This window comes from Plectrocnemia conspersa, unplaced genomic scaffold (genome assembly GCF_051122295.1).
Source record: "Plectrocnemia conspersa isolate PC_06_02 unplaced genomic scaffold, ASM5112229v1 ptg000011l, whole genome shotgun sequence".
NCBI lineage: Eukaryota > Metazoa > Arthropoda > Insecta > Trichoptera > Polycentropodidae > Plectrocnemia > Plectrocnemia conspersa.
Genome location: NW_028277175.1, coordinates 8926912 through 8986091, shown reverse-complemented (window position 1 = coordinate 8986091; position 59180 = coordinate 8926912). Strand labels below are relative to the sequence as shown.

Sequence of the window (59180 nt, the reverse complement as noted above, 5' to 3'; positions counted from 1 at the left end):
TAGGGGTGGTGATGATGGCGGGTGGCAATGAGACACAGATTGAGCCGCTGCAGTAATATTTATTTAACGGTTTACGGTGTTTACATGGTTAGAATGGGGCGGACGCGCGACGGCACGCGTCCGAACCCTTACAAGCTTGCCGGAAGAGAGGGAGCCGTCACAACACCGCTATTTCTGCGCCGACCAGTTTTGGCCATAACAAATCTATATTGGCCCCCATACGGCTCCGGCCCTAGCAATTTACAATTGCGAACTATAACCAGGGGGAGGTATGGGGGCCTTGGCGCTGCTGTTGATTAAATGCTGGCGGCGCAAAAGTAGCAAAGTCGTGACGTATGGTGTGGCGGCGCGGCCTCCAGTGACGCGCGGCGTGCTTCGCTCCAAGCCGAGTGGAACACGCGTAGACCCGGGCGGCGCGTAGGGCTCCAGGGGGCGCGAGAAGAACGGGCATGTCCGGGAGCACCTTTCGGGGCCCTGTGGTGCGTCGGTGCAGCTACACAGGGCGCGCGCGTGACGGGCCCCGAACATGTGGTTCGAGCTCGGAGTCGCGGGGGCGTAGCCCTACGGGTGCGTGACGGGTCACGCGTGGTCCACTCGAGCCTGGTCTACGGCAGCACTTCGGTGGCTTCCCGCTGAAGGCGCGTGGCGGCGCCGGGTGCTTCCTGGGTCACGTGGTCGGTGGCGGCGTCTGTCAGTGGCGACGGTGGCTGACGATGGCGGCACATGGTCGGGGGCGCAGGCCCATCGTCTTGGTGGTCCGCCAGCTCGAGTCCGGGTCCAGGGAAGCACCGGCGGGATGGCAGCAAACAGCTCAGCAGCGGCTCGGCTTTTGTACTGCAGCGGCGTCTGTGTCTGCCATTTTGAATCTGACTCCATGTACGTGCTCAGGATCACGTCGGGGTCACCAATTTAGGGGTGGTGATGATGGCGGGTGGCAATGAGACACAGATTGAGCCGCTGCAGTAATATTTATTTAACGGTTTACGGTGTTTACATGGTTAGAATGGGGCGGACGCGCGACGGCACGCGTCCGAACCCTTACAAGCTTGCCGGAAGAGAGGGAGCCGTCACAACACCGCTATTTCTGCGCCGACCAGTTTTGGCCATAACAAATCTATATTGGCCCCCATACATACTATCACTCAATATTGTATTATAGCTAGAAAAGAGATTATTATGAACTTTGCCTTGCATCTGTAAATGCAAGTAGAGTAGCAAATACAGATATACGTGCAATATACTTATCATTACTCCTATTGATTGATAAATATAAAAAATATGATAATAATTTTAATTTCTACAAATTCGTTCAAAATATAAACAGGAGTAATGATACGCAAATCGAACGTATATCCGTATTGTGTGCTTTAAAGCTAATATTGAGGCCGTAATCCCAAACTTGCAATCTTTCTCAATTAACTCTCGAACTGACTGTGTTAACGCAAACAGAGTATAGACATTATATTTTTCATATATATTGACGTATTCTTAAATATACATATATGTGTATATTAATTATCTATGATCAGAATTTCGCTGTGTGCAAGTTTCGTTTACGCAATATTCACCCAACCCCATGGGCCTGACTTAGAAGTTTAACCTCCGAATAAAATATAGTTACCTAGTCTGAATTAGGAGCCAAGAAATCATACAAATCATACGAACCCCAGACTTGGGTAAGCTAATAACTACATTAATTGATAATTAGATAAGAAGAAACTGCTCCGAGTGGGAATCACAGATTGCAAAATTTATAAGGGTTTCCACAGTTACGCCATGAAATTTGCATGTCGAAATATGAAAAATGTAAAGTATTAAAAGTTATTATTAACAATTTTCTCCACTAAAGCAATATTACTTACAATAAGTGAGAATCGAATGAAGCGCATCTAAACAGAATTTTGCCCAATAGAAGAACGCAAAAAACAATTATCACTTCTCAGAAGTCAAAAGCAATAAAATTGTGACAGCGATTTGAATATACTTTAACCAATGATCTCATATCAGAAGTTCCTAGCAATATCGGTAAGGATAACTATCATATTTTTAAAACATAGTGTAATATCCAAGTGCAGACAAACTATGGAGCAATATGTGAGACACGACGTGTCTGTACTTCTTCTACAAATTTTTTTCATTGTGAGTTGAGTTGGTTTAGTTTGCATTTTGGACTTGACCTAATGAAAGTTCTAAGACTGTAATTCATTTTAGAACTATCATTAGATTAGGTTTGGGTTTGAGCAGCAAATGAATGTTTTGGAACTGTCAAATTGAGTTTCATAGACATTATAGAGCAGCATTATATTTTCACTAGAAATATATATCTACTGGTGAAAATATATTTGGACTTCACTAGTGAAAATATAACTTTTCTGAAAAATTACACATTCACCGTAACATTTATACATTGCATGTAAATAAATCATAAGTATGTAAATGTATATACCTATTACTAACTAAGGAAAAATTGAAACCATATAATTTTACTAGCACCTGCCATATAAATTATATTTTCATTGGTAAAAATATATATTTACCAGTGAAAATGTATTTCAATAAGATTTCACTAAAATGACTTGTTCTAAAAAATATTTTCGGAGTAGATTTGAGACTGCCTTTTTTAGATTTTCTTTGAGAGATAGCCCGAGAATTTTTTATTTAAAATTAGGAACATCATTTCAGCTTTTAAAGCTGGGAAAGTGAACATTTTCTTTAATATTTCGATATCATTAAATGACGCATTTTTCTAGCCAAATTCAAGATGGGGCAAATGCCCCTCCCCAAATGACGTCTCTGGTCAGGCCAAATGTCTGGAGTTTTTCAGGAAGTAAGAACATTTGCCAAACTGGTTATAAATAATGGTCAAGGATGAGATTTTTAATAAAATATGGAGGACTAGGGAACAAAACCTTATAAGGTCATACAACTATAGGAAAGATGTATGAATTGAAATCAACAAATTTATGTAAATATTTTATTATATAATACCGAAAAAATTAAACTATATTAATGTCAATCAGATAAAAACGAAAAACAGTCGAATACATATTGTTAATATATAAATTATAAACTTAATCGCGAAATAAGGTGGAACAATTGTCTTTAGGTCAAAAAGCGACCTCAAACACATAAACAATCATAATTTAGTCAACAATATAACACATGGTGGTGTAAAGAATTATAATATTTCAACGTGGCAGTGACCGGTCTTATTAAGACGACCGATGTAGTGAGAATAGAATGCATCTTTACGACACACTAACTACTAAAATTGAGCATCATACTTCTCATTTTTATACTAAGCAAAATAAGCAGAACGTACTAAAATAAAACATTGTAATCTTACTTTCAAAGCATCACTTATCAGATAATATACTAATTATTATTAAAGATATATAGTATGTTTGAACGTACTTTCTTATTATGAAGAAAAATACTATTTGGACGTATTCGTACAAAAATCGTATTACAATGTATAAACATTACTAAACAACACGCAAACATAACCTAATTTACATTGATACAAACAAAAATATGAACTTAGAATGTGTTGAATAACATCAAGGGTTTGAGTCTCTTTCCAAGGCAGCTATATTCTTTCCGGCATGTATAAATAATTATTCGAGGTATGTTTTGTATTCACTTTTAAGCTATGTTTATTTCTATATAAAAATAAATATTTCACGCACGTCTATATTATGTAATTGCCATGAAAAAAATTTAAACGTGAGAGCCTCAATAGACTTTCTTATGTATAAATAAAAATATAACCGTGCGTTTAAAGGCATACTGTGAAAAAATTACAATCTACTTATGGTGTCTTATGATTGATCAAACTTCATCTATAATTAAAAAAATAACAGTATTAGTAACTAGCAGTATTATTTTTACATTAAAATAGTTATTGATGTAAAACTATTAAATATACGATTAATTCTTAACATCAAACTAAATAAAAGCAGAACTCATTCTCTAAACAATTTAGTCACTTTTACATTAACGTTTGTACAAAATGTTAATTTTAAAATTTCTCTATTTGAATATATTAATTTTTAAAAAAGTGCATACATAATAAATAAATTTTATATGTACAAAACATTCTCGCATTAAACATATTTACATTAAAATTTCACTCGATAAATACTGTTTCATGATCGTTTGCGCATAACTTAAGTTACACTAAGTATAATTACCGCCATGGATGTATACAGTGTATAATGCCATTTGATTGATAAAATTGACAATACGCACAAATCTTTGGCTTGGTTTCGAGGAACATCTCAAAATAAAGGCAGACATAATACTAAGTCGGATATACATATTTTACAAAATATGATGAGAATCTTCAGTCTTATCATCGGCGATGATGGCACGCTCGAAACATGTTAAATTACGTAATATTTTATACATAACATCCTTTCGCACATACAAGATATTAAGTACTCGAATAACTTTTATGCGGATAAATGGGGAGTTGATTTCAGAGCGCCAACCACGGATGGTGCTGCAGTGACTCTTTGGATCTATCTCCGTAGTCATAGGTGATTTCTTCGCCGGGCATAATATCTTGATTGGCCAATAGCACAAGATAAGGTCTGCCATCCATGAATATAGTCTTTGTGACGAGATTGCCATTGCGAGAGTGGTTTACCAAGCGTCCGAGACGACCAGTCTCTGCTGTTGCATCAATACTGAAAAAATTAATAAAATACAGGTATTTAGTTTATTAATTTTAAAATAGCAGTTAATCGAATTTGTCAAAAATTGCATACCAATAATTTTGGTTGTTATGTCTAAAGTAATACATGTAACAACCAGTAGCGTGATCTTGAGCATAGTGAGCCTCCCTTTCGCGTGCCTCTGCAGTATCGACCAATTCGCCCGAATATTCAACGACAAACTCGCCTCGGTGAAACTTTCTCGATGCAACAACACCTCTACCTTTACCATCGAAGCAAGTTACCTTGAAACATATATCACATAAGTATTCATCAAAACTGGCAAATGAAACGTAAGGTGTAAAAAGTATAAAACCGCACTTCCAAGCCCTCCTCTGTCTGCTTTTGAATGGCAATTTCAATATCCCGCCGCTTTTGCTCCATGACCTCTTTCTTAGTCTTCCTGACGCTTCTCCTGATTGGGAAATAATCGGTCAACTTATGATTTGTGGTGCCATTCACAGGTTTTTCGACTTTAGCGATGCTTAGCATCTTATAGTCGACATCTTCTTTTATCTTTTTAATTTTCTCTTTAGGCTGTTGATATGTGAGTCCGTTATCTAAGACGTCCAACTTCTGCTTAGTGTTCAATCTGTAACATATACACATCAGATTAGCATTTCATTATAATTTTAACATGAAAAAGAACAAATTTAATTCAATACTAACTTTCTTCTCGACCGATACTTATTCTGGCCAAAATCTATCTTTTGGACCACATTTAAATCCAAATTGTCACACAGACTAATACGGTGTGGTGTTTTAATATTTTCCTTAGATACAACTGCAAAACAATCAATATTTATTTACGATCAGATAATATTTTTTAGCAATATTTGTTAAATAATTATTACCACATCTCTGTAAGGTTGATGCGTGTTTACGCGGAGATAAGCGTAGATTCGGTGCAATACCCTGATCATCATTATTGTCAAGCTCGACACTGTTACTGAAATTAAACTCATGTACTCCGTTTTCGGTCTTAACGAATATATCAGCTCCTTGTGAATCATCCGAATTGCCATTGTCTCTCTGCTCATCATTGTACAAAATCGTACAACTCTCCTTTTTGAATATATTATTCAGAATGAGCTTTTTCTTATCGGCCACCTCGGAGTAAATGACATCATTTATATTGGCGATATCGAATTTAAAATGTCCCTCGTCCAATTGATAATCCTTGTAGTCATCATCATCGTCTTCCAATGAGTCGCTTTTGTAGTCCTTTTCTTTTTGAACGTTTTGGAAACAATTAGCGGTGCTGACGATTTGAAAGTAATTTGTGATGTGGGCGGTTTTCGGCGAGTCCTCTTTTATAACCTTCTTCACTCGGTTGTTTCTGCGAGATCTGGTAATTGGCGGCGAGAAGTCGGTGAGGCCGTTTCTCTCTACTTTGCAACAGGAATCCATATTGGGCTTATCTTTCAGTGAGCTCTGGTTTTGGGTGTCTTTTTTCTTAGCTGCGATGCTGTTCGTTTCGGTGGTTGTTTTTGCAACGGCTTTAGTTCTTCGTCCTAAAACATCAAGCAAAATTGAAATAAAAAGACAATGCAAATATGTTTGACGTATGGAAGTGAAATTGACTATGAAAGTATGATGACTGATAATATTTGCGATAAAATTTAGAGCATTAAAAACGAAACTTAGCTGTGTAAACTTGAAAAACTAAAACCAGCAAAAATCCATTATGGAAAGTAACTAAATCACTTAAAAATGAACACAGAAATTCTACGGTTAAAAACTGGAAATATAGTTGACACAGATCAGGATAAGGTAGAGATGTTAGCTGACACTTTTACTGTATCGTACGAACTTATTAAAAAATTTAAACCAAGTAAATAGATCAATAAGAAAAATAGAAGCATCCGCGGTAGATAAGGATTTAATTCGCAAAATTGGCTCATAGGATATTTTAATGTTATTAAAAAATTGAAAAATAAAAAAGTACTGGAATTGATAGATTAAATAACACCTTCCTGGAATTTGCATAAATTACTTAAACATCTTGAACTACTGCCTATATTTTGAGTATTTCCCAACAATAAAAAACCCGATTAAGATCCTACAAATCTAATTAGTAATCGTCCCATCAGTTTATTACTATCATTTAGTAAAATATTTGAAAAAATAATTATATGTTTAAAAGAATCTTTGGGGAATAAATTTATTAGCGAACAGTTTGGTTTCTGCAAAAAATACGCGACAATACATGAACTTAATAATTTAATGGAGCACAAATGCGCTAATTTTAATATGAAAAAATGTACAGAGCTTTTAATGTTAGATATAGAAAAAGCTGATTATTAAACTATATAAAAACAAAACCCATATATGCTGCACTTTATACGCTGATACCTGAAAAGCAAAAACTATGTTGTTTCACTAAATAATGAACACTCGAATCCACGAAAAATTCTATCTGGAGTTCCTCAGGAAGGTTTACTCGGCTCTTCTTTATCTTATATAAGAATGATATCCCAAAAATAAAAAAATTCGCATTTATCTATGTATGCTGACGATACAGCTATTTTAACTAGTGCTTATGGTCTTAAACTAATCGCGAATAAATTACAAAAATCTTTTAAAATCTTAAATAAATATTTTTAGAGGTGGAAAATAAAAACCAACCGAATTAAAACAGAAGCAATTATTTTTACAAAACGTGGACAGACTTTGCCACCGCCTCTCCTAAATGAAGATGGCAATAACGTCAAATGGAAAACAAGCGTTAAATACCTAGGCTTATACCTGGACTCAAGCTTAAAATTAATAATCATATTTTGGAATTTAGCTCTAAAGGGCGTGCCACCATTGCGGCCTTTAGACCAATATTTGATAGAAAGAGTGCGTTAACTATAAAAAATAAAATTTTAATCTATAAATAATTAATTAGATCCATTTTATCACATGCCTATCTGGTGTGGAATAACACCAGTAATACTAACTTTCCAAAATTACAAGTCATTCAAAACAAAACTATAAAAATAATATATAACACCTTTTTATACTAAACTTAAAAAAATGTATATTAGCCTTAAAATAGCAACAATACCAGAAAATATAAAAATATCGCGCAAAACCGCACTAACCTCGTGTATCAGTGGCTACAATAAAAAACATTAAATTTATATACAAACACATATTGCTTAAGAGGCTAAAGACAACATATCAATAATTACAGTTCTTCAATGAAATGTACTCCAACTATCACTAAATTTATTGTTTTTTATTTTATTGTTTCCTGTATTTTTACTTTTATTTCATTTAAATTGAAAAACGATTTTTAATATTTTCCTTATATTATAACCACAAACGTTTTGACTCATACTCTTATTTTTTATTAAATTAAGCTAATAACTAATTGTAAACATGAAAATGGATATAAACTAGTAAAATATATATTTATTATGTATAATTAGTATGTCTGTAAATTATTTATATTATCGAAATAAACGTATTTAAAAAACAAATATGGTCAGAAATGTAGGACAATAATAACCAAAGGTGATAAAACATGATAGGCTTATTGTTGTTTGCATACAGTATATATTCCAGTTTTACAGGTTAATATCAAACATAAGAGTCAATACCAAACATAAACTAAAACTTAATTTCGTATGACAATGGAAAAATTGTCCTAGTACAAAAAGTTAACCATTTGCAATCGGAAAATTTCGCCAGTCTGCAAACCAGTCGGAAGCAATTTGAAGAGCATATAAAAAAACAAACATAAAATTCGTATATTTTTTATGTAATTTTAGTCATTCTTTTTGTACTTGTAATACGTTAAGAACTATACGTAGTAACTTGCCGGTTTTTAAAAACAGGGCTTGAAAAACCTTTTTTTAAACATTGCAACCCTAACAAATTTTTTTGATTTGAAACTGCCTTAGTTACAATTAAAACGAGATGAAATATTTTAATAATCGGTATACATACACATATTTACATATTATATTTAGGTTCGTTTTGAAAATATTTTCGATTGTTGTGCATTTTGTTTTCAATATATTTTTTCGAGTAAGGATCAGATACAATTATTCCCATTAGGTCTAAGTCTCTTTAGTTCTGCAGTGCCTAACATTTTTTTAACATGAAGGATATTCATTGTCAAAACACAATGCAAGATGTTTTGGGGTAGAAAATTTAGGGATGAAGCTCGAAAGTCTTTCAGCTGTGGGCTTAGTTCCAATAGCTATTTCATGTGATGCTAAGAAAGTATTAGAATTGGTTTCCCAGAGAATACAAATTTTTAACTTAGAATTAGCATTCAACACAGTTGCAGCTACAAAGGACGGTGCCGCTGTAATGAAAAAATTGGCAGATTATCAATTATAATTAATCAACTATGTTATTTACACGCCATACTTTTAACTGTAACGGATGCGCTGCATAAAAATTAAAATATCACGAAAACCGATCCATGTGTTACAAGCTAAGAATTGAAAATTATGATGGAGGAAATTTTAAAATCTTTTGAACTTTTACATTAGGATTTTGAATTCCCTGTTTTTTTAATTAGTAATTTTTCACAAAGTCTTCATTAGAAATAACATTCTTTAGAACCATGTGCAACAAAAAATGGGAAAAAAATTAAGACTAATTCTTCACCACCAAACAAGACGAAAGTTTAGAAATCATGTTGGAAAGGTTCATAACGTTAGTAGAATGTATAATTTTTACTTTAAATATGCTTTTCAAATTTGGAATGAATATTATTATTCTAACATCATGGATCTTCATAAAAGATTGGGACCAGTAAGTCTGGAAGCCGAGGTCTTGGGACTAAAAACAAGCAAATCAAAAATGAATGAACTGTAGTAATAAATCAGTTATTAGTGGAAAAAATCAACATCAATAAAATAAATACCGTTCTTAGAAAGATACACATCCACACCATAGTAATTATAACTTTTTGTGAGATTAGAGGTAAAACATTCCGAACATTGGTCTGAAAAGATCAAAGGCAAACTATGGTGCACATATGATTAAAAAATAATCAAATTATACATTGAATGTATAATTTAAGCTAATTAAATAAGCAACAGCTTATTTAATTAGCAATATTAGGACTTTTTAACTTACAGGTTCAACGGCATTACATAAATACATGACAAACAAAAATTTATACCTAAGATATAGTAGACCAAGCAAATGATTTACATGAAAATGCCAAAACATAACGCAGTTTTGTAATACTTATCAACACAAATTTTGGATGTGTATTTAAAAATAATCTTGCATGAAACTTTTAAAGGATTGAAAGGGTGGACAAATATTTTGACGGATATAATTTCGAATCGGTGAATTCTTTAAAATTATATAAATTGGTTATTTAATTTAGAACTTTCCACATAATGGTAAAATATTTGAAAACTATAAAACATGCTCACAGTAATGGTAACGTTACAACCTTTACAAAAATATATATTAGTTAAATACTAGGTAAAAATTTTGATCTGTAAAATGCTTTCTTTTAAAATCAATAAACAAGGAAGAACGATTGCGAAAATAAATAAAAAGCAGGACAAGACAATAAACATTGGAATAATTTTAAATGTTGAGGAATCGGAAATTATTCTACTGACAAAAATGGTAATGAATTATTATAAAAAAAATATTTCTCAATTTGATTTTTTCAATGAAGAAGAAATGTATTAGTTGAATTTTTTTTAATATAATATGACATGGACGCCAAGCCGTATCTGGGTGACAGTTGACGCAATACATTCCGCACTGAAGACTGAAAAGTGCCTCGAAGCAGAATTATAGAATTAAAAGCGACTATGTAACCCGAAACGCTCGACATGGCGCGAAAGGTCGCCACGAAGCGCAGGGCGCGTACGGCGAGGACGGTGCGGTCGGCCATCGCGCCTTTGCGTCCGCCTCGCGAAACGCGCTCCTCGGCGAATTAACGATAGGTGTGATGTGTTACCGCGGTGCGTGGTCAGTTAGAGCATGGATCGTAATTGACCTCGGGCCATTGCGCTCAGGCGGACCGATGGCGAGAACCGAAGAAGACTGCGGACGAAGCGGGCCAAACACGGCCGCCGTTCAAACGCCACAGTGTTGCCACTCGTGGCGGATAACTTCGTTGCGCACCGCTTCGGTTGCGAAACGCGCAATCGTAACCACATGTATAGCGACCATTGTGTTTAAACGATACAAAATTATTCATATAAAAATATGTTTATTTCATTTTTTTTCTTTTTTTAATTATTGCGTTACGGTCATTTTAATATGGAACAGCATGCGCCGACGCGCACGTTGGCGTGCGCGTCGATCGAAACGGTCACTCTTATGCTATACAACCATGCACCGAATTTCGACACTGAAAATTTCATTTTGGAAATCAAGAAAAGACCTGCTTTGTATGATTTATCTTCCGACGACTACTCCAGCAAACACATAAAACACAACTTTCAAAAATGTTACTTACCTAAAATATTCACATAAGGGATTTAAAAAAAAGTTAGAATAAAACCTGATCGTGGCAGCAGGTCTGACGAGAGGGGGGACCAGCCGATATAAGTAACCGAGACTTGCGCGATCGATGTATTTTTAATTTTTACATAAGTAAAAAAATCTTATCTATTAGTTTATGGCTTTTGCAATTATCCATGGGTCACAGCAAAAAAAATGAATTGGTTTTCATTTACAGCATTTGCTTTTCATTTTCGTTAAGACAATAATACGCATGATTATGCGAATTGTGAGTTTTTAAATATTAAATTTTAGCTGCCATTTTTTCTTTTCGGCGCTCAATTTTTCTCTCGGCAGTTATTGTATATTCGACAAAAATGCAACTAAAAATAGGTTCTAAAATCCAAAAATGTAATTTGAAATTTCTCTATATTATAACCAATGTGTTTAATAAATATAAGTTTTCGATTTATGCGATGTTTAAAAAATACTATCTTTTTTATATTCGCTGCGATTTTATACTATGTCTGTGTTTACATAAAATATTATGCAAGAGGTTGCATAGATAATTACCCACCATTTAATATTTTATTGTTAGTCGATAATACACCAAACGATTCACCGTTTGACAATAATAAAAACATTAAAATAATGTTCTTTCATTCAAATACAATCTCTATTATCCAACTAATGGATCAAAGTATAATACAAATGTTAAAAAAGTATTACATAATTCTAAAAAGTATGTATGACGAAAGTAACTATGTATGTAGAGTATGACATTCATTAACTATTCAAACTATTGATAAAACCATAATTATTGCAATCGTTTCCTTTTATAACGACTCAAATGCATTGCAATTTGTTAATACCATGTATAAAAAATGTGATAGTGTTAAAGGCTAAATAAAAATAATTATTTTGTCTTTAAAGTTCTGGCATTGTAGATGCAATTTGGACTTCAGCTTAATTCAGAATATGCACTATTATTAATATACTATAGGTGTCCCTACTAAAATCTGAACATCTGCAGTTACGTATTCATAAAATATCATTTATAAAAAAGCACAATAATTTTTTCATATCCAAGATAAAAATTAAAAATACACCCAAAATAAATAAAATTAATACCCTAAGGGTGTTTAATGTAATAAGTTTTTTTTTAATATCAAACTTTGGAAAGAGGTGCGCGCCGAAAAGCAGATTGACAGCTGGTCTTTTGACATTTCACTTATAGGTTAAGCGATTCAAATGTCAGCATACTTTGATAGTACCCAAAATAAAAATGAGCCACGGAAAGTGTCTCTCGCGGGAAAAATACTCATCGGCGTAACAGGAGGAGTTGGAATTGGCTTGAGCGTCATTTGTTACCCGTTTGTCGCGCCGGCTTTGAGAAAAGTTTGTTTACCCTATGTTCCGGCTACCGAACAACAGGTCCAAAATGTACTTCAAGCTTTGAGAAACCGATCCGGAACGTTGTTGGACATCGGATCCGGTGACGGTAGAATCGTAATAGCTGCTGCAAAAAGAAGCTTCGACGCTTCTGGAGTAGAATTAAATCCGTGGCTCGTCCAGTACTCAAAATGGAACTCTTTATTGAACGGAGTGAGCGCCAAAACGTCGTTCTACAGACGCGATTTATGGAAGTTTGATTTGAAGCCGTATAATAACATTGTGATATTTGGAGTTCAGGAAATGATGGATCAATTAGAATTAAAAATACAATCTGAAGCGGAAAACGGAGCCGAGATAGTCGCTTGCCGATTTCCTTTCCCAACTTTAAAACCCAGAGAAGTGATCGGAGAAGGAATAGATACAGTGTGGCGGTACAAATTAGAACAATGAATTAAAAAAAAGTTAATTTATTAGTGTTACAAAATATATACAATGATGTAATGTTTAAAAAACATAATATACACTCAAAATCTTCCGCTTCTTTTACGACCAGTATACTTAGTATCGGCTTTAGTCTCTTTCCCTTGCCTCCTCCTTCTAGCTTTCTTTTCCAAAATCCACAACCTCGATTTCTTCAAATGTTTTACTTTCATGTTTTTCTTTTTATTTTCCCTCATTGCATAAGCGACTTGTTCATCGACATCTCCCACCTCAGTACCTATATAATTATATAATTATTAATACAAATTATATATAGATACAGCTTAATATTACATACCTAAAGCTTTAGGCATCTGCATAGAACCTCCGGTCATCAAAACGAGGAAATACTTTTTAGCTTTTGTTGAATTAGGAAAGTCCACTAAGATACCGCCATAAAAACCTGCTTTCATAGCCTGAGAAGTGACTAATTCCATTTGATTGGAATTTTCTGGATAGAATTGAAAGACGACTCGAGCAGATCGGCTCTATAATAAATTTTAAAATTACTTTTGGCTAATAAAAAGTAATCAACGTTAAAATATACTCACGAGACATGCAAATAAAGTACTGAAAAATTTATACAATCTTTGCACTGGTTTGTGATGAGATTGATCGGCGTTACAAAGCCACTGTAAAGCGCTGACAGAAATAGCGCCGTCGAAAGTACCAGCTCTGAATGGAACGCCTTGTCCCATATCAGACAGTATTAAATCTCCTTCCGCTTCTCTTTCCAAAGCAACGCCTGAAATAATAATATTAAATAACCATATTTCATAATTAAATATAAAGTACTAACCGAGCATCGAAGGAGATATATCAAAGCCCGTCCATATATGTCCGTTTTCTTCGAGCACGCTTCCCGATAGTCCAGAACCGCAGCCGATATCCAACAAATATGAAGGCGTATTTTCAGGTAAAACTAAAAGCTCTAAACATCGTTCAGCCATGGTGCATTGAATATCAATCATTCTTGAACTGTAATAAATATTGTTTTCAAAATTTCTATATGTATATATGTAAACAACTTAATTTTACTTACTTTTGTGTGTATTTACGCGCTTCTTCCTCATTGTAAAACTGAAAGTTATAAAAACGGTTGTTTATAAACAATAGAGAATTAAATATATACATATATATATGAGCACTCACGATTTCTGGCGGAGCTTGATGTTCCGGTCGTTTCGACATCTTGATTGTTATCTTTACTCAGAAAATAACCTCAACTGTCAGTCTCGTGCCATGCTAAAGTGCTACCATATGTTAAAATATTTATGCTCCAAATAGCATATTTTTTGTCCAGCTGTGCAGAAAATTAAATTACATATTGCGAACAAAACAGATTGTTAATAAATAAATAATAATAAAAAATATTGAAACCATAATATATTATAGCTTGCAACGGGAAAAATATCAACAACAAAAAAACGATTTTAATTTATTTTAGTTTCCATCTTGTTTTTAATAATATTTATTTATTTAAATCCTGTTTATGATTACTAGACATTTGACCACACGATATTTCACTACAAGAGATTTCAACACGAAGACATTTCACCTTTAGACACAACGACAATTCACCACAGTAACAATTGAATGTATGTATGTATTTACCACTTGGTTAGCCTATATATTTATAAATATTAGGACTTTCGCTTTTCTTTTCAGATTCCTCTTATTTTTTTGTAGTTAATTCTTCAACTTTCGACAATTATTTTTAGAACAATTTTATTTCGGTTCATCGCACAGTTTGTTAGCTCTGACCCTATGCTAAGAAATGCAGATTTGAAGTAGTCGCTATTATAATTTAAACATGAGTTATCAAATTTGAAACATCGCGCGATTCAATATGATTGTGCGAAATCTAGTTTATCTTCATGACGCTATTGTGTATATTTGTGGTTGTATATAGGGTAGTTTATACAAACTTAAAAAAAATAGATTTATTAATTGGATTGATACAACAGCTGTAACTTATATATTTATCTGTATCTCGAAAGTAAAAATTATAGGTCCCAATTATGATTTTCTCAATTTATTTCAATGCAGAGTAAATGCCTTTATAGTTAGTTGTGAATCAGTTTTTCTTTTCCTATTTTATTGCTTTTTAATTGGTATATGATGCATATAAAAAAAATATTGTTTGGAAATCGTCACCAGTGTGTGATTTTGAAGCCGAGTACACACTAAGGGATTCTGCTGCGATAATTTGTTTCGATATATTCTGAAAACAAGAAAGCTTTTTTTTTTAAATTGAAAGGTGCTAAAAATTTGTCACGCATTTAAGAAAAAAGTCACGCACCGTAGCTGGTTACAGTTTACATCCAAATACTAATGATAATGGACTAAGCACATATTTTTTACTTACACTAACTATATGATTATAACTATATTACTTATATTATAATACGGTATCTATTACGTATCGTATGAGTACTCTTAAGAAATAATCTTGTAATCATCATCATAATAATAGCACTCGAGATGATTATTATTCATACTAGATTAAATGTATACAATTAGGAAAAAGACAAAGCAATTGTTTTTTTACGACCTAATTAAGTCTAAAACGGAAACGCGAATCATTGAAATTAGTCATGACGGAAGATGGATTTTTGAACTGCGGCAACACCGTCTCAGGCCGGCGCTGTCATCGGGCGGTCGGCGGCGCACAAAATCTCCTCGAACAGTCGATCTCTAGACGCGATGGCGGGCGATTCGGGCTCGCCGGGCGCCCGGCGCCCCCGCTCGGCGCTCAACGAGTGCGTCAAGGTCGTAGTGCGCTGCCGGCCGCTCAGCGACAAGGAACGCGCCGAAGGACACGCTCAGGTGCCACCCTCCCCCCACAACTTAATCTATAATAACAAACAAACGAACGATGCCCTTCGATACCTTAACGACGTAGATGTAAATTAGATAATGTCCCTTATTAGTGTTTTCATTTTGTTCCTCTACAATTTATTTTATTGTTTTTTAGGAATGATATATCCTATAAGATTGTTATAAGAAACAATAATTTGGACATTGCGTGTTTTGCTTTTCAAACACATTTTAACCTTTTGCTGTCAAATTGATTCCCCTCATTACATTACGATATCATAAAAACGAACATGATTTTTAATTTCTAAATATGTTACTATAGTGTGAAAAACGAAGTTTTTAATTTTAAAACGTAGATACATATGTAGCAATATGTTGTTGGTCATTTTCGCAGACGTCAAAGCCGAAAGCGAGATTTAGTTTCTGAGTGTGGCCGGTATAATTAACGAATAGCAAAAATATAATAATATGCATATATCAATTGGCTCCTGAAATTCTTCTAATATTTTGACTCGGCTCTTTCATTGGCTATTTATTGGACGTGTTGATTTTTTTCTCGTAATATCAATTAACTAATTATATTTATAATAAATACAGTAGTATTTGTTATAAATATAATTGCTGCTAATAAATACTTAATAGCCATACTAGCAGAAAATGTTTTCCATCAAATGAATACATACAATACTCTTCATCACTCATGATTGCTTATGTTTTAAAAATTATTATTTAATTCACTGAATATTAAATATTTGCTCCAAACTCGCAGATTTCAATCACAATATAACAATTTTTTTACGGCGATAATTACTTTTTTTTCTCTGTTTTGAGTAAAAAAGTCAATAACTGATTCTTATTTTTCTAGAAATAAATTAGTAAAGATACCCGTGAGTGATATAATGAATGAAATTCCAAGATTTTTGTTGATAAGTGTTATAAAATTTATTCAAAAAATTAAGTTTTACTTTGGCATTTTCATATAAATAGTTGTGTCCTGGGCTACCATTTTGTATTATTAAGTAATAAAGTTACATCAAAGTTATCGTTATATTTAATAATGTTTACATACATATCGAATCTGTACGTATGTCATAAATCAGAGATTGGTTGTCTATCGTGCAATTTTATCTTAGATTACTGTCTTGTCATTTCTTAATTTATCAAATTATAGTTATTTATTAAATGACAAAACTGAAACAATTTTATGCGTATATTTTGTGGAACAATGATAAATTCGTTAGCTATAATCTAAACTAATTTATATCTACTGCCCACTAATTGAGTTTCACTACTCAATACAAACGGTTTAATTTTTGATCCTGATTATTTTTCTGACTAGATTTCTTTAAATGATAATGTGCTTTATTTTTAAATATAATTAATTATTAGTTAATATGTTATAAAATATTTTAATCCTTTAATTTTTTATTTTAAATTATTATTAATAGAAGTACGATTTTTGAATTTTATGTATAGTCATTTTGAAACCAGATGGCGGATTAAGCTGGCTAACGAACGTACCCCGAAATATTTACAAGGTCAATTTTTCAGGAAAGTTAATGGAAGTACATACATATATGAGCCGGTTATTATGAAAGTTGAATAATTAATATATTTAATTCATTTTTAAATATTTGCACTTTTGCGTAAATTTGTTTTAAAAATATTTTGACATTACATCAAAATATAAATTATGATACTAAAAAATATGTTTAATACTTTAAATGATTTCATCCATTTTAATAACTAACTAATTCTGAGTTTCGTTCAAAATGTTCAAAATGGCATTTACTGTATTCATTTTCAATTATTTTCACAATAGTGTAAAACACAAGTACATAAAATATAATATATATTTATCTCATATATTTTTTTAATTTCTGACTTATTTCACTTTTATAATAAACAGCACATGATAAATTAACATTTTAACCTGTTCACCGCCATGCGCATGTATACATGCATTCATCTGAATAAGTGTTTTTTAATGAAACTAGGTAGTTATAATTGTTTCAAAAATCACTTTGTATTCTTACTAAGCGTTTACAATATTATAAGCTAAAATAATGATATAATTAGATTTAAAATTATGCATTTTATTCCGTCTTTTATGACTCGCAGGCGAGCTCTAGCAGCACACTGCTAGTGTTGACACAATCATGTTGCGGAATTTTTTTTTTTTCTGTAATTTATTAACGATAATTTAATCTTTATAGTATTTTATATTCGGTATTGTGATAAAATCCTCATAATATTTCATAATCGTTATAGTTATCGCCGTTAAATCTCATTATATTTATAATCGGTAGTTATATAATTCTTATAATATTTTACAATCATTATAATGATCTTTGAAATAGGAAAAAGTGTTTTGAGTCATTCTTATTTTTTATAATGTTTTTTAATAAAAAAATAATTTCAATATGTATTTTGATGAGTTTATTAATTAAATTACTCTACTGTTTATAAAGGTTTATCTTCAAAACCGCCGTTTGTAATATAACGACCAACGGCAATGTATTTAAAAAAACTCGTCACTTTTCTATAATAAGGAATGTAAGGAGCCGTGGTTACGACACTACCCAAAGTTTATGCTGGCAAAGGTCACAATGTATACAGATTTCAGTGCAATCTCAATCACAGTTAACACCATCACATATATCATCTAGAGACATTGCAAATCATATGCCAACTTTATTAGCATTAACAGAAAAAACTTCACATTATGTAAACAATATTATTTTTGTGCACATAGTGAAAAAAATGAAAAAATAATGCGGATGTCCAGAATATATGTACTTCATTCATAGTTCCATGTTTGGAACTTGATCACATACATGAAGAATTTTAATAAAATTTTCAGGTGACACTAAAAACAATAAATAATAGTTAAAATATATTTTTTATTGTAAGTCAAATGTTAGTACAACAATATCGATATAGACAGTAAATTGTGAAATTTATTTTATTGACGCAGTGGTGATGGCATAGACTATGTCTGTTGTAATCTCATATCTGGATTTATTTACTTATTTTGATCGGCACATTCATTATTTTATATTTTTTTAAAAATAAACTTCCTTAGTAATATATAAGAGACTCAATTCATCTCATAAAACGTCAATCAAAGTTGATTATTTTTACATCTGAATTTGTAATTATTTTGTAGATCTAAAAAATGATTTGATTTCTGCAATACCCACAGCGGATGTGAACAAACAATAAATCGTGAAGCTTAAGCTTTCCTTGTTTTTATGACATCTGTTTATTATACGCCTTTTATAATTATATATGGCGTAAGTGGCAACCCTATGCGTAGTTTGTATGTGTGCTATGAGTGCCGGAGTGGTGTGTGTCTATGAACGAAATTTGTCACCAAATCCGGGCGCGTGATATACCGTTTTTTATTCATGTTATATTACAGTAAATAAGAATAATATCATTTGTTTATGTATTTATTTTGATTACTTAAACTCTCGTTATCTTAAGAGATCCCATATTTTAGCCGTGATCATGATTTAAAGACATGAAACGCTTGAAATTTTAAATTTTACTTAAACGCTTGGCGGACAGCGTGTATTCAAGAAAAAACAGGTTGGCAGCAAAAGGGTTAAATTTTTTTTTTTTTTTATCCCTGGTTTTTTTTTCTGAGATACGAATTTAAAACTTTTATCATATGACGAACGAATAAAAAATCTCACAGCTTTATAATATTTTATATTTATTTATTTACTGATTTTATTAGGAAAATGAATCTTCTGACTGATATGATTATGGCAAATAATTTCAAGTCGCAATAAAAAACCTTTATTACAATACCGATAAGCCATTGCTGGGATGTCATATGGGGGGGGGGTGCAATTTGCCTCCCCTTGAATTAAGTCTGAAAAATGCATGGAATTTAATGAAATATTATTAATCTTAATGAAATCAAAATATTAAAAAAAATACCACTGACTGGCCAAATTTTGCCCCCCTCCCTATAAAAAGCTAAATTGTTGTCCCTGATTCTAAATCATAAATTCTCATGTTATTCCTCACAGAAAATTTGAAGAACAGTCTTGAATCTATATCGAAAATATTTTTTTAAAATATGGCATTTTAGAGAAAATATATCGGAATAGATTTTCACTGTAAAAATATATTTTTTTTGTAGTGAAAATATAATTTGTCTGGCAGCTGTTAGTAAAATGATAAGATTTCAACTTTTCCATATGTAGTAATACATACATTTACATACTTATCATTATTTATTTACATGCGATGTACAAATGTTACAATAAATGTGTATTTTTCAGTTATATTTTCCCTAATAAAGCCCAAATACATTTTCACCAGTAAATATATATTTGTACTAGCAAAAACATAATTTAACTGAAATGCGCTAGTGAAATTATATGCATGCTCTAAAATGTCTTTAAAACTCATTTTGTCAGTTGTGAAACGTCTATTTGCTGTTCAAACCTTAATGAAAGTATTCACTTCGATATTACACTATGTTTTAAAAATATGATAGCTATCCTTATCGATATAATTACAGACTTCTAATATAAGAGCGTTGGTCAAAGTATATTTAAACCGAATTTTGGTCAATGGAAGGGCGGAAAAGCAATTATCACTTCTCAGAAGTCAAAAATTCACGTCAAAAGCAATAAAATCGTGCTGGTGCTGTCGCAGTGGGAACGCTCGATTACGAGCGTTCCCACTGCAATGTGATAACTGTTTTTTGCGCTCTCCCACTGGTCAAAATTCGGTTTAGATAAACTTCATTCAATTCTCATTTATTTTATTATTGTTATAAAAAGTCTTAATATGAACTCTAGACAATCGAGCGTTTCCACTGCGACGGCACGATTTTATTGTTTTTGACGTGGATTCTAAACTTTAAATTTTGAATTTTAATGGAATACCATGAGTTGACGAAATCGAAATATTAAAAAAACTACCACTAACTGACCATCTTTTGCCCCCTTTGGAAAAAGCTGAAATGACATCCCTAAGCCATTGCTTGTAGAATAAAATCGGTAGCGATTTATCCCAAATGGATAATTAAATAAGCATGAAATCAGTAATTGCCATTAGTAAAATGATAACAATCACGAGAATAATTCTAAATGGTGTCAAAGATACGTTTAATCTTTTACATACAGATAATTATGAGTCATCTAATAGGAAAACAATGTTTCTGCTTAGAAGATTGTTTGAAGAATCACTAGTTTAAAGTATTTTTGTGTATGAGGCAAATTTGTGTGAGCGTAAATCTGGAATTCATCCAAAACAGCTATGAAAAAATATAATTTATATATAAGTATGTAATAATATTTCTTAATCACTTGTGCAAATAGTTTAAAATATAAATAATATTTATGGTTCTCGATTTAGTAGTTTAATTTAAATGTTCGGGGTTATGCTTTAAAAATATATTTATTTATGTATTTCACAATTTTAGTTTATCTCTTAATCCTTTAGATTCTAAACAATGATATATCGTTGTTTATTATTATATAAAATAAATGTTAACAATGAAAAACTGTAAAAACCGATATTTATCTCGGAACGAAAACTAGAACCGAACCGATATATATATATTTTTAATTGAACCGGAACGAAAAAAATAACGGTACAATGCCCTACTTTTGTCCAATTTAATATTTTTATCACCAAGTTTATTTGATACACTTAAAATCGCTCTCATTATTACTCTGCAACATTTGCAACCTTCTACATTAACCTTGCCTCGCTAGTGGGGAATTTAGAAACCACAACTTTATGCTTTTACTCAAATAACTGATTTAATACAAATGTTCGAGGCTAGAAAATATATAAAGTATAAAAATTCCATGTTATTAAATTTATCATTATGAATATACTTTATAGCTGCAATAAGAATGGATATTATAAGATAAATTGTCTTGTAATGATTTATTGATGGTTTCTATTACCACTCGTATAACTTTCTACCTAAAAAGGTCAACTCGTCAAGATCAATAGACTAGCTGACTTCACTTAAGGATAAGTTCAATAAATAGTTTCGCGTCTTTTGGCAATCTATATTTTTACAAAACCTGTCAAAAAAACATTGAGTACAAATAAAAATAACAAAATTATTAATAGTATTCTTAGCCTTCCTCAATTGATTCAGTAGAAACTAGTGTGCACAAACTATTGCTGTAGAAGTAGTGATATAATAATAACATCATTACAATGCTAAGGTCGGACTGGCCTTATATGTGCATTTTTCGCTACACATATATGTATATTAATAGTTAAAATTAATGTTTATTATGATTTTGATTAATAAAATACCAGTTGGACATATATTTTACACTCACATAGAATACTTTGTGATAGTAAAATAAATACTTTGTGCATATCTCGATTAATAATAGATTTTTTCTACATATATTACATGCACGCAGATATATTATAATTTTAAACATATTTGGATTTGGGCCAATTTACTCAAAAACTTTCCAGCCAGCAAATGAAACTAAACGAAAACTTACAGGCTGAAGAATAATTAATTACATTCTAAAATTTTTAGCTTATTTCAAAAGTTCATTCCCGGACATCCTAACACTGTTTCTGTCGTTATAGTATATATTTATGATTCACAGGTTGTGAAAGTTATGAACGAGCGCGGAACAGTCCAAGTGGCCAGCCCCAAAGGACAAGACAAACTCTTCACTTACGATGCCGCCTACGACAGCGCTGCCACCCAGGAAGATATTTATGACGAAATGGTAAAAATCGTTTGTTTACTACACATGTGCTTATACAGTGGTGCCTTGACTTGTTCCGTGACGGAGTTTGTAACTCAAATTACTATGTCAAATCATTGAAATGAATTAAAATACCATTAATCTATTTAAATGGTTAATACATACTACCCAAATTAACGATGTAGTTTATTTTTAAGTTACACGATACGTATTTTTGAGTCAAATTTTTAATAAAATAAATTGCTTGTATATTGAAAAACTCGTAAGTCAAGGTTCTACTGTATTATTTATATATAAAACAAAGATGTTTCAAGGTTAGTAATAAACCGAATGAATGATTCTCATATGTTGTTGGACGAAAGGGACTCGACCTTGAATCGTTGAAGATCTTTACAAAGAGTATAATTATACGTATATATTAAAAAAGTTTCTCAACCTGTGCCTAATGATATATGCGCCATATAAGGCACCCTCAGCACAGATGTGAAACATCTGTTTCGAAACTATTGAGCAACGTATAATCAGTGCAGATAATTTATTCAATTTGTTCGACTTACGTATGTAAGGCTAGGTAAATGTGAATGTAGCGTAAATTTATCAATGAATTGTCGATTGTAGTGTTGATGTAATTGTGTATTGCTTTTTATTATGGAATTGTGTTAAGTACAATATAATATGCTACTTCTAGAAGCTATGTCAGATATTTCTTTATTGAGAATTGCTGGATCCGACAAATATGAATTTTTATGTAATTTATATAACAATTCAAAAAGATCCGATTAAAAGTAATATCAAAACCGATGATTTAATAAAAAAATAATTAGGGGTAAGTTTTGTCACATGATTCATCATTACTTTATTGAGTTTGTTTTCATGACACCGCTGGTTGTTATTTCGATTATTATTTTTTAATCAATATGAGAGTCGTCAAATTTATTCTCAATCTTAGGCATAGGATAACATCAAATGAAGACATGTTCAAAATAAAATTTATATAAAAAATTTACATATCTGATATTGATTCTCTAGAAATCATAAATGTTTATTATATATAATGTCTAACTTTAAACGTAGAATTCATAATGCGAACCTGACTTATCTCTGATTGAGAGTAGTGACTAATAAGTGTGAGTAAAGTATTTGAATTAATGTGTATCTGATGTACTGTGACTTCAAACTTATTTTTAAATGCTCATATCTCTTAAACTGGAAAAAATGAATTCTTAAAAATTCTAGTGAAACGTTTAAATAATTGAAAAAAAATATTTAACGCAAATGAGGGGTAGATAAAAGGCGCCATGGTTGTTAACGTATTTTATAACACCAAGATACGCGTTGAACACTTTGAAGTTTGTCACAAGTGAAATAATACATATTTTATTATTGATGGTAAACTTTTTTTTTCATAGATGTCTATATATGTATGTATATGTAAAAATATTAAAATAAATCATGTTTTGATTGATAGTAGATCTATATATATATATTATAATAACACACAGTCTCATTTTATAAAATACAACATATTATTTTCACGTGTCATAATTAATTGAGCGATTTGTAAGTCTGGTCTATAAAATACCATAATATTCTAGTGATTTATAAATGTTTAGGACTAGATTGATTTATGTATATTTAACATTTATGCACTCTCCGCTGATTTATAAATGAATAAGATACTAGTGATATTAAGCAAAGGATTAAATTGATTTAATTTTTTTGTTGCGAGTATTAGCACTTAAAATGTCATTTTGTTTTTATAGTCATCCGGTATTTCTCATCTATGACGTTTTGGTGATATACGTAATTGCCATAAAATTTTGTTAAGATTTCGTAAGTCATTAATCAATTTTAACATTTATTATAATTGACTAATCGAAAAGCTGTGAATTTAAATCCACTTAATAGTATCTTAGATTGAAATTAATAATGTTAATTACAATTCTGATTGATCGCAAATTAATTGAATTTTTAATTTACTGTAATTGAATTTTGAATGATAGAGAAAGTGTATTGTGATATATGGAATTGGAGAATAAAAAAAATTATAATGGGAGGGAGCTAGAACGAAGTCAATGTTATTTTCTTATGAAATACAAACAATGTTGTTTGCATAGTTTGTGTGCCTTTTTTAGTGAATGTTCTTGTCGATGGAATCACTTGTTTACTTTCTATTTAGATAGGTCTCTAGTAATTGCGAGTAGTCATGCGATGTAGTTTAGTTTTCATTTTTATAATAGCTCGACCGAAAGTATCGTTAGAAATCTTTCATCATTACGTTATAATATTTTGATTAGGTTCGTCCATTAGTCAACTCCGTCTTGGACGGATTCAACGGTTGCGTTTTTGCATATGGTCAAACTGGCACTGGAAAAACACACACGATGGAAGGGATTCCAGGATGCGAGGGCATTATTCCGAGAACTTTCTCTCACGTTTGGCATCACATACAATCGGAAGCGTCGGAAGACGTCACATATTTAGTCAGCTGTTCCTATATTGAATTGTACATGGAAGACATCAAAGATCTCCTGAGGAAAGACGGTACAAAGAAAAAACTTATGTTGAGAGGACAAGTTAGTTATTTTATCTTTGATTTTAAATTTCATATTTGAGATATTTACGTCAGTTTTTTTCAGGAATATACTGGATTCTACATTCCGGATATGACTTCAGTAGTGTGTCGCTCGGCTCAAGATATGTGCAAAGTGATGAGGGCCGGCAACAAGCATCGGACAATCGGCAGAACGGATATGAACGAACATTCTTCGAGATCTCACGCTATATTTCTCATCACAATCGAGATGGCTCACAAAGGCACCGAATCCATAAGGTTGTTATGAAACTAATTTATATTATTGCGTAGGTGCTAATCTTCAACACAAAGGTTATTTATTATAGACCTGGTAAATAGAGACGTTTGTCTATGACAAATATATAGAAATATTGTTTTGCTTCGTTTATTGAATTTGCAGGCACACTTGTTTGCATTAGATCCAAGGCCATTGTAATTGCAATAACACACATGGCCGTTAAAATGTCAGCTGTTGATATTTTCCTTGTTAAGATTTATATTTACTTTGTATGTGTGTAAAGTTCGAGTTTATTCAAAGAGTTTAATGTGTTTTTAACATACGATTGCTCGGTAATTTATTTTATTTATCACGTTTTAAAATAATTATTTTGTACATAAAGATGTAGAGAGAAGATAATAATTATATGGAAATTGAGAAGTACAAATTTTAACATTACAGGGTTGGAAAATTAAATCTCGTCGATCTAGCTGGTAGTGAACGTCAAGGAAAAACAGGAGCGATCGCCGATAGATTGAAAGAAGCCTCTAAGATAAATCAGGCTTTATCGAGCTTAGGAAACGTTATATCAGCTCTAGCCGAGAATTCACCCCATGTTCCGTACAGGTATTTAAATAAAAGTTATAAATCTTTAAATACATTATTATAATGAGAATATGTTTAGGGATTCGAAATTGACACGTATACTCCAAGATTCGTTAGGAGGCAATTCTAAGACTATCATGATCGCTAACATTGGTCCGGCTTCATATAATTACGACGAGACAATCACTACACTGAGATACTCTCATCGAGCTAAAGGTTTTTAATATTATTTTATTAAATATTTATTGAGTTTTATATATTATATTGTCTTGATTCAGCCATTAAGAACAAACCGGTGCGTAACGAAGATCCTAAAGACGCTAAGTTGAATGAATACAAAGAGGAAATAGCTCGACTCAGGCAGATGCTAATGGAAAGAAAGGCCGTCGAACGGAAGAAGGATAAACCAAAGAAAGTTCCGAGAGCGAAGACTTCGTCGCCTTTAATTCAAGATAATAATGGTATGTTTTAAATATTATATTTTGAGTATTGTGGACATTTTCATATTATATTAATCATAGATGAAGCTGATTTACTGGCAATGGAACTCGAAAATCAAAGCATGGAAGCCGAATCTCATATTGAGGCAGAACGATGCAAAACCGAAGAGCTGGAAGCTAAGATTCAACACTTGCAAGATAGATTGGTGAGCGGCGGTGTCGGTCCGACTGGAGAGAAGGATATCATCAATAATCTTAACGAGAGTCAGATCATATTGGAGCAGAGGAATCTCGAGATTGCTGAACGAAAAAAGAGAGAGGTATAATCTTAAATGCATTTAAATGTATATGTGCGAATATATTATGACGTTTGTTTGTTCAGGTGGAGATGCAACAGAAGATTGATTTGGAAGAAGAGACCACGACCATAGTGAATAATACGTTCACTACGCTGCAGCAGGAGGTGGATCATAAGACTAATCGATTGAAAAAGTGCCTTTCAAAATACAGCAGCATACGCGAGGAGATGGTCGAGATGCGAGAGGCTCACGATCGGGAGCGTAGAGAACTCGAAGCCCTGCAGGAAGATCTCATAACCGATTTGAAAAGAAAGCTGCTGTTGGCCGATAATTTCGTGCCGGAGGCTGGACGGGCTCTTGTGTATAGAGTTCGCTTCAACGAAGACACGGACGAGTGGGAAATTCCTCATGATTATAGGTGTGTTCATGTTAAAAGTATTTTTTACAACGCACGATTAATTGGTGGTTATTATCTTTCATTTGTGTATCAAAATTTCAACTAGTTACAATATGTTATATGTATAGTCAATATATTTATTCAATTAGGATCAGTTTCCGTCCTAAAATGGGTTAGTTTATTACCATGAACCAATCTATTTTAATGTTCTTCAAATATTTGTATACGACAGAAACGACGACGACGGGCAAATAATACAACGCCCGATGGCCTTTCCGGGAAGGCGGCGACCGATCAGCGAATCAGTGAAGAACCGTCCCGAAATGCGATACCGCGCCGAAAACCTGCTCGATTTGAAGATGGAGATCCTGGGCTCAACGACTAAGGTGTACAAGAAGCCGGAAGTGCCGGCCGCGCTCAGAGAGGTATCACCGTTGACATGAATTAGTTCTTTTGTATGATTTGCTTATGATCATGGAATGTGCAATTTTAAGGTTTTAAACTCGGCCCTGGCTCGGGAGGCCGATTTAGAAATTAAAAAACCGCCCACCGCCCGCAGGCGTCCCACGACAGCCCACCACAAGGTGCAGGGGGTTCGATAAAGGAGCACCCGCCCCTGCGCCTTAATAGCATCGCTTCTTTTTTGTTATCATTATCGTCGTTGAAATGTGCAATATTATTTTTATTAGTTGAATTTAGTATATGTGCGCGCGAGAAAACAATATCATTATTTGATCTTTGGATCATATTTTTGTTAATTCAGTATTAACGACTAGTCATTCTATTCAGTATATGTATCGTATTATGATATACGTAAATATTGATTGTGTTTATTTGATAAGAATAAGATTTTTATTATACTAAAATGATTAAAAAGTGGCACAACTATTTTTTATAGTATCAGACAAATAAAACGTTAACAGGATTAAAAGAACGTTTATATGTGACAATCTAATATAATTTATATAAGCACATCACCATAGCACCATTACAATGGGCACGAGTGTCATCGAAATAATAGATCGATAGAAACAGATTTTAAATTGCTTTTATTTTTTTCTATAGCATTTAAAATATCGTTTTTTTTATCACACTACTGGTAGTTTAATAAAAGAGAAGGAAGTGTGGCATTTAAATTTGCTCAGTTTTATTTGTCGGATACTATACCAACAAAGCCATATTGTCAAATATATACCAATTAAAATTCGAGTCACAATAACAATTTTACCAAATAACGAATTTAACTAATTTTTTTTATAAACAATACTTTTGCTATATTAATTGTTTTAAACAAACCAATAACATTCCTTATTTATAAAATATGAAAGATGTATATTTTTATATTTGTTATATATCACTTTTTGATTGATTTAACCAAAGCTAATTGATTAATATATAAATATACACATAATAGAATTTAAGTTAAGTGAAGAGCGTTTTTTTTGCAATTTTTAAGCACAATTATTTCACTTTTACGCGTGTTGTGCAAAACTATTATATATAATGCATTTTTTGTGATATATATATTTAAAAAAATGTTTTAGCAACATTCCCAAATTATTTATTTATATTTTGTGATATTTTTTGCTTTAGATGTTTCATATTGTTACCATGACTAAATTATTATTGATATAACTAACATGACAGCTATATTTTTATTTTTACCCACCTATTATTAGTGTTAAAAATATTTGTACCACCGTCTAGTATTAGCTAAATATATAATACTAAATTAGGATAAAGTTCGTATGTGTTACGTTCAGTATTCATTTATTTCTGTTACCGTTGCGGCATTTTAAAAATTGATATTGTGTCTATTCCTAGTCTATATATTTGTCTGCACGTCAAATGCTATTATGAATCTAGTCATTATAAAAAGTATTGTAACTTTTTTGTATTAATTATATAATAAATATATTTATATAGTCCACCAGAATCAAAAGTGTTATTATTTACTATTGAAAATAAAACATATAAAAATAAATACAGCATTTATTAATTAAGTCATACATTAGAATTTTTAATACGCGTTTAATTGATCTACTATATACAATTCATGTCATATAACACTTGCGCTACTGTCCTCGAAGCCTCCACGCTACTCAACGCAATACCTGCCAAATGTGGCTCGTATCCTCTCAAAAGTCTTGAAGAAAAATAAATTTAAATTAAAAATGCCTATTTATATAAATATTATTTTTAATTAGCATTACCTGCGTCCTATGTGTGAATATATGACTATGTTACGCAAAATCAGAGCTGCCGTCAGACGAATACTTTTCGTAACGGGACCTTCGTTATCATCCTGAAAAACGCGATGATCAATTATAAAATAATACTAAAATGATCTTATAAAAACATGCCATTAAAATCATGCATTTATAACCCTGTTCAATTAAGCTGTAAAACATTGACCTTATTTGTTTTATTTATCAAGTCAGTCTATAAATTCATGTATATCTTATAAGTGATTGGTCTATTTATTAAATTTTGTCAAGGATGAACCTCAATCTATATGTCCACTTGAATTAATTTGTGGATACTGAATGACAGTGGATCGACTCAAATAATGTTTCTTCCAGAAGATCTAAGCTTTAAAAATGGGTTACATGCGAGATATTAAAGGCAATCGTTAACAGTTATTATTTTTAACACCTACGAACAGCAACCATTAATTGACGACATTATGATAGCTAAAGAAAAATGGGTACCATATCACAATATTACAAGAAAAAAAGGATGAAATTGAAAGAATATTTTAGTTTTAATTATCTAAAGAATACTCATATATTTATTGACTGACCTAATTACTTTAACATAAACACATTGTCGGTTTAGTTCCAATCACATATAACTCACTTTGTCAGCAAAATTATTTGTTCTAATCCCCAAATAAATTAAAAAGAAAACATTGATGACAAAATAACTTACATGCGTCTATAAAACACATGCAACACAAAACGTGGACAAAAGCAAACACATAAAAAAACACAGACACACACTGGAACGATATGTATTCTAATTGAACTTCGTGCTGTTCAATCTCTTTTTAAATGATAAATAGATAATTAACATAAAAACGAAAACAAAGCTGCAAAACATAAACGTAAATAAAAGACAGATTGTCAATCGCTTTCTCACCGGTGTTTCTACAGTGTTTCGGCTCGCTTCTGCTCGTTGCTAAAAACCAACACCATAAGTATATTATAAACTGATTTTCATGAGAAGTGGTGCGCTAATACATAATTAACATGTTATATTATTAAATAAATATATATTAAAAAAATAAGCAAGTGTTTGCCAGTGCGTAAAACACGTTGATTAATGAAAAGTATTTTGTGTATCAACAGCACCACTATGAAACGATTATTTTCAATATTAATGTTGTTCGTCGTATTTATACACAGTTTATGAATAAAACAAATGTGCGAATTGTGGTTATATAACGTATGTTTTTATAATGAAAATATATGTTTACCATTAGTTCTCTCGGATGCAAATCTACCGCGTGTCTCTTGATTGCGTGTATCGCCGCGTTCATCGCGTATCCGGGGTGAGATGAACTACCTTCCATTCCGGGAGAATCGATACGTTCCATTGTAGACGAAGGAGCTGGATTTGTCGAAGGTGTTGAAGGTAATGATGGCACGATGCCTTTACGTCTCTGAGCGTGAGACGTTTTTAATGCCTGGTACATAAAAATATTTAATTAATAAGAGAAATATTTTTTTAACATTTCAATGTAAAATTCGTTAAAATTTACATGAGATTTGGAAAAGAGGTAGTTGATTCTGGTTGTATGATTGTCTATTTTGTAGTAATTATGAAATCATTAAATAAATCATCCACCCTATTCACACAACTATTTTTTCCTAACATGAATATTTTAATGATAACGATTTCAGAATGTAGACGACTGTAGGAAATCTTATAAATTCCTCGAAGAAAAATTGTAATTAACATAGTGCTAGATAAATCATTAGTTTTGAAGCAGTAATATAGTGGAACCAAAACTTACAAGTAACTTGATTTACGAGTATTTCAAAATACGAGCAACTTTAAAAAAAAAATTGTCTCAACACATGAGCAAAAAATTGTGTATAAATATATGAATGAGATTCTCAAGTTGCTGCACCTGTTAGCCATTGCAACAATATTCTGGGCGCCCTAATTTAATAAAGAGGAATTGAACGTTTTAGTGGCATTGTTATGGTAAAATAATGACGCGGGAAAATACTCAGTCATAGATAGACAATGAAAATATTTATGGCTACTAAGTCATTATGGCTGACCCCCCTTTGGTTTAATTGGGCAATATAAATATGTATGTAAAGATTCGTGAGAGCTGTTGAACAGCAATTTTACAAATAGCGTTTATGCAAAAACGCAGGACACTGTAATTCCGGAGCGCCAAACACTAGCAATGCTTTCGGCCCTCTACTGACCACTAACTCGACGACCTGCCAAATCTTGCTACGATTTATTCGGACACTATTGCTATTCACTCGAATTATTTTAGTAAAATGAATTGCTGCGTACAGTAATAAATATATACAAGATGGAGTCATTGACTGAAAACTACTCACTCAATCCCAAAATCCGAAAACATTGAGAGAAATCAACGATGGTTACTAAATAAGTATCAAATATTTTTCACACGAAAAATATATAAACTATTATGGTTCTTTTACTGAACTACAACTCTTGTATTTTAATACGTTTATTTTCCCTACACTTTCCACCGTTTCTATTTTATCCATAATTTTTACAAATATATTGTTTCTTTTAATGTTTACATATATTATATATATCTTTAGATTTTTACTCAACAGCAAAAATCTAAAGATAAAAAAACGGAATAGAACTAAAATTATTTTTGTTGTTGAATTCAAAAAATACGTTTGAATTATGTATTCTTTATTTTCTCCTCGGTGTATGCAAAATTTGATCTAAGCAGAGATTGAGATATCCGAGTAGGTGGGGGTGTCTATATTTTCCTCAGGGTCCTAGAGTGCAACTGAGCAAATTTTGGAAAGGATGGCATTCAATATAATACTCATTTCTGTATATCAGGGGGAAAGAGTTACTATGTTTTGAGCAGGGTCTTAAAGAGTACCTGCAAAATTTGATTTAGATAAAAGGATATAGAAGAGAGACAAACATTATACAATAAGATGTATAAAAAAGTTAATATTCATTATTATTTTGTAACGTTAAGTCATATTATAAAGATGTATGTAAGTCCATATTCCAATGCTTCGGAAACCTTGAATTATATTAAATGAAATTGTGTTTCATTGAAAATAACAAATTTATTAATTGTAAAAGTTCTATAGCTAGAAAAGTTTATCATGATGCTACAAGTCTAACATTATCGGTTATCTGCGAATGTAAGTGTAAGTGTAAATAACGGATATGGCAATGAGAACAGTTCATAAAATAATATACTTACATCTGTAGAACAATGCCGATCTTGCAAGTGCGTCATTAGTGAAAATTTCCGTCTCGGCAATTGATCGCAGTGGATCCATAAACATGGCGATTCTGCTCGCGTGCAATGTACATTACACGCATGAAGATACACAGCCGCTGCACTCTCAAATACCCTGAAAATGAAATTAATTTGTTTACACCCATAAAGCATACTATATTATCTATTTATAATATAAATCTCACGTATCACAACCCCTCCATTGACACACCCATGGTTCATCTGGAATCTTACGCGGTGACACAGGTGGAACCTTAAAAAGAAATACATTAACGTCTTATACAAAAATAAACAAACATAATATCTAATATGTTTATATACCACAATGTTCTGTTGTTGGACAGTCTCGACCTTATTACTAGTTTGTACGTTCCGATTGATATTTTGATTGATTTGATTATTTGGATTATTGATCAAGTTTTTCTTCTCTTGCTGCTGCAAAGCAGCGTTCATAGTTTGCTGATTGGCGATTACAATGTTTTGATTCGCAGACAGGATCTGTCTATTGCCTTGTTGGTCCACAATGATCTGATTGCCACCTAAAATCCTCTGCTGGACAAATTGTTGTGTGCCACTGCTGATTATCTGCGTGCCGCTGATCATCTGTTGATTTCCAACAATGATCTGCTGGTTGCCCATCATCAACTGAGGACTGCCTATCAACATTTGTTGATTTCCCGTTATGAACTGTTGCGGCTGACTGGTTTGCACAATCATCTGCTGATTCGATTGAGTCGTGACGATTTGATGGCTATTGCTGTTGACTAAGATCTGCGGTTGAGGCTGTTGTGTTATCACAGGTTGCTGACTGGTCACGAGTTGCGCTTGCCCTTGTATGATTTGCTGTTTAATCACTCCTGTCGAGTTCATCATGTTTGGTGAGCTGTTCAAGATGGCCGGATTCGCTTGTATGATCGCTTGTGTCGGTTGTATTAATTGTTGAGTTCCTTGGATGACGCCAGTGGAGGTCATGACGGCGTTGGCGGCTAATTGCTGTTGATTTATAGCGTCCGTGGCTTGGGAAATGAGACTATTTAAAGTGTTCTCATCTAGAGCGCCACCAGAGTTATTCACCTAAAGATTTATAATATATTTAATGCACTGAAGAATGCAAATATAATATAATTATGTACCGTTAATGTTATCTGTCCATTTGTGTTTCCACCTTGGAGTATAATGATAGTTTTGTGAGGCATTACTCCACCTGGAACATATCCAAGACCTAAAACATACACAAAAAATGATACATTGATTATTTAAACCTTATTGTTATAGCATTGTTATGAGATAAAACATACCTTGTTGATTGTTTGATGTCGCTATCAATTGTAACGGAGGGACATATTGGGTTCCAGGAACTGCGACTACTGCTTTTCCGGGGGTACTTGCTGTGTTTTAAATATAAAAATCAGTACTGGTATATCATTTAAAATTATTCTATGATATAAAAGGAATATGTATGATTTCATTATGATATAATATAAACAATATACGTTTTATATTTAATTATATATTATGAATAAATAACATTTCCCAATTCAAAATGTTTTTAAAGTGGCTAATGCCTTGCTGTACAAGAGGACTTGAAAAAATGTGTAGGAATACTCGAAATGCAAAATTGCAGGAACCAATCATTAATTTCTGAAATTTTTTACTGCAACTAACAATGATAATAACCCACTCAATAAAAAATAAAAGCACGATGTAATTGAAAATTTGATAAGTAGAAAACTATTCTTTATAGTGCAAATATTCTCGACGGATGAATTTGTTTCACAGCTACAGCAAATCATATGTAATTAGACTAACCCAAAAAGCATTGACGTGGAAGAAAAGTACTTGCTTGTTTAACATATCCTCATACAAAAATATGAATATACCATGTAGTATCAACTGTCCTTGTTGATTTTGTATAGCGGGAACGATGACTTGTCTGGGAGTTTCTGGTTCTTGCTGTTCGGGTTCTACTTTAACGGGCGGCGGCGGTTCTACTTTAACGACAGGTGGCTCAATTTTAACAACAGGCTGCTGCACTTCCTGCTTCAAAGCGGAGGCTTGACTATTCTGCTGAGCTTCGTTCTGAGCCGCCAGGAGCTCCTCTTCGTCTTCCAAAGCGGAAGCAGCCAATGCGGCGTATAGATTGGCAGCAGTCGAGGAGACCCCCTTATCGTGTATAAATGCCGACATTAGTCAATCTTTAACGGTGATAGCATATATCAAAAAGAAGAGAAGAAGATTACAAATGGTTTTACTTCGTTGCGACTCTTCTTGGTGGCGGGTTCGTCGTCTTCCTCGACACTAGGTCTCGGATGCGGAATTCTGGGAGGTGAAGACTTTTTCTCAACTAAGGTGCTCAACATCGGATTCTGAAATTAATAGTATTTAATTTGATTTTGATAAATAAATTAACCCTTTGCACTTCAAAGACACTTTCAAAAGTTTTTCACTAACTCCAAGCCAGTTTCATTTATGTTTGAGAAAAAAAATCAGGTTTTAATATATATATAAAAGAGGGTTTAAATTATAATGACCCTTCAATGTGTATATTAAACATTTATTTAACAAATTAATTTGATACTTTATTAAAACAATCTCTTAAAAGAAAGTTAGATATTTTTTCACAAGTTCGAATAATACGTCGTTTCTTATCTTCCTTTAAGACTTTTGCGGATCTGGTTCTCAAATTCTGACTGTGCTCTGTTTAAATATATATTCTAAATAAAATACCCAGAATATTTATAAAAAAAGGGAATAAAATACTTTACCAAAAAAATTCATTCTGGAATGAAAGGCTTCCATATTCGGAACATAAATAATGTCCATTTTTATGATTAGACTAAAACTAGTATTTGATTTTCTACAATATGCAATTACAACCACAATAATAAATTATATATTACCGCCAATTTAATCGGATTGTCTTCAGCTGTGCTTTCATTTCCGTTCCGCTGCAGCGTTTCAACTGTTAAAATAAATAAAAATAAATGATAACATACAATTTATAAGGTGCTTGAATAAAAATTAAACCGTACCTGACGGATCCGGAAGATTTGCTATACCGGGTGTTGTCGTCACTTTAACAGTAGGTATTTGCGAGGGATTTGTGCTGGTTACACCGGTTGAAGTGATTGTACTGCAGCTTATGAGAGCTTCAGCGTCAATTTCCATCTATTGATACAATATTAATGTATTAACGATTTTAGTTTTAATTTTATAATATTTTTATAGACACTCACTGGATTTGGACTGGATATCGGAACGCTGACAGTAGGGGGTGTTTGTCCCATCATTTTCTGTTGATTTTGTCGTTGCGTAACCTATTTACATTTTTAACACATTAAAATACTACAAAAACGTTCATATTATTAGTATTGTTTATCATAAAATCATTAAAATATATTATTATTAATAAAAACAAACACAAATAAAACACATTAAGGGCAGTATTAGTAATGACGACATTCATCAAATAAATAAGTTTAATTTTAACATCAGTATTTGATCAATCTATCAATATTTATATAAAATAAATAACTGATGCAATTAGTTAACTCAAATTCATATTGTATATTATAGCAAAATTTTTAACTTTGATCCACTTAATGACTACAATAAACATGCTTCTATAATATTATTTTACTGTTCGAATGCGAAACTATCTCGAAGTATATCATAAAAAGATGAAATGGTATGTCTAATTTGATTACCCTGTACATCAATATTTTTGCTACAAACATAAAATACCTCAATTTATAAATAAAATCATTATTTTTTCCCATATGCTCCCATCGATTTTGTTTTTATAAATTTAGAGCAAAATTCAGAAGATGAAATTGTTTTAATCATAATTTAAAGAATTTTATATTGTGTCAAAAAAGTTCTAAATTGATATACAGTGTTATTAGTAAAAAAAATACTCGTGCAAATTTAAATTGACTTTTTCAACTGCCAAACCTGATACTGTACGTAAACTATTGAAAATCATCATATTGAGGTCTCGTACAATGTTCTGTCTAAATTAAAAACTTAAATGCCTAATTGTTGAGTGAATAACTTAAATAATATTGAGTGTAGTTTTGTAGAAAGCATCAGTAGAAAAACAATTCTTATTTGGATATAAATATTCATGAATTGATCTTCGATAGAATTGCTCTCTGCATAACTACGCTCATTTAACCCCAAAATTATGCATCAATATTAGTAGTGTTAGATATTTTTATATACCTGAGGCTGCATGCGATCCATGCTTACTGCTGCACTCACGGGCGGAGCCGGTGCAGCACTAACCTTATGCGCCAACAAATGCTTTATGAGTGTAGTATTTGCCGATTGTAAATTAGACGGAGTCGCAGACATTGGAGGGGGATTCGTGGTCGAAACTGGTGAGCCGATTTGCAATAAAGGTGGAGACTTGGGGGTGGTCGCTGTGTTTTCCTACATTAAAAAATAAAATCAATATTACCATTTGGCACTTAAAATTTACTCTTGAATCTAATGTGATAAAATGGCATAAATGAGCTTTTATATCAAGCTACAGATATAAGCAGTAAAGCTTTTAGGATTTATTCCTCCTATCAATAAGAGGGCAACGTCATTTGAAAAAAAATATAACGCTATTTATTAAATTTCTAGAATAACACAACAAATTTTCATTTTTCATGTTGTTCTAAATTCTGAAAAATGTGCTTTGTCAACAAAGCACATTTTTTATTGAACATAAATATATTTATTTATTGCTCAATTTTTAATGCATAAATCATTTGTTTTATTGCACACTACAAATACAATATTTCTCAATATATTTTATATTGAACATAAAGATACATTTATTTAATGCTCATTTCTTATTATTGTAATGCACAAACAATTCGTTTTGTGGAACAAAGTATTTTTAATTATTCATAATTATTTTAATGTTATAGAAATTTATATGTGCAAGCAAAAAAATACCTTTTATTTAATGTAAATTTAATTACTTCTTGACCCATATGCGATAATTTGATCATATGTACCAATACAAGTCAAAACATTTGGGCAATTATTGTTTTTTAATTAATTTTAGTTGAAAAGATATGATTTTAACAACAGCTGGTCGACACATATCGTGTGGCAAAAAAATATGACCCGTCGATTAAGTGTTGAGGTAATGTTGCAACATTAGGAAAGGATTAAAATGCAAAAAAGTTTCCTGATAAGCACTTACTTTTTCAATTGAATATTTATCTTTATAAAATATTTTACGCATGGATAAATATATTTAAATAAAAATAAATTTAATATTATATGTATTAATGTTATGCAATAATGATAAATAAGTTGAACCTGTATTTTCTGTTGTTCAATTTTGCATAGTTGTGCTTTCAGAATGGGCGAAGCTGGACCTTAAATCAATTTAAGTTAATCAATCGAAAGTGAGTAAACATTGCAAATGTATGATTGTTTGCTTTACCGGTTTTGATATTAGCCTGAGGTAAAATGGACGGCATTGGTGCTTTCGACTGTGGTGCTGTTCGTTGCCTGACACCCATGTAGAATTGCAGCGTTTCGCCAGATATCGTCTTCACGGGATTGGGTCCCACGACGCCTCCGAAAACGGATCTGACACATCTCGGAAAATGCAACGGAGAAATAACTCCCTTCCTACCCACTTTATTACAACAAGCCAAATACTGCTTGTAAAGCTCGCTCGCGTCCAAATGTATATTGTTCGGACACGGCTCCCAAGTAGCTCTGAGCCACGCTAACGCGAACTGTTCGTTCTCCTAAAAAGCCACACAATTTAAATATTTTTAATACACGTTGCCTAAGTACTCTAGTTTCATTTTTATACTTGTATCACTTGTTGGTGTGCGTGTTGTTGCTGAACCGTTATATTGTTCGGTTGCGTGAGCGAAGTCACTTGCTGTCCAGATGGCATGGTCAACTGTATTGCCGATTGGGTCTGTTGACCAGCGACTTGAAGCAACGGAACAGGTTGGCTGGGTTGAGATACGACGGGCGGCGGAGTCGGAACGGGCGCCGGTGGAGGATTGGACTGTATTTGCTGATTGGTGCCTTGAATACTAGTACCGGAGACTGTCTCCACAACTTTCATCAATATGCATGCTTTAGGTCCATAGCTTTGAGCCTAAATTTTATCAATCGATAGATTAATAATATTTTATATCGATTTATAATATAATTAATATGAATTAAATAATTATATACCTCGACAGTTATCAGAGAAACTAATGTATCAATAACTCCATGAATTTTTACGATGTAATCGCAAGACTTCTCTCCGAGCGTAGTCAAAGCATACATACATTCGAGTGTAACCACAAGCAGCATAATATCATGTAACGTCAAATATGAACAAACTTGTTCATAAACCTATAAAAAATGATTATGAGTAACAATTAAATTTAACTTACATGTGTGTAAGACATACACATTACCTTTTGTTCTAAGCATCTCATCAACACGTCTTCGTTGGACTCATTCTGTGCTAGTTTATTAAGAACTTCCATTGCAGCGAGGGCACGGGCCCGGTCATCGGAGAGTAAAGCGGCTGTTATGGTGGCAAACAGATGTCTTGACAGCAGACAAGTGGCCGGATCTTTAACTACCAATTCTACCGCTATGTTGCCCAGAGAATCTAAACCGGCTTGTCGTATGGAACTCATGGAGCAGTTCACCGATAATAAGATGAATCTGAAAATTAGCATCATCCATTATTAAATAAGTATGTATATAAAACAATGTAAAAAAAATATTTTTAAAGTATGTCATGTGTATATAAAAACTCGAGAATAGAACACCAGCAATACAAAATTCTATTAAACGTTCTTTTTTTTTTTTTTATTCAAAACAGTATTAAAATTTTTTTTTTTAAATATACTACAAATGGCATATGTGCACCCGATATAATCATGAAGTAGAAAAAAGCAATTTATTAATTCAATAGATGATGCCAGTTGCAGCATGTTTATTTTATTCAATTGACAAGATGGTTGTTCCCACAGTATAAATAAAAATTTGAATAGTACAAAAATGTGCTGAAGAAAACTGCTCCAAATGAGTTTTCATTTTGCTTCAAGCGCTTTCAATTTCCAATTCGCATTGCCTTCACCATGACAATACGCAAGACAAGAGATAGATGCTGATAGATCATGGCCGATTTTATGTAACAACACCATGAGCAGAGTTTAATACATTTATGTGTTGTCAGATTAATTTAATTCAAAATAAACCATTCTTTGGTAGTGTTGTAAGATAAAATGTAAACGAAATGAAGTTAGTATGAAATAAAGCACACCTCAAAAAAGTCTGATGCTTCGCTAAAACCGAAACATTATCTTCGTGGAACGATAGATTCCTCATGATAGTCGCTACTTGTCCTACGCGCCGCGAAATTAAATCTCTAGCTCCGCCCGGACAGCGGCTTGCCATGATTCCGTCTTCATCAGCCAACATGGCAGATTGATGTTCTTCAAATACCGGTAGATCCTATAAATATGATTATTTATTATGTCTTATATTTATAATAAAATTTTATGAATAAATAAAACACTAACTTTATCATCCGGTAAGATCATTGTACCGTCGTTAGCTAGATAGCTCTTTAAACTGAGCTGAGACACTATTGCTTGCATTGCTAAACCCTGAACTGGAAAACGCTCTTCGTCTAGCAATTCCAAAGTGCCCGATGGTCTCGTGTGCTCTAGCCAATACCATTCTATGTTACAACTACGAGCTTCTTTATAAGAGCGACCGATTACATCACGTAAACTACCTGAAATTATAAATAATATTTTATCATATGATATAATTTGAGAATAGTAAATCTTATTAAAAATAATTACAATGATTATAAACGCCCGCATGTCCTAACAAGAAGTCGATAATATGAGGTGCGCTTATTATCGGCAGCTTATTGGCCGAATCGGCAGCCAAAATTGTGCAAACGTTTAGAGCAAAATCTTGCTCGTTGGGCAGCGGGCTCAGCAGGGACAGAGCCATTCTCTCCATGGCTCCTCCCAAGCGTTGCAAAGGTGATAGTCCATTAGTTTCGCGTATGTGGTCTAAAAATTAAATAGATTAAATGTAATGTCGTGAAATAATTTAATTTAAATATTTTTCTTACCAGGAACGTTATGTTGTGTGTGATTGTAGGTAAAGGTAATGGTATTTCTGGCTTTGGGCGCTCCGTAACCGGAGCGCCGCGGCCGGTCGTCGTCCATTTCTCCCATGAGCAAGTCTACATCTCCCACGCCGCCGACCGCACCTCCGCCTTTTATCCGCTCCCATCGTTCCAAATAGCGCAGATACATGTGGCGTATAGCTACGCCGCCATTTACACACGCGGAAGGTAAATCGAGCTGCTTTAACATATTGTCCCATAATCCCTGACCGTTGACCTATAATTAAATTTTTGATCAAGTATAAATAATGCTCTAGTATTTTGATTAATTTTATCGTATAAATAAATATATACCTTCACCCATCCTCCGTGATGTGTTACAAGCATGTAAAGATAATACAAGTCGATTTCTTTTCCGTTCATAACAGGCATGTGTCTGATGGGTGTGCTGAAAAATTATGAAATAAAAATTAATATCGTTTATTATCTATATGTATAAAAATATAAGTTTTAATATTCAAGATGCTGGCAATGTCTTTTAGATATTTTTATAAAGATTTGAGGACACTGGGAAATTTATATTATCACTAATGCCAGATGAGTAGCATGAATGAAAATAGTTCACTTTTGCCAGTGTAGAAAAATAAAAGATGCTGTCGAGACTATGTGTAACGCCAACTGCTTATCTGAACCAGATAAGAATTGCTTTCTAGGAAAAAAATAAAGGGTGGCTTGCCAGGTAGTTGTAGTTAGTTGTTACTCAGGAAAGGACGTAACCGCATACCTATGCCCGACGTTGGGGCTTTGCCGGGTCTTCACAGCGGGCTAGCATAGCAGCGATTTATGTGAGTTTGTGTCGTAAGTAATACAAGTTATTAGTGCTGTGATTAAGTGTTACATCCTTTATACTTAATGTGACCATACATTCCGTTTTGAATGGGCCATATGTAGAATATATAAAAGCTGAGTTCTATAAAACAAGCAAAGAATATTTGGAGCAGTGTACTTAATATTTAAATGGAAATTTAAATAGAAAAAAATTAAAATGTAATGGATGATTGAAAAGGGATTTTTTAATTGTCTATATCTACATTTAAAGCAATAAAATCGTTTTAGCGCTGTTGCAGTGGGAACGCTCGTTACCGAGCGTTCCCATTGTGACGGCGCCGACACGATTTTATTATTTTTAACATGAATTTTTGACTTCTGAGAAGTGATAATTGTTTTTGCGCTCTCCTATTGGCTAAAATTCGGGTTGAAAAGACTTTGATCAGCCCTCTTATATTAGAAGTCCATATTAATATCGGTAAGAATAGCTATCATATTTTTAAAACATACTGTAATATCGAAATGCAGACAAACTGTGGAGCAATATGTGAGATGCGATGTGTTTGTACTTATTCTTTCATTTATTTTTCCTTGAGAAATGAATTGCCTTAGTTTATATTTTGGACTTAACCTAATGAAAGTTCTAAAACTACAATTAGTTTTAAAAATTTCGTTAGGTTTGGTTTTGGTTAGAACGGCAAATAGACGTTTCGCAACTGTCAAATTGAGTTTCATAGAATGGAAGTTCTACAATTGTAATTAGTTTTAGAACTTTCATTATGTCAAGTTGGGTTTGGTTAATTTGTGTAGGTTAGGTTTGGGTTTGAATAGCATATTTACGTTTCCTAACTATCAAATTGGGTTTCAACGACATTTTAGAGCAGCATATAATTTCACTAGCGCTTATCAGTTAAATTAATTTTTTGCTAGTATAAATATGTATCTAGGGTTGAAAATATATTTGACATGAATTTTTTTGGCCAAATTCAAGGGGAGGGACATATGCCCCCACCTGCCTTACCTACATTTCTGTTGAAAAAGAAGCGGCATGAACAACGGCCAAATTTGAATGAGGTTATTGTGCAAGCCAATCTATTTTGTTCATTTGAATGAAATATTGGCATACCTCAGGTTACGACAGTCTCATGATAAAACAAACCGTCAATACTACACTTCTACCATTTTTTGTGACATTAGTTTATAAAATGTGATTTTGGTATCAAAAAACGTGCTCATTAAACGCATACATTTGAACTAAAATATGATTTTCTTCAACGGAATGATAACGGAAACTTCATAGGCAGATATTATAACTCCACTCATTTGTTTTTATCGAGAATCATCCGTTCATTCATAGAAAATATTAAATATAAAATAAATTTTGAAATAAAACTGAGTCGACGATAATTATTTAGGTTACGCGATGACGTTTATGAGGTATATGAAAATGTATGACATTGCGATACAAATTTGCATTAAATCGCTAGGATAACATTGCGCAATGACGTCTGTCAGTGTCGTTTTCGGCGGACGTTGCGCGAATTTTAAAGTTTGGCGGGCGGTCGATACGCTGCGATTCGCTCGCATAGCCAACTTTGAAAGTTGCAAAGGCGGTTTCGAAGGCGACGCGAAACCATGTATGAAAAGTGGTCGCGTCTGTCGAGACGAGTCATTTTGTTGTCAGAGTTTGACTCCGAGATGTGGCACTGCGGAGACGAGCGGCGAAAACAAACGCGAAATGGAAGCGAGTTTGCTGCTTCGGGACGAAGCGCTCACCCTCGGCCCTCGTGGAACTGCTTCAGCTCGGCGAGGAAGGTGGTCTTCGCCTTCTGGTAGCTGCTCGAGCTGGTGCGGAGGTGGAACTTGGCCATCTTCGCCCGTTATTGCTCCCCGGACGGACACGGCCGGCTCGCGGCCTAAACGATGCGCATCTCGACCATAGGCGCGAAACGAAGCTCATGGCCGTCATTAAGCGATTTCTTATTTTTAATCGGAAATATACTACAATCAATGTCTTAATAAAATTTAATTAAAATCATTATTTTTTATTTTTATTATTAATTTTATTTAAAATTATTTTTAATCAATATAAATTAAAAAAAAAAATATTTAAACTATGGTTAATAAATACAATCTATCGACTTTTCTAAGAGTATTAAGGATTGTCTCAGTCGAATATTTGCTATTGCTCTGCTTGGTATGAATTTTTCTGAAGTTGTTCTATTTCGAAAGTAAATAAAATATTATCATATTCTTATATGTAATATGTTTTGTGAGCATTTGCCGCTTCTAAGCAACCACTTACTGGCTATGCCAACGGAATGTTCCTGCTGATGGGTTACAACCAGTGACACGTATTTATAGCATTTTTTAGCATAGCAGATGCTAATAAATACATAAATATGCAAATATATATTTCATAAAATATGTAAATATATGCTAAAATCACAAATAAATGCAATGCAATATTATCATGACAATAACTTTGACCATGTTTCTTCTTAAAGGCGTTATCTATAGCCATTGGCCACACTATTACAATAACATTGCCTGCATGTCATTATTATTGCGTTGGTTGTTTAGTATTGCCGGAGAGGATATGAGCTTGTAAAGTTCTACATTCACTTTTTTAAACACTACGAGGCGCACTAATATTTGTATATCTGAAAGAGCAAACGCGTTTAAAGCACCCGGAATTTAAAAGATATTGTGTAATGGGATATGTGGATTGGTTAGTACTGAAGTCTGAATTCAACATACGTGTACTTTTGTTTAACTATTTATTTTCGAATGCATACAATATACGGAACGAGCGTCAACAATATGTAAGCATTGTAATCGTCGAGTGAAATTGACAACATTAAAAAGCATATAAAATTAGAAAATTATTATAAAGCAATTTCCAAAGTTTCTAAAAGTACCATCCCGCAGTCTACAATTCCAGGCATTATAAAAACTAAAACAAAGCTAGCTAGTGGTAAGTCTTATTTCACTAACCCTCGCGTATTGAAATCTCAATAATGTATTGGGTATTAGTGAACTAAAAGTTATTATGATAGTGAAATTAATTTAAAAAAATATTTTCAGCTTGTTTAAAATGCATGAACTTATCTATAATATATGTACATATATAGTTACCAAGCAAAATAATACATTTTTTTATAAACTTTTTTATATTCGAATTAAGTTAAAAATTAAAGTTAATTATCATGGGTAAACACCGAAATGTTTAAAAATACAAAGTTATTTATAATATTAAAATTTCGATACCTATATCCTTATAGATGTTTAATAAATGGTTGAAATAACAAGAATTTTGCAGAATTTTGAATTCTGAAATATAATATTAAAAGATTTTTACAATTTAATTTAATAGTTTAATTTTTATAAATATATTTAATATGGTTTTAATTTTTTGATAACTCTTGATAATGGTCAATATTTATGTAGTTAGGTCCAAAAGTAGAGTATTGTCAGTTCTACTCCGACTGTTGTTGTTTGCTTCCGACGCCGATGTGCTACATTTCATTTTCTGAATGGAAATGTCGATGGCGTGTGTTGAAATTGCTTTTTTATAACTGAAACACACCATCAGCGTTGTCTTCCATGACAAATAGCGCGGAATTACATACAGTATTACCTCAGGTTACATTTATTAAAACACATAATAAATCACGATTTGGTGTAATTATATTATATAAACAAAATGTCAATCAATAACGTTCGGCCCGACTCTGAAATACGAAACGAACAAGGCGACGAGAAGAGCACAGTTAAGAAAAAGAAGACTAAAAAGAACAAAGATCAAGATGATAAGGAAGAAGTTGATACGTCTAATTTTACTATAGAAGAGCGATTAGTCGCTGCGGTTTGGGTGCACGAACGACGATTTGAAAGGATATCAATTGCGCAAGTATGTTATTTTGCGGTTATTTTATTATGCTATTTAATGATTATTAAAAAGCAAACTGTTATTTCTTATGATAATTCTACAAATATTGCTTACTGATTTTTCAGATTACTTTAAATCTGTATTTGTGCAATTGTATTAGTAAATCTGTATTTGTGCAATTGTATTAATAAATCTGTATCTGTGCAATCTTAGTTAATTTGAATCTTAAATAATTTTTATATTGTTTTAATCTATTTACATATGTTTTTAGATCAAGGTAAACTTTAGGCTACGTTTTGGTAAACCACCTCCTACGAAAAATACGCTATATTTTTGGGAAAAGAAGATATTTTCTACTGGTAAAGTGATGGATGCGAAAAGATCTGGACGTCCATGTAGAAGGTATGATTTTTTTAACAAATATTATTGATACGTTACTAATATATAAATTTTCAACAGAAAAGCACATATACCATCAGTTGAAGCATCGTTAAAACAAGCTCCAGGATTATCGTTAAGAGCACGCGCTGAGCAACTTTGTTTACCAAGAACGACTCTTAAAAAAATATTAAAAGACGATCTGAATCTTCGGAACAATGATAATCATGTACAAAATAGTAAGCATTATTACTTTATTTTGTATGGTTGTTTATACATTTTATCAATAATTAATAAATATATTTTTTAGATCATAATAATTCAACATTAGCTAATGAAAATGCTAATAATATGTTAAGACCTATTAAGCCGCCAGTATCGAAACAAAATACTGATCAGCAATCGAGTAACATTCAATGTAACAATTTACCGCCGCCTCCTTCATATTCATATCCGGAGGCAATAGGACCTTTACCGATTTCAGCATTCCAGCATTATTTAACGTATCCAAATCCAAACAATAATCATCATCAAAGTGCAGCTATTGTGTCGACACATTCGAAAATGCCTGTGGAAGCGCAGAATCATAATATATCCAATATAACTCCACACATGATGACTCATCAACAGCATACTACTCAGATTAATCATCACTCATATTTACCTAATCAGGTAGTTGATAAAACGCATCTGGTCTATGCTCATAACGGAAATCATAATAATACAAGAAATCAAATGAACCAAACATTCCATTCTTGATTCTTAAACTGCATATAACTAAATTGATTTATAAATATGATTATTTGTATATTATTATTTAAAATATTTTTTAAATAAATAATTTATTAAAATGTGTAAGTTTTAGTTTACTGGTATTATATATATTCGCCCACTTTATAACCAGTCGCAAACTGGTTTAGTTAATATTTTGATACTGACCAAAGCTGTATTTTTCCTTCTCGGCTGAAACTGAATTGAATATTGTTATGGTGCGGCGATGTCTTTAAAGATTTTGTGTGAAAGAAATAGAGGAATGATTTATCGCCACTTAATAAATCACTCACTTGACAGTATCGTTTTTTTAATTTGATGATACAATCTTCATTTTTTTGATATCATATTTATAAATGAAATAAGAATACTTAAAATATTGCAATAAAATCATTTACAACACCAAAAAATATATGAAAGCAATGTCATTTTTCAAACTAAAAGTTGTGTAAAATCGTTCCAATATTTTTCACACACCTGTGAAATTGTCACCATGTATATGAACCTCATAGCTGGATTTAGCTGTAAGCCAGGTATTTCCAAACTCGTACCTGCGGGCGCCGCGGCTCCTGCTGACCGATTTGTGTGCACCTGCCACTATTTGACCGCAACAGAAATTTTTATTTTTAATTTTCCTAATTATTTTTTATTATATTTTAACAATTCTCTAAAATACTTTGCTTTACTTTATTTTGAAAGCAATTAACTATTGTTTGCAATTATCGTGATTGCGATTGCCGCGCCGATCGTATAAATTTAATTCTGTAAGGAGCCGTCTGCTCTTTTTTGTCTCCGTCACCATCCAAACAGTTGATGTATCTTCGTCGGAGACAGTGTGACGATACACGAATTACGAGATTAGATATTTCTTTTAATTTTAAATGCATTGCAGCCATAGAAAAACCACCAATGCTTCTTTAAAATGTTATCATATATTAGCAATTTAGCAGAGCAATATCACGAGTTTCTTTTGTAGTAATATTGATCCGAAAAGAAATAAAACTAATGATGATGTAATTGCGATAAACACTTTTACAGTAAATTGCGACACACCTAGCATATCCTCTAACAATGAAAACATTACACTAGCATCGAAAGAAATAAATTCTAATATTGATACTACAAAATTGGCTAATAGAATCAATGTTGTTGTTATAATCAGAAAAACTTCACGATTTTTTTATTAAAAACTTATCCATGGTTAGATATTAACATTTTTGAGAGCGTCGGTTGTTGAGTTTGCGCGAATTTAGGATCATTAAATGTAAAATCTGAAAAACATACTCATATTTCTCAAGAATGGAGCAAAGGAAATGTTATTCCTCACAGTTCAACTAAAATAATTCAATTATCTTTTTTACGGAAAAAAATGTGTTAGCGTGTTAATGGACTTAGATATTGAACAAACTACGTGTTGAAATTAAAAATCTATTGAAACAAATAAATTAAAAAAAATTGTGTACACTATCTGCATGGAATTTAATATTCAAAAGGTTGATAGAGTAAGCAAATATTTGCAGTCAAAAACGATGACTAAATTAAATGATAATTAAAGTTTCACGTTTATATAATACAAAGATTATCTAATTACTTTCAGCAAATGAGAGACACCATATGGAAAAATATTTTTTGTGTAAGTGGAAATTGGCATAAGACATTGAATTGTCTACAGAATAATATGTCACCAATAGACAAAAAGCATCGTAAGGCAACAATATTCCCGTTGTACAATTCGACCTCGGAGATGTACATCAAGCAAATGTCACGTTCTATATATATTTCGTTGTTTTAAGAAGCGAGTGCCGCAATTGGCTGGATGATCGCTGCATGATTGTGATTCGTCAGTGAGTTTTGAAACTCTTAATAATAAGAGGAAATGACCTCCAGACACTGTTACTGCCACCTACAAGACCCCTGAGGATCTTCAAAGAACATCATCCCTGCGCCAGCTTCTCTACCACTGCTCGGAGAAAACGATACTCACCCATCATAGTAACTCGCAATATACATATGTAATATAATCTAATATTTTATTACCAGTTTCCACATGCATCTTACTGACTGCAAAGTCATACTCCTTAGGGTTACTAAACTTTAAAAATACACGAATACAATATAATACAATCACATTCGAAATTGGACATGGCGTTAAAGATAATTTTAAAATAACCAGTCACTATAGCCTCTGTTGAAAGAGGCTTCAGTGAATTGAAAATTATAAGACCTATTTAAGAGCATCACTTGTCAGGAAAAATGATCGAATATGGCAATTTTATCGATTGAGTGTGATTTTACATAGCAGATTGTAAATTTAATAACTGAAATTTTCATGATATACTAATTGTTTATATGTTTTTATATTTTTTATTGTAGAATGTTTAACTAAATAAGTTGAAAAAATAACATTTCAATTTTTTTTTAAGGTTGGTGTCATTTAATTTTTAATTTAATATATCAAAAATATTATATTTTTAACTCAACTTTTGTACTATTACTTTTTTCTATGATTTTTTGTTATGTATTATAATTTTCAATAAATCTATTTTGTTTCTAAACTTTTGTAATATTTATATTTACTTATTATTATACTTATTAAAAGTAAAAAAAAAACTACACAGAGGCACAAATTGGTACGACTTGTAGTATCATTTATCACCAGTTGAAAGATATGCGCTACACAACTCATAGCAGTGAAGGCGCATAATATAAATTTTTACTCTAGTATCGAATTTATGCGTTATTTCAAGCTTCTCTACAAAGTAAGTTTGCATTTTGCTGGCTAGAAAAAATCGTATAAGACATGGCTCTACATTATCAGAGCAGAATTTTACAGATAGTATGGTTTGTGTCCACATTGGCTTAACTAGGAGTATTTTAAGTATGCTAAAACTCGGATATTCCTCATATATACTCGAAAGGTACATGAGGAACAACATTTCTACATGAATAATGCCTACTATATGACTTCAGAATTTCATGGAATGTTGATAAAAGAAGCGCATTTTCGCTTACATACCTTTCATTGTCATACATATTTTTCTGCAAATATAAAGAATGAAAATTATATCTGTTTTGACTATATTCCTTGAGGAGAAGTTTTTATTATTTCCCTCGTGAGAAGGCTGTCTTACCTGGGTATCGAAGGACCACTGAAACACTTATATATACATATATATTTAAACTTTCTAAGTACATTGTAGTACGTAGACATACTTCCACGTCCCCATATTACGGATGCTAGCAGTATAATAAATACCGGAAAACTTTAGCTCAGCTTGGTTTTGACATCTTGGCCATTGCAGTAGTTTTAGTGGGGATGTTTTATATTTTGTATAAATGTATATTAAATAAATAACACGATAAATTTATTAATATTTTGCCAAACTATTCAAAAGCAATCTCAATTTAATAGTACAAATATATATCCACATACATATATAGTAGTGTCACTAACCAAAAACTTTTTATCTTAGCCTAAATATTATTAATTGAGTTTATAAATTTTGTGAATATATTAACAATAAAAAGGATCGGAAAATAGTATGATATTAAACGAATTTTTACTAAGGAAAAAATTGGCCGTGCAACACAAAATATTATATTTGTATGTTATTTTAAACAAATAAAATATTTAGATAAATAAAACCGCGCAGCGATAAATCTTGGATATTTTTTCAAAACTGAGCTACTGGTAATTAACGACCGACCGTTTGCCAACCACTGAATGAAAAGCTCTTACCCGTGTGAGCTGATTAACTATTAACTTGATATTTTGCTTTCAGTCTGTAACCAATTTTGATTCTAATCACACTACTGGCGAATTCTCTCCTGCACTCCTTGAACAGAGAAATGTAAACAAATTTATATGTCTAGCAAGTAATTTATTTATTTATTAATATTCCACTATTTAAAATAATATACTTTAAGTACATATTGTATCAATAACTATTTGATAATTGTTTTAAGGTGTATTTAAAGCACATATGAAAAATCGATTTATTTTAGGGGTCAGCCATTCTTAATTGTTAACGCTTTGTGTGAAGAAGGTGTGTCTCATAGAATAATATTAACAGTATTTATGATATGACAATGCATAATTTATTGTTAACAGTGCCGTAACTATTTTTTCTTGTGCCCTGTGCAAAGTTTTATTTGTATTTATTTTGGGATAAGTAATAGCAAAACAAATACAATATACATAATAATTGTTTATAAATATTTTTTGTGTAATATATATGATTATTAAATACATCATCATTAATTTCATAATTTTATTACTATGGAAATATTGGATGATTATTTTCATAAATTAGCTACTCACAAAAACTTCTCACTTGAAGCAGTAGAAACGGAAAAAAATAATCGAAGAGATTGATATTTAGTGATGACTCAATTAATCCAAATCATGAAGAGCATTTAAAAAATAAAGCGGAATTGTAGTTCTCATATTTTGTGTTAGTTGCTATGTTTTTTTCTATTCTTTAGAGCATCCGATCTGACATTTATGAATTTAGTCTTTTATTATTACATTTATTAATCAAATAAATTAGTTAATATTGCGGTTGTTTATGAACAATTAATTAAACATAGCTATGATTACATTTATTGTAGAATTTTCGATCCGATTCATCTGAAACACGCTACCCATTCGCAATATTACACTTTATAGATTTAGGAAACGTCCGCTTGCTCTTGAATACACACACGACTGATCGAATTTGGTTTGAATAATATATGTTTTGTATCATGCAATCGCATTGATTATGATAAAGTTTATCTTTAATTTTCACAATAGAAATATAAAAAAAGCCACATCAAAATCGGTTTATCTCAAGTTTTGATGTACTGCATACATATAATATATACACGATTGGAATTTACCTTTTCTATGAGTCGAGATTTGTGTGTGTGAATAAGTTTGGTTATATTAACAGATTCCATACAAGGCAATCAGAAATACGAGATTGTCAACAATGTGACATTAGGTAGAAATGGCATGTAATACAATATGGGTTAAGTGCGTAAATAAGGTCAGATGTTGTTGGTCAAGCTCGATTATTTTATACGGATTACAGTCGTCGTAATTCGTAACACTGTGGTGTGAAATAATCTAATCTGTATGTTATATATACATATACGTATAAATACTGAAAAGTCTTTATCTTTAATATCTACAGCCTTCCAGTTTGATATATTTTGAGTGAATGGATATTACAATATATATTCTAATACAAAACGCAAATAGGATTATTTTTTATTTAGTTTTAATTTTTATATTACGATTACATTATTTTTAATATACATTTAAATTTTTAATGAAAGTTGAAAACTAATAAAAACAATGGTACAAAAATGAGTATAAATAAATTTCAAGAGTTTTCTTAAATTTGTAACGCTTTTAAATAGCCACCATACAATACCTTGCTCATCACTAATTGAAAATATATTATTTATTCATTTGCACAGAAAATTATAGTTATTACACCTTATTTCCGAACATATCATATGCCGTTTTAGAAACGCAACATTTCTTATGCCAATATGTTGAATGTTATCGGACTTTTTTGAGGTTTGTTTCAAAATTTCTCTACGACCGTTTGCACATATCTTTCCTATGGGAAAATTTTGTGAGAAATGAAAAGTTGTTAAATGTTATCAGACCCTTATTTTTATTAGTTTGTTTAAAAATGTTTAAACGAAGAACAAAGTTTGCTAGCATTCTGAAATATTTTTATTATTTTAAGATATGATGTAAAGAGTTATTTTATTATAGTATGAAGTTCTACTATTATATATTTTTTATATATATAATTTTAGCTTAAGCATAAGCTTTTTAACTCTTGAATTCAAGTGTTATTGAATTAGGAAATGCAAATGAATGTAAAATACTTTCAGCAGCATTTTGCATTTTATCGATTTCTAAATGAACATTCAGATTAGACAGGTATTTTATTATGAAGATAAACCAGCAAATAAATATTGAATATACAGGCGGCCCTCGACTTTCGAACGTTCGACTTTCGCACAATTCGCTATTTCGCACATTAAAAAAAAAACATTTTTTTTAATTTTTTTTTTAAAAAACGTTCTGACAGCGGTGAATCTTTTGCTTCAATCGGACGTTCATATGATACAAACAGGTCTACGATATGTTCAATTTTGCAAAATAAAAATATAATTAAAGAATACGTTCAAAATTGTGGAAAATAAAGATATATTTCCACAATCTTTAATGAAATGTTTCCAAAAAAACGCAGCAAAAAAGAAACATGGATGAAATGGAAAATCTTTGTCATCGTGGATCGATGACCAGCATCAAAAAGATGTCCCTCTGAGTATTTCAATTATTCAAGCAAAAGCTCTTAGTTTGCACAAAGATTGGAAGGATAGATTAAAAAAAGATTTTAGCACGGTTTTTTAAGCAAGTAACGGTTGGTTTTACAATTTTAAAATGAGGTATTCTTTTCATAATATTAAATTTACTGGAGAATCGGCTGATGCGGATAAAGATGCTGCAAAAGAATTTATTTCCTAATTATCCAAAATTATTGAAGATGAAGAATATTCCTCTAGCCAAATATTTAATGTAGATGAGACAAGTTTATTTTGGAAAACTCTTTAACAATGAAAAATATGAATGAAGCCTTCACGCACCTTGACAAATTTTAAAATATTATGGAAGATTGTGATCCCAATGGAGAACGCATATCTCAAGTGCGTGGGGCGATCAATAAAAACATAGCATGTTATAAAATACTATATCAAGAAAAGAAAAAGAATAGTGGAAAACAGTTAACTCTTGATAACTTTTCAAAGGAAACACGTGTCTCTTAAACGCCTCTTAAACATCTTATATTTACTTGCTAAATAAATATTTTAAAATACACCCAATTTCAATTTTTTTTACTTCCCTCGACTTTCGTACATTCAACATTCGCACACATTTTCAGGAAACAATTATGTGCGAAAGTCGAGAGCCGCCTGTAATCATATTATTAGATGAATAAAAAATAAATCATTACATTTAGCATAATTTTTTTTTATATAAAAGTAAATAAGATGTGGTTGAAGTAAATAAATATTATCTAATATAGATAATAAAATATTTCGGTGCTTTTTTTGATTAATATTTTTAATATCATATATACAATTTTTTAATATTATTGTTGTGGATCGTATTTAACTTGCTATTTGTAATTTGCAAATGGCTGATAGGTACAATTAAAAAAATAACTTATCATTAAACAGCGATATAAGTAATATATCGTGTATTTGAAATATAATTATAATTCAAATCGATCATCTCAGGTTAGTTTTCCTGGATTTTCCTAATCTCATGTATAAATTTTGTGATAAATAATTCAATAGTGATTGGACTGTAGTATTCTTAATTTCCATATCTGAAAGATCAGATTTAAAGTGCTTATTATATAATTATAATTACATCCGATAGTTTTTTAATATTTTCCTAATCTTGCAGATGAATATTGTGAAGAATAATTAATATAAATATACGCTAGATCGTGCATAGCAACATCTATTGATTGTAAGCTATTTACAAACTTTGATTTCAGTTTAGTGACTCATTATTTATTTAGTACTTGTTGATTATGCATTGGATTAACGCCTGTCATAGTATTTATAACAAATAAATAAATAATGCTCTATACTTTTATTGGGATAATATAGGCATTACATTTTATATTGTCTTTTGATTTTCGTTAGGAGCAATAACAATGGAAGAAAACGCGTAAGGGATATTATTCTCAAGGGCTTAAACCATAAAAATAAAAACACTGACAGAGAAAAGTCTGGCAGAAAAGATGCTGATAAAATCACGTTTTGCAAATATTACAAAGAATTTGCAGTCAATTCTAGTCTTCACGGAATTAAATACACGAGCGAAAGTGGCAAATCGACACTAACCAGGTAAACAATATTCTGATGATTCTGTGTGAATTATATTATAGCTGTATTATATATTAATTTAGAATATGGTGGGCCATAATGGTGATACTCAGCTTTGTGCTTTGCACCTTTTTAATAATAGAAGTTAGGAATAAATGGAATCACAGTCCAGTGATTGTTAGTTTTGCAGAGACTTCCACGCCGATATGGCAGGTTTGTAAATATTGTACTTTTATTGAAGTATTCAGTAGCTCATTATTTTATTTTAATTAGATTCCCTATCCGGCCATAACTATTTGTCCAACGTCAAAGTTCAAGAAAGCCAAATTCAACTATTCAGACTTGTGCATTAATGAACTGAACACAACCGTAGAACATCTAAAATTATACGATATTTTAGGAATGATGTGCCTTGATCAATGCTTGGAAGATGAAGATAGTGAAGTGGAAACTATTGACGTTGCTGATTTAGAATCTGTCATCGACGAAGTAAATTTATAAATCAATATTCCAATATTAACGATTCACAAAATGTCGTTTTTTTCTGATATTTTGTATATAATTTTAATTGTTATTACAGTACTGTATAAAAGAGGATGAGATCTTCCGAACGTGTACCAAAAAAATTGTAACTAATTGTAATGAAGTTTTTACTCCAGTAATAACTGATTCTGGACTATGCTATACTTATAACATGCTAAGCGCTGAAGATATTTATAGAGATGGCGTGTATGTTTTAATAATAATTTGCTCTTCAATTAATAAAAAAATCAATATAAAACACACATAATTTACAGGTATTATAATAAAAAGTATCATCTAAATACGACAAAATCGAAAGGTTGGACGTTGGAGAAGGGATATCCTGAAAACGAACCTTTTAATACATATCCACATAGAGGTAAGCCAAATTATATATTTCTTTCTATTTTAGCTTTCAATCATTAACTCAATAATTTCAGGCGCTAGGTCAAGCGTTGGCACTCTCTTAAAATACAACGTAGAGGACGTAGATTATCATTGTAACGGAATTTATAAAGGATTCCAAATCGTCATACATTCACCAAACACTTTGCCAAAACCTCGGGACAGTTTTCTTTGGGTACCCGTTGAATTAGAAACGATCATTACGATAAAACCACAAATGATAAAATCATCAGATGCCATTAAACACTATCATCCTAAAAGGTACATAATAAATAAATAAATAAAATAAAGATCATTGACATTATTATCATTAAATAATCACGTAACATGTTTATACGAGGGATATTAGGAAAATAAGGACACATCATTTATATGAGACTGACTAATTAGTATTTTAGAAAAGTGATTCTTAAACTACTACGGATGTTTTAGAGCCAACAGTATTTGAAAGAATCGACCATTATTTAAAATTTATCTTTCTTTAATTATCTATTCCAAAGATTATAAACATTGTATGCAAAGAGATAAATGAGTTCAATATATTTAGTTACTTTATAATACGAAATTATAGTTACTATCTCGTGGATAGGTCTTCATGCAAACTACGATACCGTGTCATAATCACATTTATGATATTGCAATCTTTTATAGAAAGCAGAATACAGCAATAAAATTCATATGAAAACAATGAACTAATCAGTCAAAAGAATCGATATTCTCAAATATGCACCTATTTAGAAAGACGTCTTATATTACTGTCAATGATTTTTTTAAATACTGATTGTAATATTTGTACAGATTTTAGTTTCCTGATTTAGGTATGTTAGCATGGTTCATTAAAAGTATCGATTGCCTTCTTCATCATAAACGTTACTTATTCATGCTTTAAAATCATGACTTTATTTCACTTGTACATTAAGTCATTTCCATAAACAGAAACACGAATATTAAACTGAGGGATGATAAACTGTGATCTCAACAGAAAAAACGGTGTTTTCAAACGAGTTAATATTCGCTTCCGTTTTTTATCCGAATATTACAGATTGCCTGAAAAAATTGACAGGATTTAAATGCTTGTATCATAATCATATATTGTTAATTTTAAGTTTTATAATGTTTTTTAATAGCTACTTTGCCTATTTAAGAAAAAAAATCCTTTAAAGCTCTTATGAGACTGACAGTATAAAAACTTATCGTTTTTTTTATTACTGTATCTAACTTTTATGTATGTTATTATATGTTAATATAAATAAAAAATAAATTATTTATATTATTACAGCAGGGGCTGCTTCTTTTCAAGCGAAAGGGAACTCAAGTATTTCAAAGAGTACTCAGAAAGCAACTGTAATACAGAGTGTTTGGTTGATTATACACTTGAAATATGCAAATGTGTCCCTTATTATTTACCAAGTATATGTTTATCTATAAATTATATATTTTATCATTATTATTTTTAAATTTAAAATGATTTTTTGTATTAAAGGATTTCATTCAACGCCAATTTGCTCCACTGGAAAATTTAAATGTGTCAAAGAAGCTGCAGGTATGCTTTAAAAATTATCAAAAATATATAAATATATTTAATTGATTTAATTTATTTTTTTATAGATGAGTACGAAGCAATGTCCGAATTGGGGACTGTCGATAAAGAAGAAGTTAGGGTAACTCCAGCGCAACGGTGCAATTGCTTAGCGTCTTGCACGTCTTTGGAGTATGATTTTGAGATTTCGCAAGTGAAATTGGAATGGGAGAACTATTTAGCGGAAATGCCAGATATCAATTATAGCATTACACCGTCGAAGATAGCGTCGGTTAGCATAGGCTTCAAAAGTGCCCAGTTTATACCGTCGAAGAGGTCTGAATTGTATGGCCTAACTGACTTTTTAGCCAACTGCGGAGGTCTCATCGGAGTGTGTACTGGTTTTTCGATTTTGACTTTTGCTGAAATATTCTATTACTTTATCATACGGTAAGTGATAAAAAGTATTTTTTATCATAACTATATACACTTGTATAAATAAATATTTAATATTTTTCAGAATTTTGTCGGACTTAAGAAAGAAAATTACTTCCAAAAATCAAGACAACTCTGTGTAGTGTTTTAAATTATATTTTAATATTAATATTTATAATATTTTTTTAAGCTTTTGCTTTTTTATTACTTTAAAAACATCATATATATGTAATACGTTTTTATTATAATTATATTTATAAATCTATTAAAAACCGTCAGCAATGCATTATAACTCTTTGAACAAATATATTTACTTAAATTAAAGAAGTATTTTTTTAATATTTTTTTTGGGCTATTAAATACACAATTTATTTTAAGCCCGTCTTCTCCTAAGTTTTGTTTTTAGTCATATTGTATCCCTTAAAGACAACACTGTGAAGAGTTTAAAGCAATTTAATTATAATTACTTATATAATATTTATTGTATTAACGCTTTGGCTTTTTTCTTACTTTAAATACATAATAAATATTTAATATACCATTATTATAATTATATTTATAAATCTATAAAAAAATTTTGAATAAATATATTTACTTGTTTTTATATATATTTTTGCTATTAAATACAGAATTTATTTTGAACCTATCTTCCCCTTAGTTTTGTTCATAGTCAGGCATGTGCAACAAGGACATTATTAAATGAAATACTATGAATCTTAATGAAATCGAAATATTAAAAAAACGACTACTGACTGGACAAATTTTGCCTCCCCCCCTGAAATATTGTCATTGATTCTGAACTAAAAATGCCCAGGTTATTCCTCAAAGAAAATCTAAGAAAAAACAGTCTCGAATCTATCAAGAAAATATTTTTATAAATACATAATTTCAATGATATCACATCGGAATACATTTTCATCAGTAGATATATATTTTTATCAGTGAAAATATAAATTATATAGTACGTGCTAGTAAAATTATATGATTTTAACTTTTTCATACGTAATAATGTATACAATTACATACTTATCATTATTTATTTACATGTGATGTACAAATTATATTTTCACTAGTGAAGTCCAAATACATTTTCACCATTAGTTATATATTTCTAATAGCAACTAATATGCGCTAGTGAAATTATATGCTGCTCTAAAATATCTATGAAACGCAATTATAAAATGTTCATTTGCTGTTCAAACCCAAACCTAACCTAATAAAAGTTCTAAAATTAATCATATTTTTAGAACTTTCATTAGAGCAAGTCCAAAATACAAAGTGAGCCGAGTCATCTATTAGAATAAAATAATCGGAAGAAGTACAGACAGACATTGCACTCCGCATAATGCTCCATAGTTTGTCTGCATTTCGATATTACACTATGTTTTAAAAATATGATATGCTTACCGATATTACAATAAACTTCTGATATGATAATATTGGTCAAAGTATATTCAAACCGAATTTTGGTTTATAAGAGGGCGCAAAAACAATTATCACTTCTCAGAAGTCAAAAATTTACGTCGAAAGCAATAAAATCGTGTCGGAGCCGTCGCAGTGGGAACGCTCGGTAACGAGCGTTGAGAAGTGATAATTGTTTTTTGCGCTCTCCTATTGATCAAAGTTCAGTTTATATGTTCCTCTTTATAATTGCTTAATTTTACATCTGTTCTGTATTCGTTTGTATTTGCATAAGGCTATTTAGGGCAAAGAGGCTTTCTGCTGAACTAAGTGCAGTGATGAATGACGCGGTTAAGATCATCAATGAAATTCGTAGTCGAGCCTTGCACTCGAGGTTATTCGCGACATTGAAATTC

General features: G+C 31.7%; 7 protein-coding genes across 20 annotated transcripts; 4 read left to right on the top strand and 3 right to left on the bottom strand.

The window, feature by feature from the left end:
- Positions 1-2960: 2960 nt before the first annotated feature.
- Positions 2961-10898, bottom strand: Set8 (SET domain containing 8). 2 transcript variants are annotated; one of them, XM_088197770.1, is made up of 6 exons: positions 10654-10898; positions 5573-6232; positions 5388-5502; positions 5040-5310; positions 4773-4963; positions 2961-4691 (listed from the first exon to the last, which is right to left on the bottom strand). In XM_088197770.1, the coding sequence occupies exons 2-6, from the start codon at positions 6126-6128 to the stop codon at positions 4481-4483; spliced, it is 1344 nt and encodes a 447-aa protein (XP_088053896.1). In that variant the 5' UTR covers positions 6129-6232; positions 10654-10898; the 3' UTR covers positions 2961-4480. The 2 variants fall into 2 exon arrangements, with proteins under 2 accessions (XP_088053896.1, XP_088053895.1); XM_088197769.1 differs by having other exon boundaries at positions 10693-10890.
- Positions 10899-12365: 1467 nt separating this feature from the next.
- LOC148229382 (ATP synthase subunit C lysine N-methyltransferase) lies at positions 12366-13069 on the top strand. Its single transcript, XM_088197768.1, has one exon. It carries the CDS (start codon positions 12393-12395, stop codon positions 12984-12986), a length of 594 nt encoding a protein of 197 aa, XP_088053894.1. The 5' UTR covers positions 12366-12392; the 3' UTR covers positions 12987-13069.
- Positions 12988-14323, bottom strand: LOC148229381 (18S rRNA (guanine-N(7))-methyltransferase). The gene is made up of 6 exons (XM_088197766.1): positions 14169-14323; positions 14059-14096; positions 13816-13994; positions 13568-13761; positions 13315-13504; positions 12988-13254 (listed from the first exon to the last, which is right to left on the bottom strand). Exons 1-6 carry the CDS (start codon positions 14205-14207, stop codon positions 13061-13063), a joined length of 834 nt encoding a protein of 277 aa, XP_088053892.1. The 5' UTR covers positions 14208-14323; the 3' UTR covers positions 12988-13060.
- Positions 14324-15649: 1326 nt separating this feature from the next.
- Klp68D (kinesin-like protein 68D) lies at positions 15650-29923 on the top strand. Its single transcript, XM_088197762.1, has 11 exons — positions 15650-15845; positions 22454-22579; positions 24856-25134; positions 25198-25391; positions 25813-25977; positions 26036-26172; positions 26235-26417; positions 26478-26716; positions 26779-27113; positions 27325-27517; positions 27587-29923. The coding sequence occupies exons 1-11, from the start codon at positions 15723-15725 to the stop codon at positions 27692-27694; spliced, it is 2082 nt and encodes a 693-aa protein (XP_088053888.1). The 5' UTR covers positions 15650-15722; the 3' UTR covers positions 27695-29923.
- On the bottom strand, positions 29071-43467 carry Bap170 (Brahma associated protein 170kD). 13 transcript variants are annotated; one of them, XM_088197748.1, is made up of 26 exons: positions 43310-43467; positions 41060-41153; positions 40709-40982; positions 40428-40646; positions 40140-40357; positions 39881-40071; positions 39021-39276; positions 38791-38955; positions 38414-38710; positions 38033-38345; positions 37906-37964; positions 36808-37017; positions 35820-35900; positions 35616-35751; positions 35484-35545; positions 34824-34949; positions 34464-34746; positions 33882-33971; positions 33717-33805; positions 32905-33657; positions 32769-32836; positions 32545-32698; positions 30571-30780; positions 30234-30272; positions 29306-29397; positions 29071-29238 (listed from the first exon to the last, which is right to left on the bottom strand). In XM_088197748.1, the coding sequence occupies exons 1-26, from the start codon at positions 43402-43404 to the stop codon at positions 29136-29138; spliced, it is 4677 nt and encodes a 1558-aa protein (XP_088053874.1). In that variant the 5' UTR covers positions 43405-43467; the 3' UTR covers positions 29071-29135. The 13 variants fall into 13 exon arrangements, with proteins under 13 accessions (XP_088053874.1, XP_088053883.1, XP_088053875.1 ...); XM_088197757.1 differs by having other exon boundaries at positions 36871-37017; XM_088197749.1 differs by having other exon boundaries at positions 37906-37958.
- A 1536-nt stretch (positions 43468-45003) lies between these two features.
- Positions 45004-46624, top strand: LOC148229378 (uncharacterized). The gene is made up of 4 exons (XM_088197270.1): positions 45004-45446; positions 45697-45827; positions 45885-46042; positions 46114-46624. Exons 1-4 carry the CDS (start codon positions 45240-45242, stop codon positions 46560-46562), a joined length of 945 nt encoding a protein of 314 aa, XP_088053396.1. The 5' UTR covers positions 45004-45239; the 3' UTR covers positions 46563-46624.
- Positions 46625-50371: 3747 nt separating this feature from the next.
- On the top strand, positions 50372-57655 carry LOC148229377 (pickpocket protein 28-like). The gene is made up of 11 exons (XM_088197763.1): positions 50372-50425; positions 54300-54503; positions 54566-54695; positions 54756-54971; positions 55063-55211; positions 55280-55383; positions 55445-55670; positions 56689-56819; positions 56893-56952; positions 57018-57378; positions 57449-57655. Coding segments are annotated over exons 1-11 (1641 nt in total). The 5' UTR covers positions 50372-50423; the 3' UTR covers positions 57507-57655.
- The last annotated feature ends 1525 nt before the right edge of the window (positions 57656-59180 follow it).

Bases quoted from the DNA above. Each gene is read 5' to 3' on its own strand.
- LOC148229377 (XM_088197763.1), top strand. The intron at 54,972-55,062 runs GTAAATTTATAA...TTGTTATTACAG, and splicing joins TAGAATCTGTCATCGACGAA to TACTGTATAAAAGAGGATGA. The intron at 56,820-56,892 runs GTATATGTTTAT...TTTGTATTAAAG, and splicing joins TGTCCCTTATTATTTACCAA to GATTTCATTCAACGCCAATT.
- LOC148229378 (XM_088197270.1), top strand. From the start codon at position 45,240: ATGTCAATCAATAACGTTCGGCCCGACTCTGAAATACGAAACGAACAA. The intron at 45,447-45,696 runs GTATGTTATTTT...ATATGTTTTTAG, and splicing joins AAAGGATATCAATTGCGCAA to ATCAAGGTAAACTTTAGGCT. The intron at 45,828-45,884 runs GTATGATTTTTT...AATTTTCAACAG, and splicing joins TCTGGACGTCCATGTAGAAG to AAAAGCACATATACCATCAG.
- Set8 (XM_088197769.1), bottom strand. From the start codon at position 10,855: ATGTGGTTACGATTGCGCGTTTCGCAACCGAAGCGGTGCGCAACGAAG. The intron at 6,233-10,692 runs GTCAATTACGAT...TTGATGTTTTAG, and splicing joins CCTGAGCGCAATGGCCCGAG to GACGAAGAACTAAAGCCGTT. The intron at 5,311-5,387 runs GTTAGTATTGAA...TATATGTTACAG, and splicing joins AAGTATCGGTCGAGAAGAAA to ATTGAACACTAAGCAGAAGT.
- Bap170 (XM_088197748.1), bottom strand. From the start codon at position 43,404: ATGGCCAAGTTCCACCTCCGCACCAGCTCGAGCAGCTACCAGAAGGCG. The intron at 37,965-38,032 runs GTAAAGCAAACA...AATTGATTTAAG, and splicing joins TCAGGCTAATATCAAAACCG to GTCCAGCTTCGCCCATTCTG. The intron at 33,658-33,716 runs GTACATAATTAT...ATAAATCTTTAG, and splicing joins ATGGACAGATAACATTAACG to GTGAATAACTCTGGTGGCGC.
- Klp68D (XM_088197762.1), top strand. From the start codon at position 15,723: ATGGCGGGCGATTCGGGCTCGCCGGGCGCCCGGCGCCCCCGCTCGGCG. The intron at 25,392-25,812 runs GTTGTTATGAAA...TTAACATTACAG, and splicing joins AAAGGCACCGAATCCATAAG to GGTTGGAAAATTAAATCTCG. The intron at 26,173-26,234 runs GTTTTTAATATT...GTCTTGATTCAG, and splicing joins ATACTCTCATCGAGCTAAAG to CCATTAAGAACAAACCGGTG.
- LOC148229381 (XM_088197766.1), bottom strand. From the start codon at position 14,207: ATGTCGAAACGACCGGAACATCAAGCTCCGCCAGAAATC. The intron at 13,995-14,058 runs GTAAGTAAAATT...TATTTATTACAG, and splicing joins GCGCGTAAATACACACAAAA to TTCAAGAATGATTGATATTC. The intron at 13,505-13,567 runs GTGAGTATATTT...AATTTATTATAG, and splicing joins GTACTTTATTTGCATGTCTC to AGCCGATCTGCTCGAGTCGT.
- LOC148229382 (XM_088197768.1), top strand. From the start codon at position 12,393: ATGTCAGCATACTTTGATAGTACCCAAAATAAAAATGAGCCACGGAAA.